The 70,724-nt window shown below is 53.2% G+C and overlaps 1 long non-coding RNA gene across 1 annotated transcript in view; it reads left to right on the forward strand.

Annotated features, from left to right (window-relative positions):
- Window positions 1-70,275: 70,275 nt before the first annotated feature.
- The window catches only part of LOC116453051, a 6,061-nt gene continuing 5,612 nt past the window's right edge, over window positions 70,276-70,724 (forward strand). Inside the window, exon 1 of the long non-coding RNA XR_004243662.1 lies at window positions 70,276-70,567. This is a non-coding gene — a long non-coding RNA (uncharacterized LOC116453051). The remainder of the gene's footprint in view (window positions 70,568-70,724) is intronic.

Raw genomic sequence — 70,724 nt, forward strand, 5'->3', positions numbered from 1 at the left:
TTGTGGCCAACCCACGTTCCAGTGCTGCTGGGAGCCACTGCGGTCCAGGGCCGAGGGGCACCAGTCTGTTTAGACAACCCTCATATGCACAAATCCAAACTCTGGAGACACGGATTTTGCCACTTTGGCATCCAAAGGGCTTTCATTAACGCTTTGCTGTGGCTCTGATACGGCGGATAATGTGGGTTTCCCAGTGGAGCGTGCATTTCCTCAGGCACGTGGAGAGCTGGCACCTTTCCCTTTCCTCCTCTCTCACACTTTCCACATGAGCAGTCCCAGCAATACACACAAACCCATTTAGCAAATGGATTTTTTTTCTTGTGAAGTGTTCAAAAATAGTCACCCTTTATTATTAAAGCTGATGATGGGCGTTTCATGACTCAACAGTCTGAGGGCGAATCTGCACCTGGGATATCAATAGTGCGCGTAAGCAACTGCAGCAATCGATAGTCCAAGTATATTTCTGTATTTATTACGTATTCAATCGACTAAGTCCTGCTCTTTTATCAATACTTTAACTGATAATAAAGCTCTGTTTGCTATAGAAAATATTAGACACTGTATAACAAATAATTGCACCTGGGTGTGTGTGAGTATCGAGCTGCAGAGGCACAGCAGGAGGGAGCCGTGCGATACCCTCCTGGTTATCCCACCTTGTTTGATTAGAGGCAAAACAAAACGCCACAGATGAGACATTAAAAGCATCTCGTGCTAATACAGATCTGAAGCCATCAAAGCAGGAAAGATTAAAATGAGCTGGTTCCTGATTTCCAGTGGTGTTTGAAGCTCCTGCTTTTATTGTGCTGCTCCCGGGGATTCCAACAGCGGCAGTGGCCAGACACAGGTCAGGTGTGCAGAGCTTCCTCTTCCCTGTCTCTGCTACAATTTTGGACAGGTCAGGTAGCCCCCAGTGTTTGCTGCAGGTATCTTGCAGCAGGAGAGAGCAGTGGGATTGAGATTTAGAGGTTTAGACCGGATATTAGGAAAAATTTTTCCGTTGAAAATATTTCCAGCCCTGGCACAGGCTGCCTGGGGCAGTGGCAGAATCACTGTCCCTGGAGTGATTTAAAATCCATGTGTGTGGATGTTGGGGACGTGGTTTAGTGGTCTTGGCAGTGCTGTGGGATAGACTCGACGATCTTCGAGGGCTTTTCCAATCAAGAGGATCCCACGATTCTGCGATTCAGACACATTTTACCTGGGACAGGCATTGACTTTGACAATGCTCTGGCTGAGGAGGCCTCACTGGATCCATCTGGTTCCAGAGAAGGGAACAACAGGAGCTGGTAGGTCTGGGGCTCTCAGACACCCTCAAGCAGGGATATTCCCAACTCAATGATCTTCGACTGAGCAGTTCCCAGCTCTTTATCCCTCTCCTTCCAGGAAAGTGTCAGGCTGCAGACAAATTTGGGGGCTTCTTGCTCGCAGCCCTTTAGGTATGAAGGGATCCTAAACAGCCAGGAAGGAGCTCATTACAGTTTGCAAGGTGTTAATGAGCAGTCTGGGACAGATGTGAGCAAACCCTGGGTGTTGATCCCCGGGTTATTAATGCTCATGCCCACAGAGGAATAATCAGGGTGAGTTACAGATCCAGGGTTTTGGTGCTTTATGTGCACAGTTCTGGATACTCTCCCAATTCACCCCTATCTGGTGGGCTCATGGTGGCATCTGAGAGCAGCAGTGTCCCCAGTGCAGGTCACTGATGGTCCAGCACCAGCCATGCCACCACCACACTGTGGCCTCCATCCAGAAGAGAAAGCAGCCAGCTTCGAGTCAAATGTGAAAGAAGAGACTTTTTGTGTCACTTTTAATTAAGCTGGATAGCAAAGCCTCTGTGAAGTGTGAGGAATGTGTCCTATGAACAAACACACCGCATTACTACCAGTTATATTTTATTTTTATCATTGTTGTTATTTATTAGTCTGGAGCCCCAGTAGCCCATTGATCTGCTCCTGAGGAGCCTGAGTGAGGCTGAGCACCCATAGATCATCTTTGACAGAGGCTGACATGGGCATTTTCTGCCCTAAGCCATTCCCTAGGAGCACGTGAGCTGTGGTGCAGCTTGGTTGGAGAAGGCTTTGCAAGGGAAGCAGGTGACAGCAGAAAGCCTGGTCCTGCCGTGGTGTGAGGCTGTGTGGGAGCCGAGCACTGGCTGCTGCTGCATCCCCTGGGATTTTGGTGGCACCTGAGGGGTGGCCTGGGCAGGACCTGGAGCAGCCTAGGGAGGTGGGAGCCAGGCAGGTCAGGGGATGCTGCCCCAGGTAGGTCACATCCCTGGCAAGGATTTTGCTCATGCAGAGAGGTTCGGAGAAGAACAAAGAGCTCTTTTCTTGTCCAGCCTAAGGATCCTGGTGTGGGATGTAACCAGATCAGTGCAGGTAAATAACCCCTCTACAGTGACCTGGAGAGGGCAGGGTGGTCCTGCTGCAACGGGGCAGGGGCCTGGCCCCCGCTGGGGGTGAGAACAGAGCGTGGGTGGAAGCAGGGGGTGCTTTTTCCCGCAGCTCTGCAAACATTAATTGCCACTCTCCCTCTTTGAAAGCAAACGGTGGAAATGCAAGCGGGGAAAGCAGGATGCCAAAAAAATTGAAAACCTTTTCACGTGCAGAGAATGCCGTGCAAAGGAGTGAGGAAGGGCTGTGGGCTGATCCCAGCCCACCCCTCTGCACCCACCAGCTCACTGCAGCCGTGTTTGCTCTGAGAGCTGCGGTGCCCCAAAGCCAGGCACGCTTTGGCTGCCAGGAAGGCCCTGCTGTCCATGGCTCCAGCCCAGCGAGATGCTCGCACACGATTATCATCTTCCTCAGAAGGGCAGGGAAGCGGCAGCACAGCCCTTGGGGCGGAACCCTCACCCAGCCCGTGCTGAGCCCACACTCACCCTGCCCGTCCCCAAACCAGTGGGGTCCCCTGGTGCCCCCAGGCACTGGGGCGTGGAGGGCAGAGCACACATCCCCCGCTGGGGCTGGGGCCAGCGTGGCCGTGCTCCATGGACAGAGCAGTGACCAGCCGAGGCGTCTGTGTCCTGCTGCGTGTTCACATCCCTGTGCTCTGCTGCTTTCCGAAGGGGAACGTCCGTGTCTTTGTCCCTGCCCATTGCCCTCCGCTTGCTCGCGCATTTGATCGTTTCAGACAAGCAGCCTTCACCTGAGGACATGTCAGGGCGCTGCTGGTTACTTGTCCAAAGGGGAAAACATTCTTTATCTCCTTCAGTAGCTCGTGCTTTCTGAGGCAGCAACACCCCGCGCTGCCGGAGCCGGAGCCCCTCGGGTCGCACGAGATCCGTGTTCTGCGTAGTTCAGTAATTCTGCAGATGTTCTGCGTTGACGTGACCATCCCAAGGAATAAAAATCTGCAGCGTTCTCAAAGCGAAAAAGGGGTTTCATTTCCAAGAGATGGATTGGTGTGGCAAAGGGGAAGGGCACGCTATGGCCTGCGGCACGGAGCCGGCTGGCACTGCCAACGCCACCTTTGCCCACGTGTCTCTGGTTAGAGGGGGCTGTGGGAGCAGAGGTGACCTGCAGCAGGTGGCAGGGAGCCCTGGCCATCACTGTCACAGCTGCTGGGGACACCCCTGTGCTGCCACCCTGCATCACCCTGTCGAGGAGTGCGGGACACCCACGGCTGGCCCGAGGCAGCCAAACCACTGAGCTGAGACAAATCCGAGTTGCTGTTCATCCCATGAAAACACAGGATTTTCACAGGGCCTTGGGCACAGCTCGCAGCCGGCTGAGGCTCCAGCGATGGAGACAGGAGCTCATGAGCTGCTTCCTGCCCTGGCTGTGAGCTCAGCACAGCCTCTGCCGGTGCCACGAGGGATCCTGAGACTGGCCAGAGCTGGGCTGGCAGCTCAGAGAGCCACAGCTCTGGGGTGGGCAGGGTAGCTGGAGCGGGATGCCCAGCTGGGACGGACGTGGGATGCACTAACAGTGCTCCCTGCAACTCCCCGCCCTCCCCTCAGGTGTCCTGGCACAGCCCTCAATGCCCCAAACACCCTACATGAGCAGAGAGCTGGGCACTCTGTGTGTGTGTGTGTGTGTGTGTGTGTGTCTGTGTGTGTGTGTGTTTAATAAAATACAAACTTCCACTTCCCTTTTCAAACGGAATTAACATACTTTATTGCCAGCTATAAGAATTATTCCTTAAGGGTAAGAAGTTTATAAAAAATTTAAAGTAACAAAGGCAAACTTATAAAAAATTCATCTTTTAGTAGTGATTGCTCTATAAAAAAAAGAGTAGGTTTAAGTGAGAATACAAAATTCACAGAATTAATTATGTAAACAGAAAAAAAGGCACAACAGCTGAGAACTAAACTAATTAGCAGCAGAGTGGCCCTGCCAGTGGCAGCCTGGGCCAGCGCATTGGCTGCGTGAGAGTAACCCACAGTGACACTTGTGTCCTCAAGTTATTTATAACACAGCTCTGCTGAGGCTCAGAGCAGTGCTGGCTTAATTAACCCAACGGTGAGTGTGGGCAACACCAGCTTTTCTCACCTGTGCCTCGTGCTGGCATCTTTGTCCCGAGGGTGCTGCAAGCTGGCGTTGGCTCAGATTTACCACAGAATCCTCCGGAAGAGCTGCTGCAGGAGTCAGGCAACTCATGGAATCACGGAATGCCAGAATGGCCTGGGTTGCCTGGCCAAGGGTCCCAGAAGACAGCAAGAAAACCCCAGATCCCCATGGGGGGAGTACTTGGAGGGAAACCCCAGCCCTTCCCTGAAGATTCGAGGCCTCCAAGCCAGGACAAGGCTGTGGCCAAACCCTCTGGACCTTCCCTTCATCCTTGGCAGAGAGCAGAGAAGGGGCAGGAGAGGGGAGACAAGGCTGGGGTGGGAGAAGGAGAACCCAGCCAGGTACTGCAGGTTGTCACCTTGGCTCAGCCTCTGTCCCTCTGCTTGGGCACAGCAGCATCCCCAGAGCACCCCCTGATGCTGTCCCCAACCTGGACAGATGTGGGAGGTGCTGAGGGGAGGGGTCATTGGGCGTGTCCTGTGCTGGGTCTGTCCCCACCCTCGAGACTGTGGGAGCTGGCTCTTCCCCCTGGGGGACCTCGGCCTGTAGGACTTGGTCACCAAAGTCCATGCCTGGCTGTGCTGCTCCGGCCCCTGTGTCCGGATCAGTCGGGTTTAATGATTGCCTTGCTCCATCCAGAACAGCCAAATGCAAGGGACGGGAGCAGAATGAGCAAGAGCCTTTCCATTCACAGGCACATTAAAGGTGTCATTGAGATGGAAGGCGCTTGCTCATTCCAGCCTGCGCTTTGCATTATTTTTCACTGTAGGAAAATTTTCAGGAGGAGAAAAGAAACTTAAGGAACACATTTAAAAGTGGAGTTGAATAGAACAGGGCTGCTGGGAATACAAATGCTGCTCGGGTTTCCTTCTGATTCCTTCTGCTGGCTGTCCTCTGCCAGGAGGCTCTGCTGGCCCTGCCCCAGAGGAGCTGCTGTCATCACGGCTCCCGTGGGTGTTCCCAGGCAGGGACAATGAGTCCCGCAGCTCCCGTGGGTGTTCCCAGGTGAGGATGGTGAGTGCTGCGGCTCCCACTGTCTCACATCCCCTCTTGCAGGCTCAGGAGGTTTCTCTGCGCTCTCATCTGCACGGAGGACACGGCAGAGACACCCATGGCCTGGCTGGAGGTGACACTTTGGGTGTCATGGTCACGCTGAGCCTGTTTGGATACAAGGCTACAGCTGTGCTGCGCGGTGCCACCAGCGTCTCTGCAGTGGGACGAGGTGTGGCTCCCACCTGGGGCAAACACCAGGGGCTGGCCCTGTGCCGCTTGCTGCCGTGACACACATTGGGTGTGGGGTGGGCGAACACTGTCCTCTTTCCCTGGGAAGGGACAGGGATGGGGACAGAGATGGGGATGGGGCCAGGGGTTGGCTCTGTCTGCCCTCCTGCAGAGCCTCCCCGTTGCTGCCACCCACGTAAGAGACAGAAGCGTCACTCGGATTGGGAAGGAGCAGCTACATTTAGAAAGTGCACGAAAGGCAGCATTCGAGTTTCACAGGAGCCCCTCGCCCACTCTTTTTCTCACCCGCTCAGCTTAATGCATTCCTGAAAAACCTCCTTTCCTCATCCGTAGCTATTTTTTGCCTCTGAGCTGTAGCACAAGTAGGTGGGATCATCCCTCCGTGCCCAGGTGTGCTGTCCCAAGGGCTCTCTCAGGCTCTGCAGCATGAGGAAGCTCCATCACCCCATTGCTGGCCCACAGTGAAATGCCTGGAGGGATTCACCTTCCCTCCTGCAGCTCCTTCCCTGCCCCAGATCCAGTTTTCCCCTCCATGTGATGAAGCAGTTCTAATGGGAGCCCGGGAGGTTTTTGCTCCCATTTGGCCTTCCCTGGCAGTTATCAGTGATGCAGAGCCCGGGATCCCTGGTGCTGAACATCCCAGACCTGATTCCCTGCATGGGGACTGTGAGGAGAGACAGGACCCACAGGGCTCTTCTCAGCAGTGAAAGACCCAGAGAAATGCAGGTACTGAGGGCAGGGTCTGGCAGCTCCCCCCGAACTTCCTGAGGGCACAGCAGGGAGCAGCTGCTGCTGTGGAGAATTTCCTTGAGGATGCAGGGCTGAAATGACCCCCCTGGCCAGGTGGGCTTCTGCCAACCCTCGATTCGCACACCCCCCTTTCCTCTCCTCTGCTGACAGAGGCTCCCAGTGCCCTCTCTTGGCATCGCTGCCCCTTCCTCTGGCTGCTCTCTGAAATAGATTTAATGAGGATTTTAAGTGGTTCCTTCAGGCAGGTGCTTGCCAGGCCAGCCCGCCAGGACCAAAATCCACCCTGGAAGCTCTCCTAATGAACCCTGCGGCCGGAGGAAGGAATACAGACGGGTGATTCTCTGCATTTGCCGGGAGGGCTCCAAGCGCTCAGCTCTGGCTGCTGCCGCGGCACCGAGGCCAGTGCCAGACGCAGCCGGAGCAGCAGGAGAGCAGGACGGGGCACGATGAATATTTCATGGCGCAGCTCCAGAGCTTTGCATCAGCACCCGAGTTGAGGGCTCAGCACTCCTGATGCTTGATCCCGCGCACAGAAATGTCAGGGCACACGAGCCTGAGTGGGCTCCGAAGGCGAGGAGCAGCCGCTGTGTTCCCACCGAGCCGCCACACTCGGCAGGGGCCGGGAATTGGCTGCGTGGCACAGCGGGGACACGGCGGCACAGCACCAATGCAGGTGGGAGGGCAGGGATTGCTCTGCCAGCGGTTCAGTTTCCAGGCTGATCATAACTCCCGAGATTTCCTCAGGGCTCTGAAAACACACGGCTAAAGAGAAGATCTTCATCACGGAGGGAGAGCAGCAAAGGTTGGGCTGACCTTCCCATAAAGCGCCGGCCACCAGCACTAAAATGTCACTGTGAGCACTCTCGCTGCGGGGACTGGCAGGGACAGGGACCTGCCTGACAGTGGTGGGCGCTGGCACCAGCCCACCCAGCAAAAACTCCTCTCTGGGAATGTTTGCCCGGTTCTAAAGCCCAGATTTCCCATGCCTCCAGGAGTCCTCATCCCTGGAGGTGTGTAAGGAATGCCTGGACATGTCACTCAGAGCTCTGGGCTGGGTGACAAGGAGGGGATCAGTCACAGGTTGGACTCGATGGTCTTGGAGGCCTTTTCCAACCTAAATGACCCTGGGATTCTGTGTCTGGACCCCGTGGCAGCCCACAGCCTCTGCCTTCCCAGAGACCTGGAGCCAGGCTCTGTATCATCACCTGCTGCTGAATCAGCCCCGGCAATATCCCGGCGGTGCTTCAGAGCTGGAGAGCTCTCAGCTGGGAGGTGCTCCCTGCCACTGGCATCAGTTCAAGCTGCCTGGTGAACTAAATTGATTTTTTATAGTTGCTCTGGAGCAAGTTAAATGAATCTGTTAGTAGCTGCTCCCTGCTTAAAGCTTCCCTCAGTGCTGGAACTGCAGCCCGGCGCTCCATAAAACGGGGGGGCTGCTCCAGCCGTGCCCCCGCCCCCGAGCGCTGCTGCTGTGATTAGCTGCCTGCTGCATAATTCCACATCATTACTGCGTGCACTCGTGCACTCCGAGGGAGCCATCAGCGGAGCGAGCCGCGCTGGGCTGCGAGAGGAATCCGCGCCTCAAACGGGAACCCTGTGCAAAACACGACGTGCACGTGTCTGCACACTCCTGGTTTGCGTCTGCACCCCCCGTGTCAGTCCAGAGCCAGCTCCCAGTGTTAAATCACCGGGAGGCACCTCAGCCGTCACAATCCTGCCTCAAAGACAATGACATTAAAAATTAACAGCAGTTTTGCTTTTATTTTTATAAAGGTTTGTTTGATTTTTTTTTTTTTTTTCTCCTTGAACATTTCCCCGCACTTCTGTGCAGTAAAAGGACTGGAAACCCACTCCCATAAAACCAGTGCAGGTTGAGATTCACTGGACTCCAGGACCTGGGGTTTTGGGAAAACAAAGGTCAACCCTCGCACGCGTTCGCTTCTCGGAGAGGGTCTGGAGGCTGCGCTCAGGCTCGAGGGAGCTCGATGGTTCCTGCATCGCGGGGGCTTCGGACACAGCAAGAGGTGTCAAGAGAGGCAGCACTGGAACAGGCGCTGCCCGGTGCCAAACCCAGCCCAAATCAGCCACAAAACCCTTTGGTGGGTCTGCTCAGAGCCACAGCACAGCGGTGCCACCCCGTGTCGCGCTGCCCGTGCCCAGCCTCGGCAGCTGGCACTGCTTCCCCCGCGCCGGCGCTGGGGCTGGGGGATGCTGAGCCGGCAGAGCATGTCCCCCAAAAACGGGGCCGGGGGATGCTGAGCCGGCAGAGCATGTCCCCCAAAAACGGGGCCGAGGGATGCTGAGCCGGTAGAGCATCTCCCCCAAAAGCAGGACGGGGATGGAGCCGCCCGGTATCGCGGCTGGCACCATCACGGGCGGTTTCTATCACTCCACACAGCTGCTGAGTGCGCCTCTTCCTTCCCAACAGCTGCTGGGATCTGACCCTGTCCATCAGCAGTGCCAGGAAAGCCAGCGAGCTGCCGGCAGCCGCCTCGCTGACATCGGTGTTTTCAAACATGCAGGCAGCGATGTGATCGGCGCCGTCCCCAGAGGCCGCGCTCGGGGCCTCGCTGCGCGGAGCTGCCGCCGGTGCTGCCAGGAAACGCTGCTGCTGCTGCCGAGCTCAGTTTAACTCTTGAAGCACAGCGGAGCCGGGCTCGGGCGGGCGCTCCGTGCTGCTCTGCTGGCTGCCGGATCCCGCTATCCCGGCGCTGGTGAAAGAAAAGGGAACTTTGGAGATGAAGGAGGCAGAGCTGGAGAGGACGAGGCCAGTGGGAGGTTTTCTGGCGGTGCCACCATCGGGGAATGTGGGTGCCACCATCAGAATAAGGCGCCCTATGTCACCAAACCAATGGGTATGGAATAAAAAAAAATGGGGTTTGTTGACTTGGGACAAAAGATAACTAATATCGATTAAAGCAATACAAATTAGCAAGCATTAGCAGGACAGCCAGGGTATCACTTAAGCAGCAAACAAAGGATGCCTGCACTGGATGGGGAGCAGAGGGTGCAGGGGAGACGCAGGGGAGCTGTGACGAGCTCCCCACGAGGGCCAGCCTTGTTGAGTGAACAAGCTCTCATGGAATTTGAGGCCACCAGCGCCCATCTGATGGTACCGCAAAGCCCTGCCCGCTGCTGGTTGGCGATGGACGGCAAGAAATGCCCCCAGGTGCCAGGCAGGGCAACGTGGAGGGGACAGGCAGCCCCTCAGCGATAGCTTGGAGGGGCTCCTCACCCACATCCCCATCCGGAGGGGAAGGTGCTGCTGGGTGCCCGCTGCCTTTCCTGCCTTCCTGGCCTGAGGAAGCCGTCGGGCTTCGTTTCCCAGCACCCTCGTTAATTTGAACAACTATTTACTTAAGCCCCACCGCCACCGCCCCCCCCCCCCCCCCCCCCCCGCGCATTATGCATGCGGCCAGCGGGGCTGTGACTGCGGCATCGATCGGTACCACTTCAATACCCTCATTGAGATTCCGGGCACCGGCTCAGGGACTCTATCTCAGTGTCTGGTCAATAGCTTATATTTTTAATTTGTCGATAATCAGTCAGGACCTTGGTCTGAGTGCCGCCGAGGCTCCCTGCTCAATGGAGAAGGTGAAATCACTCAAGCAGGGTCATGTTTATGGCCTGAGGTGAACCATGGGAAATGGAGATATCAGTCAGGCTTATGAAAAATAACATGCTATATTATTTTTCATAAACCTGACAAAATCATATTAATTTAAAGACAAAGATAAGGCACCCAGCTGGCAGCGCTCACTTTCTCTTCCCTTCTGAGCATGCTGAGCCCTGGGAGGTGCAAACCAGCCCAAAATGTTCAGGCCTGGCACCACCACGGAGGAGCCAGTGACAGCCCCCATGCGTGGCACCATCTCACTTGTGCCACTTCTCCTCCCCATCATCATCATCACCACCATCACCATCATCATCCCCTCACTGACTTCAAACACCAGCTGAAGGCAATTCCTTCCACCTAAGGAACGGCAGCAGGAGGGAATCAGGCATCAGCAGCAGAGGGGGAAACACAGCTCTGGAAGGGGGGCCTGGCTTGTTTGGAGGTGATGCCCAGGAACTGCTGCTGGGAGCTCCAAGGTTTTCACAGCAAAGATGTGATTTTTAACAGGAGAAGAAGATACCTGTGTTTGCAGGTGAGTGCTGAGCCTCAGGGCCTTTTCTAACTGCTACTTGGAGTATTTAACTGTTTTTAAGCTTCTTTTGAGAATTTGATAAGACAAAAGGTTATTGCCTGGAAACTCTTGGCTTTTGGAGTCTGTATCTCTGAGCAGTGTCACCGAAGGCACGTTGTTAATGGTGTTGGCTCTGCCATAAATGTACCTGTGAGTTTTTGAGGCAAAGGGCAGGGAAGAAAAAAAGAAGCTTGAAGTTGCAGTTTCAGCCTCTAAAGAGAAAAATGTGCTCTGTAGGGTTTCCATCTGAGCTGTGTGAGCCCCAGGAGCGGCTGGGGGTGTCAGCATGTGGCTGCGAGGAGCAGGGTGTTTATAACTCATAGTTTTTAAGCAAACTAGCCCTGGGAGCTCCAGCTCTGTGGGCTGTGGTATCTCCTGTGAGTGGAGAACTCCACTGGGATTTTGGCCTCTGATGGACTCGCCCAGCTCTGGTTGGGACCAATGGCCTTGTGCTGGCCAGGTACCCCTGCCCTCCCCTTCTGTGCCTGGACACAGAGCAGGGCTCATTGCAGCAGCCTTTGAGGAGCCTGTTAAAATACGGACGTGGAGATATAGATTTTCCTGCCCGGTTTTTCTGCAGTTCCTCAGCTCTCATGCACTCAGTTCTACTTGAAAATGCCAAAAAAAAAGGTAGAATAAACTGTTAGAAACCCCCAAGGCGAGATGAGTTGACAAGTCAGGAAATGCACAGGCACACCTGGAGAGGCAGTGGCTAAAAAAAAAGCAGGAAAACCTGGAGCATTTATCAGGGAGAGTTGAATTGCCTTGGGAATGCTGGGAAGGGAGCTGGAAGTAAGGGAGGGAAGGGGCAGGTGTGAACATGGGGGTGTTGCCTTGCAGCAATGTTAGAACTCTAGAATTCCAGAGTGGTTTGGGTTGGAAGGGACTTTAAAGCTCATCCCATCCCACCCCCTGCCATGGGCAGGGACACCTTCCACTATCCCAGGTTGCTCCAAGCCCCATCCAACCTGGCCTAGGACACTTCCAGGGGTGGGACATCCACAGCTTCTCCAGGCAAACTCTTCCAGTGCCTCAGCAGTGCTGGTGACTCCAGTGCTCTGTGATTTTTGGAGGTGGTGAGACATCACCAAGAGCTCGGGGCCGACCCCAGAGCCCCCTCTGTGCCTCGCACCTCCCTGTGGCTGCGTCCCCTCCCTGAGAGTGGCTGACCCCAGGACCCCCGTGTGGCTCAGCAGGCTGGGCTGGGTGGGGGGGCTGCATTCCTGTAGCTCGTATCCACCAAGGAGTCCTGCTCCCGTATCTCACACTTGTCTCCTTCGATTTCCCTGACAGCCAATTCTGGAAAGTTGGAAGGTGTGCCATTATCTGGGACTACATTATGAAAGTGTCGCGCGGGTGATGAATGGCAGCGCTCAGCGGCTCCGAGGAGCAGCGGGGAAAGAGTGACATTAGGAAAGATCTGCTTTTTATGGTTTCTTCAATAGGGAGGGCTCTTTGGAGGGCTGTATTTCAAATCAGATAATCAAACACTCTTCCTGGCCTCCCAAACTTCGCAAGAAAGTGCTGGAGGAGTGTCCTGGTAGGGGGATGAAGGGGATGTGACTCATTTGGGTTCTTGACTTCCTATGACAGGGAGCTCTTGGGCAGCAGTGCCCTGCTCCCCTGGTAGTGCCCGCTGCCTTCAGCCTGGTGCTGCTGCCTGTCCTGCCGAGGAGGGGTCTGTGCTGGGTGTTGCAGGGGTCCTGCTGGGTGGGAAATGGCTCCACGGTGGGTTTGCTCTGCTGGAGGGACTGGAGAGAAGAAGAGTTGCAAGGAAATCTGTAGGAGGTTACCCCAGTGCTCTGTGATTTCTCGTCCTGGGATGGTGAGATATTGCTCAAGGGTTGCAGGGCTGGAGAAGAGGGTGACATTTCCTGCAAGCACAGTGTGGCGCTGGCTCCAGCAGCTGGCACTGCCCCTGTGTGTTCCACGCTGGGCACTTCACACCCTGCACGTGCACTTCCCAGCGAGGCCTCATCTTTCTCCCGGTTCCTGCCCTTCCCCAGCCCCATGGCCGCCCTGTGCCCATCTCCAGATCATCCCATGCATCTCCTCGTGCTCTGCCACGGGAGCAACTAATAAGGTACACGGGCACATCGTTTAAAATGATATTTAATACCACTGGAAAAACCCCAAAGACCTATTGACCACGCAATATCCCGTGTCAGTGCGTTTTACAGGGAGTACGGAGCGAACATCAATAACCCTGCACAGGCTGTTACTGCTCACCAGTAAAGCCCAGCTCAGCAGCTGCGAGTCCTGCTCGTGTTCCTCCCGTCATGGGGAGCCCAGAGCCTGGGGGAATCCATGGCACCTTCCCCAGGGTCTCCTGCTGCTGCCTGGCAGCAGATGGCTCTTGGCCCCGCATCAAGTAAGGAGAGAATCATCGAATGGTTTGGGTTGGAAAGGATCTTAAATCTCATCCAGTTCCACCCCCTGCCATGGGAAGGGACACCTTCCACTATCCCACGTTGCTCCAAGCCCCGTCCAACCTGGCCTGGAACACTTCCAGGGATGGGGCAGCCACAGATTCTCTGAGCAACCTGTGCCAGGGCCTCACCACCCTCACAGGGCAGAATTTCATCTGGATATCCAGTCTAAGTCTTCTCTCTGTTAGTGTGAAACCATGTCCCCTCTTTCCGTCACTCCAGGCCCACGCAAATAGTCTCCCTCCACCTTCCTTGCAGGCTCCTTTCAGGCACTGGAAGGCTGCAATTAGGTCACTCCAAAGGCTGAACAATCCCAGTTGTCCCAGCCTCAGAGGGCACTCAGGCTCATTCCTTTCCTTCAGAAAGGTGGATGCTCTGTCCTAGATACCACAGAACCACCGTGTTTAATAAGACAGAACACCAGCAGCACCAGCCAGCTCAGAAAGCAAAGGCTTGGTTTTTTTTTTCCCCCTGTTGCCTTCAGGATATTAATAAAAACAGATTAATAAAATCAAAGGCAGCTCAATTAGACAGGGCATCAAGGAAAAAAATGTTTGCTGTACAGTCTTTCAATTTCCATGGCAGTTCTCACGCTGAGAAAATCTGTCTGCAGTTGCTGATGAAAAGATAGAAAGCTGATGTGTGAAACACAGGGGAGGGATGTACAAGCACGGCTGCCTTTGTGCTCCTCGTGTACAACACTCCTGTGTGGTGACATTCCCAGGTTCCCCGCACGGGGCTGTCCCGTGTGTCCCTCTGGGGATGGCTGCAGGATGGCGTTTGATGGGCGGGGGTTAAATACAGGTGGTGGGCAGGGGGTTTGGAAGGGGTGAGCCAGGAGTGCCTGGTGGGGGTGGTCACCTGCTCCCAGGCCTGAGGGTGGGCAGGAGCTTGTCTCCTTGGGGAAGGATCCCGGAGAGAGTGGGTGCTCCTGGGGTGGGTGCCAGGGCTGGCAGAGGGCTCACTCTGCTCTCCATGGAGGCTGCTCTCCAGGGCACCGTGTCAGGAGCTCTCTCCTGTTTCCTGGTTCTCCCAGCACTGCATCGTAAGGAAAGCATTTATTTCCCCAGTGTTGCTGGGTTACCTTCATTAACCTGGCCCCCGTTTGGAGCAGCTCCGACAGTCTGGCAGGGCTGGGGGAGGCTGGGCTGGCTGCGATCGTAGCACACCTCCAGCATCCCTGGCTCCGAGATTGGAGTGGGTCTGGCAGCAGGAATGATCCCGGAGTGCTGCGGCGCTGATGGGGAGGGAGCCCATCTTCGAGGGGAATGTGTCCCACCCCGGAGACTTTTCCAGACACGTGTCCAGTTGGAATCTGTACCTGTGGCTCTATGGGCTGGGCTATTTCCATAAGGAGGCTGCAGGGACTTCCCTCACCCAGAACCCCGGTGCAGAGAGAGTGAAGGCAATTCCAGGCATGTTCCCATTTGCAGGAAGACACCTCCTGAAGATTTTCTGTTGGGAAAATTCCTTCTTGGAGGAGTTGCCTGCTGAGTCTGTGTGTTACTGCTCCTGGTCAGTGCCTGTTGAGTCCAGACAGGAACAGGGATGGAACAGTTCCCTTCTCCGAGGCTGAGACATTCTCAACCAACGGGTCACTTAGGCTGCAGTGTTGTTTACATTCAAAAAGGTTTTTAAACACTGGGAAGTCTGAAGCCAGACAAAAGGCTGTGGCTGAATGAGGACACTCATCATCCCCTGGGAGCGGGGCTGGGCTGGGGGCTCTGGTGGGGCCACAGGGTGGGCACAGCCCATCTCGTGCGTGCACCACGAGGTGCCCTGATGGCTCTGTCTCACCCCTGAAGCCCTTCATTCTCAGGATGTAGGCAACAGCAAGAGGCCTTGGCTGTTTGGGATTTTTTGGTGGGCTTGCTTTGTTTGTTTATTTGTTTTAAAGGCAGCAATAAATCCGAGTCTAGTTTTGCAAGTGTGAGCAGGATCTGGTCCCAGGGAGGATCTGCTCTCAGATCTGGAGTGCGCTGCTGAGCCAGAGAGAGCCTGGCACAGTCCCTGAGGCTGCAGGCTGGAGGAAAAGGTGCCTGGAGCTGAGCCCTGAGCAGCAGGGGCTGGGCTGGGGGGCCTGGGGAGGATGTCTGTGACCCTGGGCAGGGTCCTCTGGAGCTGTGTCCCCCACTCCACCAGTCCTGGGGGAAGTGTTTGGCTGCACGTGGATCCCTCCCGTCAAATGCCGAAGCACTTTGTGGAATGATGGTAATTATTACAGCACTAAAACAAAGCACCAAAAGCTGATTGCTTGGGAGAGATCACTAACTATCTTTGTCTAATTACTTGGCTCCAATTAACATTTTACCACAGACTCTCTGCAAGCACTTTTCTCAGAAGAGGAAAATAAAAAACAACCCAGAGTCAACAGCAACATAAAATAAAAATACAGTAGCCTTGGAAATAGTCCTTGACATCACTCTGGAAAAATAGGGAGGGAAAAAAAAAGCCTTCCCACACAGGAGCCTGGTGAGGAGGAGACTGGCACAGGGAGGGGATGTGTGGCAGGGAAGAGCTGATGGAGCTGGAGGAGCCCAGATGCCCTCAGTGCTTGTACTGGGCAGAGGGACAGTGGCAACGGGGCTCTGGGATGGGCAGAGCCACCCGCATCCCTCCAGCATTCCCAAACTGTGCTGTGCTGGGATTGGGGCTTCTCCTGCCTGGAATGACCCGAGGATGAGCCCACTCACTTCTTGGGGATGGCCAGAATCCATCCTCGTGTGGCCCTCAGGCCAGTGGGGTACACCAGTGGTGAGGCGCAATGCCAGGCACGGGGTTGGTTTCAGCAGCTGGAGTTGCAGGGCAGAGGGAGCAGAGCCCAAAACCTTTCCAAATCCCATTTTCCCCTTGCCCAAGGCCCGGGAAGGGCTGGGACAGGCGTCCCCGGAACGCCCAGGCTCAGCAGTGCGTGTTGCTGTGCTTCCTGGCGCTCCCATATTTACATACATCCTATAATTACCATCTGCACAGCCAGAGGCATTTGCTGGGAATGGGTTGATTCCATCTGTTGGTGCAATTTTCTCTGAGGAATTTGCATTGATCACTTTTTTATGCAAAGCTTTTGCATAAAAGATCATTTTTCCCCTTTTTTTTTTTTTTAATACAGCTAAATAATTTTAGGGAGGGCAGGGGTCTCTGCTGGCAGAGTGGGCACTGGCAGAGACGCCAAGTCTTGGAACAAGTTGCTGCTGTTTTCTCCCCTGCTTAGCTCGGATTAGGGAGTTCAGGCTGCTCCAAGGTGGCATTTCTCAAATATTTATAGTTTTCTGTTATACTTGAGGTGGTAACTCATCCTTAATGTGTTGACCTTCAATTAGGAGGAAGAGGATGTGGTTATTAGTCAGTCAAGTGATTCCTCCAGATCAGAGCTCAGGCTTGGACCTGGTGGGACCAGATGGGACTTTTTGCATATTTTTGACAGCTGTAATGAGCAGGGCAGTGTATATGGATGGGAAATTCCCACAGCCCTCAAAGTTTCCTTAGGTACTACAACTGCTCCAAGTCTCCTCAGGTTTATCCTGTCTCATCCTCATGGGTGAGCTGGGGACAGGACAGTCCCAGGGTGCAGCACTCTCGTGGTTGGGGTGCTGGAAGAGCTGTGGGATGCAGGGACACCCTTCCTCAGGGAATGTCAGCAGCTGGCCTGAGCCTCTGCTTGGGGACTGTTGGATCACAGAATCCCAGAATCATTTAGGTTGGAAAAGACCTCAAAGATGAAGTCCAGCCTTGGACTGATCATCCCCTTGTTGCCCAGCCCAGAGCACTGAGGTGTTCCTTGGACACCTCCAGGGATGGGGACTCCAGACATGCCTGAGCAGCCCCTTCCAAGGCCTGACCACCCTTTCCATGAGGAAATTCCTCCTGATGCCCAACCTGAACCCCTCCTGGTGCAGCTTTAGGCCATTTTCTGTCCCTGTTCCCTGGGAGCAGAGCCCGACCCCTCCCTGGCTGCCCCCTCCTCTCAGGGAGTTGTGCAGAGCCACAAGGTCCCCCCCGAGCCTCCTTTTCTCCAGGCTGAGCCTCCCCAGCTGCTCCTCACAGGAGCCACTCCCCAGACCATTCCCCAGCTCCATTGGCCTTGGTAGCTTTGGGTTTCTCCCAGTGTCCCAGGCTGGGCTGGGAAGTGTCGATGCCATGAAGGTGGGCAAAGGGGCAGTGAGACCCTGGGGGCAGACGGGCTCCCAGTACAGCCCAGTGCCTCTGCCTGCAGGGCAGCAGCTCCCAGCAGTGAGGGAAAAACTTCACAAAGCCCTAAACAAACCAACTCAGCTGCTCCCCTGCCCTGTGGGTCTCGATTAAAGAAGTCATTGTAAGGGGGTGGTTGGACTTGCTAATTGGGGGCTTTAACAGGGATCAGCCAGGTTCTGCCCCCTGAGCCAGGGAAATAAAGAAATAAATCCATGAAATCCATTGTGCTGTAAACAGTTCTCAGGAAAGAGAAGAGAAAATGAAGTGAACTCTTCCAATGCATCACGGAATATTACTGTATTTCATTTACTGTGGCACCAATTAGATGAGAGCCTGTTCTATTAACGTGCACCCTTGCAGATCCATGCTAAATTAACTGCTGGATCTTCACTACAGCAGTAAAGCGATTGATTTCTCCCCTTAATCAGTTTATTTCATTAGTTCTACATTTATTTTTACATGCATTTTGCCGAGCCGCAGTGAAATGACCTATCAAGGTATGTGACATCACGGACTGATTTGAATATTAACCAAAGAGCTATTACAGCAGTGCTGGTGCTTAAAGATCATATGTAAATCAAATGTCAGGGGATAAAATTGCAGCGAGGGCTGTCAGAAAACAATTTAGCAGTGGTTAAAGGGACAGCTCACGGCTGGGGAATGGTGAACTCTGTAAATGGATAATCCGCTCCCCGGTTCCACCGGAGCAGGGAAGTTTTCCTCACACTGTAATTTTTTGTTGTGTTTAATTAGCTGCAGTTCAAAATCTTTCCCTTTCGTAGCTGGCATCTGGCTCTGAAGCACAACTGTAACTTTCAGGTTGAGCTGGGCGCAGAACGATTTCCGTTTCTGACCCAGGAAGCTGAAATATGTTAAACATAAATAGCTGTGACTAGTGAGAGGCAAAGATGGCTTCTCCCATCCTGTAATTATGAGGAACATGCTCCCAAGGGGAAAGGGAAGAAGGCTGGAGTCTGGTGACATCTCCTCCCCTGTATGGGAGGCAGGAGGGTGAGCTGCTCCTTTTCTCCTGCACAGGGAGGGGCTCTGGGCTCTTGGGGTGGTCCCTGGGCAGGTCTGGGAGCAGCAGGGTGACTCCTGTGTGCTGGCATCAGGGCTGGGAGGATGTGTCCCACGGTTGCCTGAGCCCCCTCGCCACAGCCACTCTGCAGGGCCTCCCAGGGGATGCTCCTGGACATCTGGGCTCACCAGAAATGCCCTCCTCTGTGCCAGGAGTGCCCAGGCCTGGTCCTTCCTTCCCCTAGCTGTCCTTGGGGCACAGCAGAGCCTTGCTCAGGGGCACAGGGGAGTTGGCTGTGAGCAGAGCCAGGGAAGGGGGTGCAGAGCTGCCCGTCAGGAACGAGGGGTCTCCTGCTCTGGGACACCACCAGGTCCCAGCTCTGGGGTCCCAGCAGGGCTGGGGGCTTTTGGGCCACCAGCACCCATTGGCACCACCAAACCCTCACTGGGGCAGGTGCAGCTCCAGCTGGGAGGTCTCCAGCCGTGGGCTGGTGTCACCTGTGGTCTTGGAAGTGCAGAAATGGAACAGTTTGGGCAGCGTGGGGCTCCAGGGTGGAGCTGTGTGGCACTGTGTGCACCCAGCCCTGTGTTTGTCTTTGAAGCAGCAGTGAGGAGATGAGGCATCAATGACCAATAATCAAAGGCAGCCAAGGGAAAAGCAGCGGCAGATCCCCCTGGCCAGCAAACAGAGAGCAGCAGGTTGTGCCATAAAGCCATCCAGTGCTCCCTTCCCAGGGTTTAAATCCAGCTCCTGTGTCCCTGGGGCACCATCTCACAAAATCCGTCTGCACTGAGTAAACATTGAAATTATATAATTAGCCCCTCAGAGAAAAGAATTCTAAATTCATGGGAGCTTAAAGTTAAGAGGGAAATATTACAGCTCTTCTGCCCTTCCCTCTCATCTCTAAACGTCGAGCGGTGCAGTGGGAGAGGAGATTCCAGGAGGGAGGGAAGGCCTGGGAGAGCTGGATGCACCTGAGGGTCTCGTTCAGCCCCCTGTGCTGGGGGCCCAGTCCTTCGAAGGGCTGCAGGTGCCAGGGTGCAGCACAGGGTGGGTGGGCTCCAGCAGCTCCTGGGGAATGGGGGGACAAGGGACACATTTGGCCTGGGTCTGCTGGTGCCTAATCAAATGCCAGTGCTGGCAATAACCCGGGATTATAAATGGGAATTGTACTCCATCAAAATTGATTCCAGGGTAAATTGAATATTGAGTTAAATTCCAGAGCCTGGTGGAGGCTCTGCCTTCCCAGTCCAGCACTGAAGCAAATCCATCGTGAGTCTCCTGGATATACCGCGCCGCTGTCTGACCTTGGGTTACTGCAGTAACCTTAAGTGCACAGTAATACACTTTCAGTCACTGTTCAATGCTCAGGGGAATGGTTTAAGGCCCTTGGCTGGAGTGAATATTTTTATGCAGGCTATAATTTCTTTGAAGACCTTCGCCAGCAGCCGGGCAGCCTTCAGAGCGTCCTTCCCCCGGAGCACCGTGGCGTGAGGACCCCGTGGAGGGGACCCCCAGGCTGGGCAGGTGTGCTGGGACAGCCCTCCAGGTGTGGGGGATGCTGAGTGCTGGGAGAGGCTCAGGGAGAGTGAGGAGGTGTGACCAGAGCACCCTCCTGGGTGGGCAGCCCTCCAGGACCTTCCCACGGCCTCCTCCAGCCAGGTGAAGGCGGACATCGGGCTGTGTGTGGTCCTGAGTGTGTCCAGAGGGACAGGGCTGGGAACAGCCGGGAGAGGAGGGAGAAGAAGCAATGCCTGAGAGGAGACACATGGCTTTTCTTCTCTGCCTCACTCCAGGATGCCAGCAGCAGCCCCTTTTCTCCTGGGAAAGCTTCCCCATGCTGGCTTTGGCCCCAGCTTGGGAATGTGCCACCACGGGAAGCCCCATTCCCATGGAGCCCCTCAGCCTTGCTGCTGATGGGGGCTGTGGGCTGGGGAACACTGGTGAAGGCAGTCCCTGTCCATCCTGTGGGGCTGTGAGGGCTGGATCCATCCCAGTGGAGAGCAGGAGGAGGAGGTTTTGGCGTCTCTCGAGTGCTTTCTGGGCTGAGCAGCCTGGCTGCTCCATCCCAGGCTGTGCAGGGCTCTGTCCCTGCTCCCTACCCATCTCTGCACCTGGGGCCTCATTGGAGCTGAGATTATGCTAAATTCAGTTAAGCTGGACAAATGCTCACTGGAGACCCGGAGAAGAAACCCCCGAACTGATTTTCATCTGTGGATCAGGCAAAATTTGATTCACAGTTCAATCCTCCAAAGGGGAAAATTTGCACAGAATCCCTGCTTAGATTTTATTTTAAGCAAATCCTATAAAAATCCATCTGAAGGAGACGGTGACTCCATCTTTCAGATCCTGCGCACTGTATCCGGGAACACGAGTTCTGCTTTTATATAATAAAAAATGTAGAGTTTCCTCATGTTGCCATATGTTTTTGCATTTATCCGTGCACTTGCTATAACCCTCTCCGCGGTGTGTGCCTACAGAGCTCTCTGTGTCAGCATTGAAATGCAACGAGCCGGTATCATTCATGCAAAAAATGAGCCTAAAATCTCCCTGAAGAGGGGAATATAATAGAATACAATTGTATCATTTAAAAAACTTTGCATCATATTACACAGTCAAAAAGATAATGTATGCTACGAGGGAGGAAGCCGATGAAATATTGGGTTAACTCTTTAGTTGCCCTTGCTGAGGTAAATGGCATCAGCTCAGCATCCCTCTCCTGGCTCAGCATCCTTCCTGCTCAGCATCCTCATCCTCCTCATCCTGTTGTGTCCCTGTTGACGGGCTGTGATGGGAACACATCCCACACATCCTCAGGTGGAATGTGTTCCTGCCTCTCCTGTGCAGCCCTTTGCTTCCTTTTCCCTTTCAGGACCACACACCCTGCCCATCCATTCATCCATTCCCTGCCTCCTGCTTTGGCTGGAAAACCCTGGCGGGATGAAGTGTGGCCCCACAGAGCTTTGGGTTTAGTGGGGGGGTTACCCCTCCTGCTCGTAGGTGTCTGATGGGCATCTTGGGGTAGGTGCCATTGCCCACCCGGTCCAGCTCTGTGCCCATGGGACCCCCTTCACTCCCTCCAACCCAACCCTGCTCCTCCCTCGTTGGTGTAAAAAGTGGAATATTCCTCCTCTCTTGGATAGGAATATTCTCCTCTCTTGGAATACTATCTGTTCCCAAATCATGTATAAAACATTTGCAGAAACCACTTACTCCTCATGTATTTTTTATGAGTCCGATCCGAAGTTAAAATATATAAACATAAAAATATCAAGAAGTACTTTAGGAAAAAAAAAAAAGTTATTTCATAAAATATCAGGAGACCAATTTAGAACCTCGCCAGAGCCGCTGCCCTCCCGTGCAGCCCTTCCTGAGCGCTCCCTCCAGCTTCTCCCACGAGCAGGGACCTTTCCCAGAGCTTATCCAGCCCCTCTGGCAGGCTCAGCCTTTCACACTTGAGAAATAAACCCCATAATTTTATTTAATCCAGGGGATAATCTTTTTTGTAACGTGCCAGGACAAAGATGGGAAGTTTTATTTCCAGAAGACCAGATTAAGGCAGTTTTGTGCCGGCAGGAGAGGCAAAGTGCAGAACCCAACAGATCCTTCAGCCCGGGCTGAAGCACCCGGGGGAGCAGGGCCGAGCCAGGCCCTCCCCGCTTCCCAACCCTGCTAACGAGGAGGAATTTACAGGCAATCCCAGCGCCGATGATTTATTTTTTCCTTGTCAAGGACGTGCATCCTTGAAGCCTCCTCTCGCCGTGGATCATTTCAGCCGCTGCCAGAGTGGTGCCGGGTGCTGCTCCATGGGGCTGCATGTCTGCATCCCAAAGGTGTTCCCAGCCCCGGGCTGCTGCTGGGTGCTGCTCCATAGGGCTGGATATTTGCATTCCAAGACTGTTCCCAACCCCAGAATGCAGGACTGGGTCCCCTGTGGGGCTGGGTGGCAGCAGCCCAAGGCTGCAGTTTTGGGATTAATCTGCCCACGAGGGTTCCTGTGTTTGGTACTGTCCCAGTCACGCTGGGGGTGGTGGAGAACTCCATCCCCCTCGGCTCCACACCCTCATTCCCACCACTGCCCTCCAGCCCATCCTGCTGGTGCCAGCCCCTGCCCTGGTCCTGTCACAAAGTCCAGCCCAGTGCCCCCACCCAGGGCCCCTCCCTGCTGCTCACCCCCTCCAGTTCCTCCTGAACCATCTCAGTACCTCCAAACCCCTCCACAAACTCTGCTGGTCAGGGCTGCCTCTTGCTGTCAATTCCTGGAAAAATTCCTGGAAAAGTTGCAAATGTTTTTGCCATTTTTCTCCCTGATGAGCCGAGTCGGAGTTAATTGGGGGAGTTGCCGCCTGTATCGGTCACTGTGTTGTGTTTGCTGAACATTTTGTGCTTGCTTCCCTCCAGATCATCTCTTTGGTTTTTATTTCACCCTTTCTTGTGTTTAACTGGGGAATAAAAGAGCCCAAGCCCCTGGCAGCCTCAGACTTTGCCTGAAGTCCCGGCTGTGGGTCTGAGGGAGCTCTCGGGGCCTGCCCAGCCCAGACCTGAGCTGAACCTCTCCAGGGGATGTGCTCTGGAATATGGGCCAGCAAAAATCCCAGACAGGACCATGCAAAAGGCCTTTCCCTCCCTGTGCCCTCCCTCTTGGAGTGGTTGAATCCCTCCTCAGAAAAGCAGAGTGTTGTTTCATGTCAGGGCAGCTTTCCCTGGAAACCCCTGAGATAAAACCTTGCTTTGGTAGGTAAAAATTGCTACTTTTGTTAATTTTGCCTCTAAGCATTATCAGTTAAATATTGTTTCCTTAAAAATGTATTTAATTTAAACTAAAATGCTGGAAATTTCCTTTCGAGGGCACTTTTTTTTTCACGCACATGAATATTAATGCCTTTCTCCGAGAGATCTACTTGAAAAAAACAAGAATAAATTAAATACCTACAGATTTTTCTAATTCCTCTTTTTGGTGACATGCCGTCATTACATCAAATTACCGAGATGTGCTCCCTTTTTTTTTTTTTTTTTTGTGTGTGTGTGTGAAAATTATGGAATATAAAGTATATGTAAATGCAGCAAAAGGCTGTGAAGAAAGAACAGGGACAGGGGAGGCATTAGGTATTCAGCCAGCGTCGTCGTGAGCCAATTAATCAAGCAGTGGCGAGGAAAGATGCAGAAACGATGAGTTCGCCCTTCATGTTGATGAGGCCGGTCCAGGGCAAATGCTGCTGCACCTGAGCTCGTAGTTAGGCATGCAGAAAGGAATCATGGGAATATCTTCACGCCTTTGTCTTTCTCGTGAAGGATGGAAAATGTCAAGCTGTTGTTTGGCTGCATGTGGGAGACTCGCTGAGAATTCACAGTCTGGCGAAGCAGCTTTAACTCTTTGTGGCCGGGCTCTGCCGGCACATCTGCACCCGGCGCTGCGGGGCTGGGGCGGGGAGGGGGGTCTCCACTCGGGAATTCTGTCCTCTGCCCCTCCTCTCAGCTGTGCCCCGGCCAGGGGGTGCAGGGGAAGCCCCCAGCCCACCCTTTGCTCTCCCAGTGCTGTTCCATCCACCCACCTCTGTCCATCCCAGTCTTCCCGCTGGATCAGCGGCTCCCAACAGCAGCAAAGGCCCTGCCAGTCTCTGCCCTGGACATGCACGGTATTTCCAGCCTTGCCGAAGCCAGAAGCGATGTCAGGTCGGTGCTGCTGCTCTCTGCAGGGGTGCCAGCCCGAGGCCCCGACCTGTCAGTGTCTCAGCCAGGTGTCCTTTCCTTGTTGTGCCTTTGGTTCTCCTGGGATGGCTCCTGGGGCGCTGGGAGAGGTGAGAGGGGTGCACAGAGCTCTGGTAGCACCGGGAAAAGGATGCTGTTCCCAGGGATCTGCTGTGGATATCCCTGCACTGAGAGATCACACATCAACTCAGGCAGTGCCCCGGAGTGGGGGATGTCCTGAGAGCAATTCCAGCACACACAGAAGAGCTCTGTGCACCCTGAGCGCTCCCAGCGTGGGGGCTGCTCACACACGGGGCTCCTGGAGCCATTCCCAGCATTTCCCTACCCTGGATCAGGGCTTGGCACCTCGCAGAGGAAGCATCACAGGGATTGAGATGGGAAGACGAGAATTCGTCAGACCCATCCACCCTCCTTGCCCAGGCAGAGCATTGTGAGTCTCTGATCCTTCTCCTTGCTCCCCTCTGGACTCCATCCTGGTGGCCCCTGTTCCCAAATCTGGAACAGCCTCAGCTGCTCCTTGGCACTGATGAGTTGGTGACAGAAACTGCATCCCACCCATCACACATGATGCTTTTCCCTTTTCCCTGCAAACCATTTGCTTTTCCTTTAGCATCGTGATATTGTTGGCCTAATTTCAACTTCTGATCTGGAATAAGTCTGAGATCCTTTCCTCCTGTCACACCAGTAATTCCCCAGTTATGCTGAGCTCCAGGGGCCATACTCTGCACCTGGATCCAGCAGATAAATTCCCATTCCTCTCAACCAACTCCAGCATTTTCCAAGACCTTTGCCATTCAGATCCTGCTCTCTAATGCATTCAAAGATTGCAAATTTAATAATTATATTTTTCCCATGACACAGATCAGATAGTGAACAGCACTGGATACAGGACAGAGCCATCCAGCAGTTCTCATTTTATCCAACCCTCCCTGACTGGTCTCTGACTGCACTTTTTCAGCTGGTTTTACCCTCACCAAATAGTATTTTCATCTCGACTCTGATTCCTCAGCTTGCTTGTGAGAATGTCATATAAGACGGTGTCAAAAATCTTATTAAAGTCAAGATATGACATTTACTGCTTCTTTTCTATCCAGAAGGCCTATTACCCTGTCGCAGATGAAAATTAGATCGGTTTGCCACGATTTGTTCTTGACAAACCCATGTTGGCTGCTACTCACCCTGTTATCTTCTTGGTGCTTATAAATAGTTTGTTTGATCATTTGTTCCAATATTTTTCTGGGAACTGAGGTTGAACTGACTTAAACTGATGATAATTTCCCAGCCTCTCCTTCCCCTCTGCAGAGCAGGCAGAGCAGAGCAGCTCTCGGTGCCTCCTGTGCCCACCAGGGACCACCAGGAGCCACGCTGGGATTCCCTCCTCCACTTTTCCATGCCCTGGCATTCACTGTTCCAGCTGCCTGATCAGGCCTTGCTTCTTTTTAAGGATGGAAAAGCAGGTTTACAGCCCCTGCCTTCCCTGCACCACCTCTCCATCTCCTTCCCTTCCTGCTCCTCAGCATCAGCTCCTTCCCGTGGTCTCCCCCAGCACAGAGCAGGGAGATGCTCTGTCCTGTGCCCGCGCCTGGCTGGGGGGCAGGAACCCCAGGGCAGGGACCCCTCGGTCCTGCCCACCTTTGTGGGGTGGGTGGTCAGCACAGGGGTGTGAATCAGCGCTGCCTTTGGGGAATTTTCCTTGGGATCCTCAACAGCTCCACACTGCTGGGTTCAAATGGGGCAGGAGGGGATGGGAGAGCGCAGGGTTTGCTGCGAGAGGCTTCTCCATATAATGAGAAGCCTTTCCTTGTTTTTAATTAAAGACTATCTTACAGTTATAATTACCACCAGGTGGCCAAGGATTACAGAGGCAGCATCAAAGGCTTGTCTGGGAGCAGTAAGGGCCAGGTTTGCTCCATCATAAATCACCAGGAATCTCTGTTCTCTGGAAACTCCTCGTTGCATGAGGTGCCTCCAGTGCTGCTGGGCTCCAGTGCGAAGCTCTGAGCCTTACAAAACCCCTCTCCCTCTTTTGAAGCAAGGGGAGCAGAAGGACAATGTTTGATAGATATTGGTCTGCTGGGATCGAAAGTTCCTCTGAGTTGGGGGCATCCAGCCCAGAGAAAGCTCACTGGCAGTGACATCCCACTCTGGCTATGGGCTGCACAGGGCGTTCTCCTCACCAGCCAGGCATAGATACAGGCAGGAATGCAAAAGCAGCAGCAAGAGTTTGTGGTGCCTTGGGGTGGGTGATCCAGCCTGGCAGGAGGCAGCTGGGTGTCTCCCCCAGTCCCAGACTGCAATTTCCCTCTGATTTTAATTTTATTTCCCATCTCATTTGCTTTGCTGTGCTCAGACCCTGCAGAGCCCATCAGCGCTGCAGAGGGAGCTGACAAATCCCTCCCCCGTGACGGATCGTGCTGCCTCCTCCCCAGCCAAGCCAGATTTGCTTGGCCACTCCAGCAGCTCCTGCCTGTGCCCACTGCCCACCCAGGCAGACCCCGGCCCCAGGAGCCATCCCCTGCCAGCACCCACGGCTGTGCCAGCACGGGAAGGGGCTGTGTTATTCCCACCCTGGGCTGCCATCCCTGGGGACAGCCAGACAAACACACAACAAGCTCTGACACAAATGGTGTTTATAAAATATTGCTCCTCTGGGACCCTCTTGCCGACAGTCATTGGGACGCTACCGGTTGCAATGAAATGGAACTGCTCTGATGCTCCTCACACGGTACCAGGCCTGCTCCTGGCAGAGCTGGGCTTCCTGAGAGGAGGCTGAGGCAAAGGGAGCTCTGTTCCCTCCTGTGCCTGGCTGGCACAGGCAGCCTAAGAAACCCTGCGTGGCTCTGCCAGACCTTTCAGCGCATACAGAGCAGCCCTGAGCCCCGGCTGCGATGGTGGGATGGAAATGTGAGCTCTGCTCTGGGAGCCAGGGGATTCTGGAGTCGGGATGAGATGCAGTAACACCGTTGTTGGACTTGATCTTAAAGGTCTTTTCCGGCCTTAACGATTGTGTGATTCCTGCTGCCTGCACATCCCAACTCCACGGGGAGTTCTCACAAAGGATTGTCACCAAACTCTGGCTGGGGGAGCCGCGTCCTGCCTTGCTGCAGACCCAGCCAGTGACCAGGTTTGCTGTGAACACCCACCTCTGGCACCAAACCCTGGCAGAGGGAAAGCACAGCCACAGCTGTCCAGGGGAACGCCAGGGGAATGGGAGCCCCGTCGCCAGGAGCAGCCTGTGCTCCGATTGCAGCATAATTCATTTCACAATGTATAAGAAAAGTTGAGTTATTGGGACATGTGACATTTATTTAGTTACATATCTCCTGTGGGAGGTTTCCGGGGCCATTAATGTAGTGTATTTGCATGGCTAGTTTACATGCCTTTGCTTGTTATTGCTGTCTATATTCCATGCACCTCACACTCAATTTCAATTCAAAGTTTGGCAGTTGAGGTGTCACGACTAAAAAATGGAATGGCCTCCCTCAGAAATGAAATAATTTTGTTGTTCAGTTCCAAGCGATTTTGTAATTTCATGCTTGTGTATGATAATTTTATGCTGTCCTGCTCCACGTAACTCAGCTCTGCCAAGCCCTGACAGGTGATAAATACAATCTTTTCCACCCGGCATGCGACAGGCCGGGATGAGGAGAAGGGGGGAAAAAAAAAGGTGGCGATTTCCCATCTGAGGTCCTGGCGCAGCCGGAGCTGCCGCAGCCCCGGCCCTTCATCATTTCACGCCTGGATTCCGGCACTCAGCCCCTCGGCTGCAGCAGGGGGACCTGGGGGTCAAGGAAAGTGTCCTGGCGATGGAATGCTGCTGGAGAGGAGCCAGGAGCTGTGTGTATGAGGGGGGGAAAGTGATGACTTTGGCGTGTCCCCGCGTGAGGGCTCCGGGACGTGGCTGTGATTTAGAGCCCAGCCTCTCTCTAATGGAGTTCAATAGAACCATAACCTTTTGGAGAAATTATTTTTACAAATCTGTTAAACATTTGAAAGACAGCAATTTCCAATAAAAGAATATGAGTCCTTAACATTTATCACCGGGCTACAGATTTTATAACTGTTACCTCATATTGTTCTTGTAAAAAATGTTTCTCCTCCTGAGAGCAGATGAGTCAAAAGACTATTAAGGAAATGCCAGAGGTACAAGGGGGATCTAATGGGTGCCAATAAAATGAAAGCAGAAGCAAACCATTTAAATTAAATTCAAGTGGTGATGAGAATCATCATTCCAGCGACAAACCTGGAAAGCTAAACACCACTCGGGAGCTCTGCAGCCTCGCTGAGTCACAGCAAATGCCCTGCCCGGCGCCACTGGGATGGAGCCTGTGGGATCAGCAGTAGGGCCAAGCCCGGATCCATCCCAGAGCCAGGCAGGAACGGGCAGTGGTGTCAAGCCTTGCTCCGTGCTGGTGTCACACAGGGATTGGCAGCGGTGCCAGACCCTGCTCTGTCCAGTGTGGGGATGCAGGCAGGGATGGAGCTGGCGGGTGCTGACTATCCCTGGTCAGCAGGCAGGAGAACCTCTGCCAAGCTGGAGACTTTTGGGGGAAGCTGCTGAACTGCAGGGAATGAGCAGTGTGAAGGGTTGAAGCTCTCAGAGAGATATTTGGCAAATCCCTGCTGGGAGGGCTGAGACACCTTTGTGGGAAGAAACCCTTCAGCAGTGGGAAGCACAGTGACATCTCTCCTGGGGTCTTGGCTTGCCCAGGTTGCATTTTCCCTTATCCCTGCGCTCTCGGTGCCGTGTCCCATCCTCACACTCCCATTGTAGGGTCTGTGGGATTTCCTAGGTGTCAGGGGCTGGTGGAGAAAAACACTTCGTGTCCAGCTGCTGACAGCAGAAGGAGGGCGCAGCCGGGCCAGGGCAGTGCAGCCTCTACCTCCCTCCCTCCCTCCCTGCGTCCCTCCGTCCCTCCCTGCAGCCCTCCCTCCATGCCTCCTGCCTCCCTGCCTGCCCAGTGGCCAGCAGCCAGCCTGCCCAGGTGTCCGGCCACCTCCCATCTGCCACCCAGCCCACGCCAGGAATCGCTGCTCGGGTCTTCACCTCAGTCATGGAAAATTGCTTCCAGTCCTGAGTCACCAGTGAGGGCAACTACTCTGCCTCTCCTTCTGGAATTAAGGCCATTTAAGGAAAACTCGGGGTTTTTTGGTCTTTGTTTTCTCTTTCATCTGCACCGCAGTGGGCTGGGGGTCTGTGGGGAAGGTGCTGCGTGCCCCGAGGGATGGGGAGGCTCTGCCTGCCCCAGCAGGGAGCACCAGGCTGGATTTTGGGGCTGAGCCAACTGGCCAGGTGAACAGCCAGCACCTTTCAGTAGCCTCAGCTGAAGTGGAGGGGAAATCCCTCTCCAAACAAGCTTGGAGGCAGCAAAAGATATTAACTTGGTGAATTATTTCATCCCAAAGCTAATGGGGAAATATGTTTTAAAAATTTGGATATTTTATTTTATGGTTCTTAAAAAGATGCTGTGGGTTTAGCGGGGTGTTGAAAATTATTTTCATTTTCACAATGCAGATGTATGTGCAAAGAGACGAGTCTGTAAACAAAAAGGATTTGGTGAGAATCATGGAATCGGTTAGTTTGGAAAAGACCTCTAAGGTCATGGAGCCCTTTCCGTGTTCACGTCCCTTTCCCTCTGGGATTACCAGAGTGGTGACTGGTTTTGCTTTGGCCAGCAGGCTGAGAGCTCTGTGACCAATCCAGAACCAAGTTCTGCGCACAGGATCCGTTCTTTGCGTGCCTTTTGGAGTTCCCCATGGGATTTGTGGCAGGGAAAGAGACTGGGTGGGAGCCTGGGTGGTCAAGGCAGGGCTGTACAGGGCTGCCATCATCCCCTCCACCCCACCAGGTGCCAGCCAGTGCCCAGGAGGGTGACAGGGCGCTGTCCCGCCGTGTCCCTCGGTGTCTGCACTAACGACTCGCGGGAGGGACACGCGCCTGTCACACCCCGCACTCCCGCCCCAGCCATGTTGGCTGCAAATGCATTTTTCTGAGGACACACATGAAAGAGATTCTGAATCAACATGACTACAGCTCTGTTAACACGGGTTCCCCTGAACCAGGAGGTCACCTCACATCGCTGTGCTCACAGGACCACAAACAATGTATTCAGCACGAGCCGTGCATCAGCGTCTACGCCATGGGCACCACTCCCTGCCTCCTCGGGAGCAAGCTGGGGGAATTTATGGATTTCTTATTACTCTGAGGGCATTAAAAATAGCTGGGAAGTGCCCAAGATAGAAAGGCTGTGAAAGTCTCCCTCATGTCCCTGACAGGAGGTTGCTCGCGGCGCAGCAGTTACAGATCTGTAATGTGCAATTAAGGCTTTCTCGAGGCTTTCTTAATATATTTGTGCAAGCTCAGCCATTCTTGGGTGGCATCAAGAGCCTCCCGGTGAACCCCATGGATGCTCGGTCTTGCTTGTCTGTGTGTCTTTTAACTGGGGGTTTATGTCTGCGATGAAGTCTCGGCTTCTGGGGATGCTCCAAATCTCCTCTGAGGCTGCCCAGCCGAGCCAGCAGCCGTGTGCTGTCACAGCTGGACATCACACAGGATGGAGGGCACCTCACCAGCACGATTTGGGCTCTGGGTTGGGAAGGACTGAGGAGCAGTGGGTCCAGGTCATTGTGCTGATCCAGCCCAGGGCACCCCCACTGCCCTGCCCACGCCAGGCAGGTCCCCAAGCAAGGGGAGAGGTTTTGCAGCAGAGTCCCCTCTGCAGGGACACGGGAATCCTTCACACAAGCACAGCCAGCATCGGTGTGTTTGCGTGCTGGAATATTTAGGGGGAAGGAGCTGCCTGCCAAGGATATGCCTGAGCTGGAGAGATCGCGTGTCCAGACCGGACCTGATTGGAATTGATGAGCCTCTGGAAGCCTCCTGGTGCATTTCTCTGGTTCCTAAATAAGGGAACCTCAGAGCAAAGTGCTGCTCCAAGCCATAACTAAGGATCTCCAGACACTCTGCTTCCAGCTCTGCTGAGCGCTGTCATCAAAAATCATCCTGGGCACTCCTCCTCCTCCTCCTTCCCCAGCCCTCAGCCAGGCTTGGGGAAGCCAGGGGAAATGGAATTCAAAGCATCCAGGGAAGCACGGTGAGGGTCAGCCCAGGGTGCTCCATCACCCCGCTGCCCTCCACATGAGCCTCCTTTGCACCTGACAGCACTGAAAACTTTTTTCCCCAAAATTTTCACCCACCTGGTGGCCCGGTGAGTGTGGCAGTGATCATTACCAGACCCTTGGTGGTACTGGGATCGATCCAATGGGAGCTCAGGATCCACAGTCGCCGAGGCCATTTAGCCAGCTGGGAGTGAGCCTTTTCTCCCACAGCATGAGAATTCCAGGCATTTCTTCCAGGGCTGGGGCTGTTGGCCCTGACAGACCACAGGAGGCTGCTCTGGAGTAAGAGGGCATTTGTCACTTGGGAAAGGGTTTGTCAGTCCCTCGTGTGTGTGTGTGTGTGTGTGTGTGTGTGTGTCTTGGAGCGTGTCCCACTGCTCCCAGCTCCCTCCTGATGTCCCAGCCAGGAATGGCCCATGTCACACCCTTGTGCCCAGCTGAGCGAGGACAGAAGCTCCTTGAGGTCACACTTTGGGGTGTTTCAGCCATGACAGCAAACCCAGACGTGTGGGGGCTCAACCCCTTCCCTGGGCTTCCCAAATTAACTCCATATGTAACGCCGCTCCGAACGGAACAATAAATTAGGGCTGATTTTTTTTTTTTTGGTTGCATATTTTTACACCTCGCATATTTAATGCCTCTCTGAAAATATAAATAAAACATTTGTAACCATTAGAAATCCTTAGAATCTGGGAAGCGCCTAAGAATTTATTTGTTTGCTGGAGGATCATACATATTGTATTAAAACTATATAAAGGGTTTAATAAAACGGCAAAAATAAAGCAAGAGCGAAGGCTCTCAATCTGCGCTGAGAGGAGGGAAGTGATCTTTCTTTGATGCCTATTAAATGTTCCAGCAGATGAAACCCTATATTCTGCCAGGAAATGAGTTTGCCACGAGCCGATTGGGCGCTGTCGTGTGTGCTCGACTCTACCACTGTCATTCCTCTTCCTCGAGCAGCAATACATTACCCCGCCTCCATTTTTCATTCCTCACTGCCCGAAATGCAAATTTTCTCTCTGTTGTTTATATTAGGTTTTCAAATATATGGAAATCCAGATATCTGGAGGAAAATGTCAGGGCCAGGAATACTCGTGATCTGTCTTTCCCCCAGCCTGACACTTTTCTCCATCGCTTACGCGAGAGCCCGTGAGGAGCGTTCAGGGGCGAGGGCCGGGGGTGCTCAGGGGGTGCAGGGGTTGCTGAGTGCTGGGGGTCACTGTTTGCATGGTTTGGTCACCTCTGCAAAGCTGAACATGTGGCCTGGGGAGCAAAAGGGTGGTGTTGTGCAGAGACAAGGGAAGGGGAGCCAGTGATGGCTGAGCAGGAGCTGGGGAGAGAGGTGAGCGCTGCCTGGGGCCCAGCACCCAGCTGGGCACTGCCTGTGCTCCAGGGAGCTGCTCAGGATGGATGTTTGGGCAGTGGTCACTGGAAAAGGCTCCCAAGCACCCTGTCCTCACACCCTGAGTCTGCTGGGGTTGGGAGAGGGGCTGGGGGCCCAGGGGCTCAGCAGTGAGCTCCCACGTGGCTGCTGCTGCTGCCACTGGAGAAGGGAGGTGTCAGCAGGCACCAGGTGGGAACAGATCCTGCAGCTTCAGGAGGAGTTTGTGGCCAGATCAGGCTGCGCTGCTGCAGTTCCCCTCAGGTTTCTCAAGACAGAGGTGTACAAATAATCTAAATAGGGGCAGACATGGCCTTGCAGAGCAGAGAGCACTGGGGCTGGAGCTCAGGGGTGTTTGTGAACTGCTCATCTCGCCCCCACTCACCCACTCCACCCCTGCTACACCTTTCCCACGGTGGCCCAGTCCTTAGGGCCTGTGCCTGTGCTGGTTTATACTGGGCAGACCCAGATCTGCTTTGCCCTCAGCCCAGTTTCAAGGTGCAGCCTCTCAAAAGCTCCCCACTTCCCAGTGCTCAGCGCGGCTGGTCCCAGTGGCTCAGCCCGTGCTGGTGGTACTGCGGTGGCTGGGGGTTAGATGGGAGCAATCCCTGCCATCAGGCACCGTGCCATGCTCTGCCAGCCGGCAGGAAGCAGTGGAGGCGTGAGGGGAAGGGACAAACTTCCATGTGGGCACGGACTGTGACTGACACGCCGATAATGAATGCGAGTTGCATCCATTGCTCCTCGATGAGTAAGAGCTATTTTAGGCTCTGGCAGCTTGAGAGGATGATCTGAAGGCAAAAATCACTCTCTCCCACTGCTGGAGAGAGCCTGATGTGCCTCAAATGGTGTCACCACAATCCTTCCAGCAGCTCCGAGGAGGCTGCACATGCAAGAAACAGTCACTCGAGTCAGCACAACATTTGTTCCTGGGTTGTTTCTCCATGCAGGGACACGAGGAGCTGAGGGAACAAAGTGTAACAGCAAATCCCCTATTAATAGGGGTTTATGTTCCCATTTCTGAATGAGTGTGTGAGACCTGCCCACGCCAAAGGCTCCTGCACATGGTTGTCATTGCTCCTGGCACGGCGCTCATCCTGCAACCCCACGCAACAAAACCAGCCCCAGACAGTCCTGATTTTGGAATTCGGCAGCCAAGGGGAGGCTCTGGGACTTGTTGGACATCTCTGAGCACAGTCTCTGCCTTCTCTGTCAGCCGAGCTGCAGCACTCAAACATGTTTGCGAAGAGAATCATGAAAGGTTGCAAACACAATCCCACTGAAAGCTGTGTCGGAGTAATTGTACACACACAGAAATCTTTTCATCTGCTCACTCAGCTCTGCATGAACACTCCTCTAGCACCGAGCAGCAAAGAGGTCACACAGTCTTAACACACACAAAGGCCACGGTCCTTTCACCTGGATGTTTTAACACCCAGCAGAAAACAATATTGCTGAAATCACGGGAGGAATTCCAGGATTAAGAAACAAGTGAGAAAACGCCCCCCCCCCCTCTGCTGAGTACGGTTATTTGCCCCATCCCAAACACACACAGAGGAGCAGCTACTGCAGATCCTGCACCCAGAGCACACGGGAGGGATGGCCCTGCCTGTTCCTGCCCGTCCCTGCCACAGGTTGGGGACACTGGGGCTTTGCATGGGACTTTGCACAGGGTTTTGCACGGGAATTTGCTGGGGGAATTTTGCACAGGAGCTGGCTCTGCTTGGAACCCCTCTGCCACGCCACCGTGCCTGGAGGTGTTTGGTGACACCAGAGACACCCAGGGAGATGTTCACCTCCCCCTGCACCCAGGGCACAGCACGTGTGGAACCAGCTCACAGTCCTGTGGTTCTGCGACTCAAGAAACCAAATTGCCATGCCCAGGTTTCTCTTCCTAGGGTGTCCATCAGAAAGAACGCCTGGCAAAGGGAGATCAGATCCAAGGGAATATTTTGGGGAGTGGGGCTTGCATCCTCCGTTGCCTCAGCTGGAGACGCTGGCATTTCCCACAGAGCAGAGTTAATATTCTCTGTGCCTGCAGCAGCAGCAACTCCAGCCCTCTCCTCCTCAGCTCCCCCTTCCCAGGCTGAGTGTTTTGGCAGACTTCTTGTTCCAAACCAGTGGACCTTGTAACGCCTCGGAATGCATAATCCAAACCTCCCTGCCTAGCAGAGGTAGGAGTTGGGACAAAGCAGCATGCACCTTCTATCCTTTAGTTACCAGTTCAAGCTGTGTGGAAGAAAAAGGGGTTTTCCTCTATGTTCTTGTTTTCCTCCTGCCCTGGCCTGCCCCACTGAGTCCCTCGGACCCACAAAGGCCTCGAGGAGCTCCAGGGCTGCATTCCCTGCTGGGAAAGAGCCATCTCTGCACCCAGGAGCATCGAAGAACATATTCCCCTGGTGTTCCATGGCTTTGTGATCCGTGCTGAAAGGCAGCTCCAGCTTTTTGAAGACCTCAGAGCTGCTCCAAGGTCACATGAGAGTGGTGAAGAGAACAATCAGGAGTCTGTGAGAGGAGAGCATTTCCACTCTTGTCTGCCAGGACAGGTGAGCCCAGGTGAGCTCTTTGCCTGTTCTGCTGCCTGAGCAATAAAATGATCACAGCTTAAAATTTTTTTAAAAATTGGAATCCCTGCGGCCATGGTGAGATCCTGAGCACAGAGAGCAGATCCCTCACAGCTGAACAGCAGAAGCTGTCACACACTGTCACCGAGGGCAGAAAGCACTGCCCACACGCTCGGCCCCAGCAGAGGCAGTTTTAGGCTGATAGCAATTTGCAAGGGGTTTATTTCACCAGAATGAATTAATACAGGAAAATAATTTGCAGATTACAACAATTCCTTCAGCAATGTATGACTCAGAGCCAGGCACACAGCCAGCACCGAGAGTCAAATTATTTGCAGCTCCACGCTCTGGCAAGGTCTGGTTTGAAGCAAGTCCTAATGAGATGCACGACTTCATTCTGGGCCTCATGAACACGAGAACCTGAACCTCATCCTGATGAACCACTGCCCTTGACAGCCCAAATTTCCAGTGCAATTGGGGCTCACTTCCTGCAGGTGAAGTGTCTCAGTCAGCAGAGCCTGGGCTGTCCCTGCAGGTGCTGCATAGCCCCCAGGCCCTGGGCAAGGACGTGAGGTTTGCCCCTCAATTCATTGCAGCTGCAGGTGATGCATCAGAGTGAAGGCTCTCCACTGATGATCCTTACAAACAGCCCATCCATCATTAGTGAAGGTCAAGCTGCAGATGAATTCCATCATTTTACAATCATGTACTTCCCCCCCCTTGCCCTTGGTTGGGTCCCCAGCAGAAGGTGAAGCTCTCGGGGGGTGTTTCCAGCTGCCTGGAGCTCGGTGCTCCCACTGGAACAAGTGGTGGTGGAGCACAAGGTGTCGTGGGTGGCTCTTCATCCCTTCAGAGGCTGATGAAAATAAATCCCAAAGGAATGTGCCAGCTCTACAGGTGGAACCCTAACTCCCTGCTTCTGCAAAGACCCCTTGAAGCAGAGAGCAAGGAAAAACTCTCTTAGTTCACATGAGCCTGTGGTGGGTGAAGATTCCAGGTCTCCTTGTAAGGTGTCCCACATGTAGCCCCTGCTCAATGGCTGTGGTGAGCAATCCAACCCCCAATGTCCAGCCTGAGCTTGGAGATCCTGAGTAACACCGGTTCCCTTGGCCCAGGAGCAGGAGACCAACTTATTTCAGGGTCTAACTCACAGCTGTCTCTGAACCTGTTGTTTCCTTTTAGCCACCAGCAAGGCCTGAAAAGAGAGGCCCAACTGGATCGTGAAGGTGCTAAAGCTGCAAGAACAGTGGGGCAAGGGAAGGAGACAGCCAGGCACGAACTCAGCTCGGGCTGAGCTGCTGTTGGGAGAACTGGGAGGTGACTCTTTGTGTTTCACCTACTTCAGCTCCGTCTTAAAGACGTGAGTGTTTAGCCAAGCCGGTCTGGAAGCCCAGCTTTAGGAAGGAAAGAGTTGTCCTGGGGTTCTTCACCTCCACACCTCAGGCTGGAGTCTCAGCACACCTTGGGCCTGTGCAGGCTGGGAATAAACCTCCTCCTCCCCTGTGCACAGATGTGTTCCTTTTTTCTGTCACAGGACAAACCAGAAGAGAGGAGCTCCTGCCTGGCTGTGCCTGAGCAAGCCAGGGTGATGGGAGGTGTCACGGGTGCATCATTTAAATTAACGTTACTAAAACAACAACGCTATTTTTAATATTTAAAGAGCCCCTTTGAAGAGTAGGAGAATCTGTCACCTTTCTTGGTGGATTTGAATCCTGTGTTCTGAGGGTTTTTCTTCTCTGATTAAAGCAGTTGGCTGCATGAGGAACAGCTACACATGATGTACTGGGAGGGGGTGTGGGACTGAGGCACGTCCTGGGGAGCAGCTCCCGCTTGTGGGATGGATTTTCTGGGTTTTCTTTGTGGAGCTCCTTGTGCCAGAGGCAGAGGGCAGCTGACCAGGCAGTGCTTTCCTGGGCCCCTGCCCGTGGCTGACCCTGCTGGGATGCTGACAGTGGGTTTGGAGCATCCTGGGCCTGTGGCACCACAAGTGGAGTCACTCCTTGGTTTTGGTTTGCTGGGGAGAAATTTCCTCCCTGCTCTGTCCCCAGTCCACTCTCCAGAGTCTCCCTAGGTGTTCAAACCTGATGGGATTTGAGTCTAACCCTGACCCAAAGCACTCCTTATGCCCTGGAAAGGTCTTTTTATGTGGAAAACTCACATGGTTCATCCAAGAGAGGCCCAGCTGGTGCAGAGGGTGGGCAAGTCCCTTCACCTGCCCTGCAGGTGTCACCTCTGCTGTTGTGGGAGCACAAGGCTTGGCCTGCCCACCCTGCTGGGTGCTCCTGCTGAGCTGCACCACCTGCAGTTGTTTCTGCTGAGGTTTGCTCTGCTTTCTTTTGGGCCAGGCCTGCAATTTGTCAGCAGGGTTCCGAGTTCTGATCTCCTCCTGGGCTCCTGACAGCCATAAATCTTCTGCAAATACAGCAGGTTCTCCCTTTGTCCCAAAATGAGGTCAGTGGGATGTGGAGCAGCACCTGACCCACCTTTCCCTGCAGCCCCTGCACAGGGACCTCCTGCACTGCTGACAGCAGACCAGGGGAGCTCCTGTGACTGAACTCATGTCCGTGTGTCCAGCTGCTGTCCCACCTCCCTGCATTCCCACCCTGATGTGGTTTGCTGAGAACCAGGAGTGGGAGCTGCCTCCTGAGCTCCTGTGGTGACCAAGGACTGGGATCCAGACTCAGCCTCCAACGTGGGCTCCCAGGGCCCTTCCTCTGCTGGAAATGCATCTTCCCAAGTGGAATGCTGGGAAGTGGAGAAGGGCCTATTGTCAGCGTGGCCGGAGCAGGGAGCAGAATATATTATTGGAGGGGGAAAGACTATTAGGATTCTGCAGCTCCGAAAAATACCTAAGTCTGAAATAAGACTAATGAGACCTTTACTGTTGCGGTTGGGGTGCACTAATGACCCTTCGGAGGATACAATTGCCAAAAGCTTTCACTGTAATTACCACGCTAATGGTCGGCAGTGACATCACTTCAGCCCGAGTGCGATGCTTGTTTTGGATGCGTTTCAGGAGCGGGGCTTCTCCGTGGCTGGAGGCTGAGGCCCATCGGCCTTATTGCCTGTGCTCTGCTGACCATCCCTCTCAGCTGCCTCCCTGGCAGCTGGCTCCCCTCCAGCCCGGTCCCGGTGTCCAGCATTCCTCTGCTTTTTAAGGTGCTTCTGGGACCGCGAGCTGAGGACGGCAATTTGTCAGCACCGCTGGGCTGGAATCGGCGGATGGGGAAGCTGGGGGAGAGCCACACATCCCCTTTTATTCCTCAGGCATCCTTAAAAGGCTTTTTCTAAACACTGATTTACACTCTCCTGGCATGGCCCGGAGCACACCGGCACCTCGTAACCTTTGGACAATCCCTGCTCCCGGCGCGCATCTCGCAGCCGGTGGGGACAGGCTGATCCCGATCTTCCCCGGCGCCTCTGGGCTTACAGGAACATATTAATTAACCTCATTATCCGGGATCACTTCAGCACTCACACAGACAGGGTTTTACTGCTCCGAGGAGGGCTCTGGCTCCCAGGGGCAGCCGGAGCTGGAGGGGCCGAATATTTGCCTCTACAAGGCTCCGGGGTGGGCCATGCCGGGGCTGGGAGGGACTGGAGATGCCCAGCGGTGGGGGCTCATCCCAGCCCCTCCACTGACCCAGCCACCGCTTGGTGCTGCTGGAGGAGGGATCTGAAGGAGAGGCAGCCACAGGAACCGGTCCTCCCTCGGCTCTGCCGGGTGCTTTTCTCCCGGGATGAGGCCGGAGATGCCTGCGGGATGTGCCCAGCTCCCTTTGCTCCTCCGGGCACCAGCTGGGGACGGATTGACAGCGGCTCGTTAAACCTGACAGAGCATCACCTTTAAGGAGTGGGAGAAAGCAGGGCTTTTAATTAAAAAAAAAAAAAAAAAAAAAAGGCAAGTCATGATTTTTGCCTTTGCTGTTCAGCTCCTCTGGAAAAAGCATTCCTGCTCTGGCATTTAAAAACATCAAATTGATAGTCCTGTCAGCTGTGCCCATGGGCTACTGCTCCCTGCCCAGCCCTCCCACCGGGCTCTGCCTTTGAAGGCGAAGGCACCGCTGTGTGACTGTCCTCAGGGACATTCATTTTCTCTCCTACAGACTCGCTGCTTGTCACCAGCAAATATCCAGCCAGGCTCCCGTCGTCCCGCTGTTCCCAGCAGCATCCCGGTACAGGTACCAGGTACTGAGGCTGGCAGGTGGCTCCCTGCAGCACCTAGGGGTCACAGGGAGACCAGAGCGGTGTGTGCAGGATGCCAAAGGGGTTTTTCGTCCTCGACCTGACAGGTATGTGGAGTTTCCTTGTTGTGGGGCTCCTTCTGCCCCCAAAGCAGGTGAAAGGGGATGGGCAGAGCTGTCTCAGGTGAAGGCACCTGTGCCAGCAGCCACAAGCCGCGGGTCTCCAGCAGAGGAGCTGGGGGAGCAGTAATTAGAAGAGCTGCTGAAGCCCAGCTGCCCAGGGCTGCTCTGTGCCCTGTTCAGTCTGATCCTGCCCGCTTCCAAAGTGCCTCCAACACTGCCAGCAGTGGGAGGAAAGGGGGTCAGCTCTGCATGGGGAGTGGGGGCTGTTCCTCCTGATATCGACCGTGAAAACACCCTTTTCACTCTTTCCTAAATTCTTCCCAGATTTGGAACAGGAAAATGTCCACAGGTTTTTTTTTTCCTAGAAAACCCTATTTTTAAAACTAAAAAAAGAAAACCCCCAATGTTAACTTCCTATACTGGTTTCCAAGGAAAACTGCACCTTGGAAAAGGCTCTGAGCAGCGTCTCTGAGGGTCTCACCAAAGCAGGAACCCCTGGCTGTGCCTACCTAATCCTCAGCCTGAGGGGAGCTGCACCCACACAGTGAGAGCCCAGAGCTGGAGCATCACAGCCCTGCTCTCCTTCAGCCTCCTGACCCCTCTGTGCTCTGGCCCCTGCTCTGTCCCTGGTGTGACCAACCTTGTGGCCTCATTTACAGCCCCCTAACGAGGCTCGGTGGTCTCCAGGCTCTGCCGGAGCAGGGCAGCATCGGCACCGACTCAAGGTCTGTTCCTGCTTGAGCGATCAACATCATTTCCATACTATAATTACATTGCCCAATCCTCTCCTGATTTTACTGCTATCTTGTAAGGCGTCCCGGTTGTGAGTAATTTAAAGCTGTATGAGATGTCAGGCTCTGTGAAACAATCACCCCTCAAAGAAATATGGGCTGAGATAATAATTGATAAGTCCCATTAGGCAGCGGGGCCCACGTTTCCCACTTGGCCTCCTCCGCCTCGGCCTTGCTCGTTCCCTCAGTGCCACCTTTGCCGCTCGGCGTTTTTGGGAGCCATCCCAGCAGCTGAGGGGAGACCCTTGGGGTGGAGGAGCTGGGGGAGAGGGTGATTTCTCACAGCAGGGGTACCCAGAGAGGTTCAGCCACCTCAATTCCAGGATTTTAATATTTCAGCCTGATTTACAGGTATGTTTGCACAGAAAGCAGCACCTCAGGAGTGTTGGTTGCCGCCTGCATTCGCTCTGAGGGTTTGTCTCAGTGGTTTACCTTCATCAGCAATCAGTGGTTTGTTTTATTTCTGTCCCTAGTTTGCATTTTTTAACACCTTGTCTCCAGATTTTTAATGGTCATACAGTTTAAAAAGTCCCTTTAAATTTCTAAATTTTTGATTAAAGAATAGAACATAAACTTAACTTTGTGTTGTCTGCAGCCAGGAGAGCTCTCACCCATGAGCAATGAATTATGCAGGCATGAGGGAAGGGCTGGCTGGTTTTGATGTGCTATTTCATAATTGCATAAGCTGCTGCACTCCCAAATCGGGCAAACGTTATTTTACACATTCAGTAGCCTTTAAAAAAGAGTGACAGCTAATTTGTGGTGTTCCATAACAAAAAAAAAAAAAAAAAAAAAACCAAAAAAAACCCAACCAACCAAAAAAACCCCCAAAACAAAACAAAAAAACAAACAAAGAAAAAAAAACCCAAACAAACCAAACAAAAACCGAATTACAACAAAAATTTTTGAAAGTTGTCAAAACTCAGGCATTGTCTCCAGCAAAGGTGAGGAGTTTGGAATGGGAAAATCTTTCTGGAATAGAGATTTCTTTTCCCTTTGCATTTAGGAAGAGACACCACAAGTTGAAAGATGTGGTCATGGAAGACTTAATTTGGGGAGGAGTTTTACCTTCAGACCCTGTGTGGTCAAGTGAGACCCTCAGCTGTGAGACCTGAGGCACAAAACGAGCATTCAATAAACTGGGGGTGACTTTTGGGGTGAAACTGGGAGCTCTTCATGTCGACTTTGACCTGTTTGGAAAAGAAGGTTCTTTCCCAGGAGGGAATTCAGTACTGGAAATCTTTTATCTCTCCCCCAGAGTGAGCTCTCAGAGATGGAAATCTGTGTTTCCCAGAATGGAAATCCTGGAGAAACGTTCCAATTCATAAACACTGAAACAACCTTATTAGAATGACACGATCTGACAGCTGTTAAAGCTTTCTAATAAAGCAGAGGAAATAAAGAAATATCCTGTGATTCATTACTATCTTTGAAATGTTTAAGAGAGTGAAGAAAGTCAAAATGGATCGGTTTTGATCTTGGATTATTTCATCGAAAAGCTCATCAAGCTGAGGCAGTCCCGGCGGGGTGTTTTGATGTGGATGTAAAAGAGCTTTTGCAGGAAACATCTGGCATTGGAGGGATTCAGTGGTTTCTCTCAAGAACCCCCGAGGTCCTGTTGGCCAATGGGGTCCAGCCACCAGCCCTGGAGCTGGTGGAATTCCACAGAATTACAGAATATTTGAGGTTGGAAAAGACCTTTAAGTCCAACTGTAAATCCTAATTTGTTTATCCTAATGGAATTTCAATTAGAAATTCCCCCCAAAGTCCATCTCCTCAGCCCCACTGATGCCAACAACTTCTCTGGAGATGTCTTGAAATCCTGCATTTATAAATGATGTGAAATTCCCCCAGCAAAGCCAGCAGGTACAAACAGGGGCCGTCCCTGCGCTGGTGAAGCTCCACTCGGGAACTTCAGCGGCAAAATAAAAATGCAAATGTTTATCTCCACTTCTCTTTCAGGCTCGAGTGCTGGTGAAAGCAGCTTTACAAATTCTGAATCCATTGCATCCCTGGAGAAATCCCGGTGCTGTTTTGTAAGCAAAAGTAAAAGTCTTTGCCACGCAGCTGCTGTGGAAGTTTTGACAAGAAAGCGACTGCTTTTCAAACACCTGGGTGGCATGCATCGATCGGGAATCATTCCCTGTTTGCTGAGGACAGGCTCTGGCAGCATTCCCTGCTGGAATAACAGGTGGCATCTGGCATTAAACTCCTCCCTCTCACTGTGAAAGCTCGGGCTGCCGGTGCCTCTCCTGCCAGGTCACCTGTGGGATGGGATGTGCAGTGGCCATGGGGCAACCAGCCCCAGAGCCAGAGGCCCAGCCAGAGAAAATGGCCATCTCTCTGGGCTGAATAACAATAATCATAATCATAAATCATAATCGTAAATTCTATCTGTAATATATTATTATATCTATCTGTATATTATTATTATATTATTGTATTAAATAAAATTATTCTAACTTGCTCCTTTGGTTTCTGTTTAAGCCCTTGCTGTCATTGAGCTCCTTGCTCTGGAAGAACTGAAACTGGAGAGACCAAAAGAGGCTGTAATTTGATATTTCAGACACTAAAATTTGGTGATTTGAGAGCAGTGTGCCCTGAGCTGAGGGATGGAAGTGGGACTGTGGAGCCAAGGTTGAGCCCAGGGCTGGATCTGGCACTCCAATGCTAAGAGAGCTTTGCTGGGAGAGCTGCTTTTACATGGCTTTGCGTGTTCCAGGCGTGCTGCCTTCACTTACAAGTCATCTCTCCTACCTCTTTCTCCCTCTACCTCGCGTTGTAAATTTGCTGCTATTAATTAATTTATAATTAAGTTCTGTTCAGCAGCCGCTTGCTCCAAGAGAGATGATTTCAGATAATCTCTGTTTGTCAAAATATGTCTGTCTGTGCTCAAAGCCACGAGGAAAACACCAGGAGCTCCAGGGGGTGAGATGGGGAACAGAGACAGAGGAGCAGCTCAGCCGAGGAGGGACAGAGAGGGATGGCAAAGCTCTGGATTTGGCAGTGCCCGACATCCTCCTCCTCCTCCCCTGACTGCTCCTGATGGACAGAGCATGGGGCTGCCATGGCCTCCAAAGCCTGGTGTAGATGGAGCTTGAGCACAGCTGAATTAAACACTAACTAATCCCTGCAGGAAGTGTGGAAAGTCATATTTAATCCGTGCCAGCCCATAACCCGTTTGTGGTCTAATTGCTGCCCACTAAACAAGCAATAGATATCCAATTATGGGAGCGTGTTCCCATTGTTCCATATCCTGCCGTAGCTCAGAGGCTCAGGGAAGCATTTAACTGCTAATAAACAAGGCACAGGGTTTAATTTGAAAGGTTATTGCAATTTCATATCAGTGAATGGTGAGGAGTATTTGCAGGGGGAGTTGCAGGAGCCCTTATCGTGTGTGTGGCAGCCTGGGGCAGGCGAGGCCAGTCCTGGCTGGGTCGCTGCAATACCGAATGGAAGGAGTATGGGAGCTGAAAAAGAGACCCAGGAAGTCAGGAAAAACCCCCGGCTGTTAATGTGGACAGCTCGTGGAAAACGTCTGTGCAACAAGTGGGAACTGAGGAGAAAGCTACAGGTCAGGGACTGCAGGGAATGCAGGAGAAAGCTGGAAATATCCCAACACCCCAGAGCTGAACCTGGCCCGGCACGGTGTGTGCTGTCCTGATCCCCCTGGAGAACAGGCAGAGCAGAACTGCGGGATCGGGGATGGGCAGGGATGAGGGGCTGGAAGAACATCTCCTTAAGGAGACCCTGGCTGGGCTGAGGCAGTGCAGGACAGCACCGCTGAGATTCCTCCCTTCCTTCCTTCCTTCCTTCCTCCCTCCCTTCCTCCCTCCCTTCCTTCCTTCCTTCCTCCCTTCCTCCCTCTCCCTCTCTCTCCAGGGCACAAGGGAGTGGAGGGACTCTCCCATCCCCATGACACCCCGCAAAGCACCTGGAGAGCAGCGAGATTCCTGCCACCGTGCCGGCGCTGTCTGTTCCAGGGAGCAGCAGGAGCAAGGAAAAACAAACAAGCCTAACGAAGTGCTTTGGCAATTATACAGACAAACAAATCACTTTCCCAAATTGCTTCTTTGGGGAATTACAGCTCCTGGAAATGAAACACAAACAGATTATTAAAAAAGAGCTTCCCGTTGGGAGAGAAGCAGTATTTACCAGAGAAGATGTGCCTAGCTGGACCTCTAATTGCTGTTCATTAGCTCATATTGATTTAATTAGTTGCTGCACTCAGGTCTAAATTGCCTGCTGGCCTCAGCAGGGATTTAGGAGCCAGGGCACATCCCTGACCTGCTGGGCAGCAATGAAGTGAGGTTCCCTCTGCCACAGTGGGGACACAGCAGAGGAGTAGGGTCCCCTCTGCCACAATGGGGACACAGTGGCGGGGCAGGTGTCCCTTCTGCCACGGCAGGGACACAGCAGGGACATGGCAGGGGATTGGAGTCCCCTCTGCCATGGCAGTGGTGGGCAGGGACAGCAGCACATCCTCGTGGGTTGCTCCTTCCACGGAACCCGCGGCGTCATCGAAGCGCTAATTAACTGAAGCAATTAGAGAGGGTGCCTTCATAACACAGAATTAAAGTGTCTGTGTGAAGGCGTGGCGAGATCCATCACTGGATGGCTGTGGGAGTGGGAGGTGGTGGGAAAGCGGGGGCTCAGTGTGAGGCTGTGGGGTCACGGGCGGTTTTGGGGGCACAGCCCTGTCCTGTGCTCCTGAACACGCTGGGAATGCACAGCCCAGCCTGGGGCTCGCAGCCCCAGACCCTTCCCAAACCGGAACCTGAGGACTGTTAATTTCCCTGATTAGCGACCTTTGGGGAGTGGCTGTTTGGCAGATCCCTTCTTTCTAATTGCAGGTGATTAATGGGAAGCTGCAGTTCTGCTCAGAAATATCTGTAATTGCCTCTTTAAGGAAAACCTGGCTGGGCAGGACACTGGGACTTGCAGCCTCACCCAGCACTGAGTTCAGGACTGGTGCTCCTGCAGAACACATTCCCTGGATGGAGGTGCAGCAGCAGGCACAAGCTGGAATCCGAGGAATCCCACCATAAGCTCTTTCCCACACACACAGGCAGTGCTGCTTTATCCCAGCCATCAGTCCTGCAAGTTCTATTCGTACAGCAAGAGCCAAGGATGCACAGAACCGTGGGAGCTGAAGGAAGAAGCCCAAGGGCAGAGGGGGAGGATGCACTGTAAGCCATTCTCTCACCCTGCAGTAGGATTGAAGAGAGAATTGGATCAGAGGACCTGGAGGTGCAGCCGCTGTTAAAAATGATCCTTTGTGAATCAAATCAGTATTCCAGGGGCTGCTCCACGTTCAATACATCAAAGGTTGAAGGATCATACAACCCTATTAGCTCCAAACTTTAATTTCCCTTCGGGGCTGGTGTGTTACAATGCAACTACAGCAGCAATTACAACTTTTCCTTCACTGACAACTTGTTTAGATCAATAATGTCCTCAGCATCTTGAATCGAGATGGGCTCCATCGGCTGGACAAGGAAAACAGCCAGAGGCCACGGTTCTCCCCCGTGACTCCATGGCCAGGACTGCTCCTGTGCCCAGATTCCTGTGCCGTGGCAGGCTCAGGCACCCGCAGGATTTTGCAAGGTTTGCCCCTCTCCCCCTCTCCTCACCCAGCTGAAGATCCTCAGGCTTTCTGTTTTCTCTCCATAAGCTCCATCCCTTACTGGCGTCACAACCTTCCAGCTGCCCCTCTGGAGCTGGGGGTGGGGTCCAGGATTCCACAGAGCATCTGTGATGCCACAGCAGGGTACTGTGTCCCTCACGGCACTGCCACGCTCAGGGCATTGTCACAGACCTCGTGGAGACATGGCTCAGTGCTGGGCACACACAGACCCTGACCAGGGCCCTGCCTCCCCCCACAGCTCTGGGATGAGTTTTGGTTCCACCCCTCTCACTCCCAACATTTCCAAGCCATCCTCAGAGAAGGGAGGGGAATTTGAAACCCTCCTCCCTGTACTTTGACACAACCGTGACACCCTCAGAGACACCCACCAGGGCAAGGAGCAGAGATTTGGTTCTGATCAACACCTGTAACACCAAACCTCCTGCCAGAGTGCTCTCACTGGGACATTGCACTGATGTGCCAGCCAAGGATTGCAGTTCCTGGTCCTTGGAATATTGCCTGAGCTGCTGTTCCCCCACGCCGTGGCACAGAGCCAGGGAGCACAGAGGAGGAGTAATAAATCTCCCCACTGAACTAGAGCTGACTTGGGAATTGGAAAGGAGAAAATCCCAACAGGAGTGAGTGTGGTCTAGGGCTCTGAGACAGATGGGCTGACAGAGTCATAAAGAAAGGGGTGTTGAGCTCGTGGGCGGATTGGGAGGCTGTAATTGTGACCCTTCAGCGAGGGAGAGCACAGCATCTTCCAGCCATCCCCCCCGATCCCTGGGAAGGCTGGACACCTCTCTCTGAGCAGGTGAGGATGGTGATTTAACACGGGTGTGTAGGACTTTTTAATGCAGCGGGTGAACTGAAACCATTGGAAATGCTGGCACAAACTGGGGCTGGCATACCAGTGAGGGCAAGGATTGCTCTGGGCTCTGGGTGGGAGCTGGCAGGCTGCACATCAAGTTTATAAACCAGCAGAGAATGAACCATTTTCCCAAGCATTAGAGGCCGGGGAGACAGCCTTGAAAGCCCCAGAGTGTGATGGATTGGCTCCGTGTCCCTCGCCCTGGTGCAGGCTATTCCTCCCAGCAGATGTGCCGGAGTGAAGCTCGGGGATACCTCATCAAAACACAGGTGGAAGTTTCACATCTCACAGGCAAAGGTTACAGACCTCCCTTCACTGAAGCAAACAGCCTTGTTTGAGAAAAAAAGGGGATATAACCTTAAAACAGTTGGCTGAGCTGAAAATCGCAGGTCCCTGAGCTTGCAGAGGGGCAGAGACAGCCGTGCCCGTGGGCATATACCTGCGCACATCTGGATAGATACTTGCACACATCTGGACAAGCCTAATACATGATAAAATGAGTCACACCACTGGCTTTTTCACAGGGAAATTGACACCTGCAGGTTCAGAGGATAACTTTTAGCAAATTTCATCGTTTTCCCTGAGGTGGAGCAGACGAAAGGCTGTGGGAGAGGTGTTTAGGGGCAGCAGCTGGTCTCCTGCAAGCTGCATGGGTGGGGAATTCCAGGTTTGGACTCTCCAAAGGCAGAGGCTCTCGCTGGGCTTTGGAAGGCTCCTCACAGCCCAGCTCAGAGCGTGGCTGTGTGTGGACAAGCCAGGGCCCTGCTCTGAGCAGCAGAGGCATTAAATGACTCGACCAAGGTCAGGGGAGACGTGCACAGGCGGGGGAGCGAGGCTCCCGTGACAACACAGCACTGCCTGTGGCACAAATCCCACATCCCTCACCCACCCTGCTGCCTCCTGCTGCTGCTGCTCCAGTGCCCAGGTCACTGCCATGTGCCAGACCCCGGCGTGGGGACAGCTCTGCCCCGGGCAGACCCAGCCCTGCTGACGCTGATGTCTCTGGTGGAAATCACCACCCCAAGGCTCAGCAGCACTTGGTGTTCTCTCAGGAGGTCACGAGGGCTTTGAGGGATGTAAAGTGTTAGTCAGAGAGAGGCTGGTGCTGCCCTAACTGCAGGAATGGTTTGCCAGCACGTACAGAAACGGAGCTGGAGAAGTCAAGGGAGCATCAGTGCAAGCTGAGGGGAATTTGAACTTTTCCATGGCCAACTCAGCCTCAGAGCTGCTATGATTTCTCCGAGGGCTGAACACACAGAGGTTTGTGTCCAGAACACCCAGAGAAAGCCAGAGGTCATTCCTTGCTTTGGAAACGTTCTTGGGACGGGACAAACAGTGCTCTGATCAGTTCAGATCCGGCAAGGATGGGAGGCTCCCTCCAGCCAGGGCAGCACAGGAAGATGGACGTGGGATGCTCTGAGCCTTGGAGCCTGAACACACCTGGACCTTGGCCAGGGATCTGCCTGCCTCAGAAGTCCAAGGCTGGTGTCCAGCAGCTTTTCCTTTTCCAGACTGCTTGGCACAGCCTTGCAGGGTCATTGGCTGACCCTGAGAGCTCCTCAGTGTGACCTGTCAGAATTTCGTGTGCTGAGATCTTGGGCTGAGAGCAGCGCTGAACTCTGCTCTGCCGATCCTCACCCGATCCCAGCGCAATTCCTGCGCCAGCTTTTGGATGCTTCACCCCCTGCTCCGTGTTTTATCACTCCCCCTGCCTAACTGCAGGCAGCGATGTGCACGGTTTGCTGGGCTTTGGGAGCTTGAGGAGGATTCCCCTGGTTGTGTGTCACCATCCTGACGACACAGGGAGCTGCAGCCCCGGAGCAGTGCCTGCACCAGCAGGGAAACACTGGAGTGATCAGCTTTGTCACTAAAGAAATAAAGTTTTACTCCGGAGAATGACTCAGTCTTCCAGCATCTATAAAAGCCTGGGAGGTGTTTGTGAGGGGTCGGCTAATCCTCCCTCCACCTGGACCCGTAAATCCAATAAAAGGTTGTTGCTTCCAACTGGGTCACTGTGGCCTCATTACAAAAGTCCTCAGGTGCCAGTTGTCATGAATAAGCAATTGTTTTGTGGATAAAACAAATCAACATGTTAAACACCCTTTTACAGCTTAAAAAGTTCCAACCATTATGCAAATGGATCTGTTAAATGAAGAATATTCCTAGGTAAAATAATTATGCAGAGCAGTTTCCCCACTGCATAAGGTGCCAAAAATTATCTCAGTGATGCCAATTATCTGCTTGTTAGCACTGACATTATCATAGTCATTACACAGAGCCGGTGCAGTTTATGTAAGATCTACACTGTGTTCTATTGTCATCTTTCCCTCTATTTACAACTCTGTATAATAAATGTCATTTTTCAAATGTTAAGGTATTTGGTATTTAATCTATCATTAAGGCTCTGAATATGTCTAGCCCCCAATAGGAAGGCTGGTTGTAACACAGTGGTACTAAAAATAAAAATAAAAGGGGGGAAAAAAGAGGGAAAAAACCTGCTCAGCTCGGGTGGGGAAGATGTGGGAGTGAAGGAGTTTGAAAGAGGGGACTTTTCCGCAGTGATTGAAGCATGAGGATTCCCAGGATGGGATCCTCCCCAGCCCCAGGTCCACAGCAGGACCACAGAGGAGCTGGGAAATGCTGCCTGTGCCACCAAGGTGTGTCCCCGAATGTTTTGAGAGAAAGGAATTCGCCCATCTCCTTGATTCTGTAAGGGCTTTTGAAATGTGCTAAACCCATCCTTTAATTATTCTGAAATTACTGATAACTGCCTCCACAACAGGTTATGAACCATCCTCTCATTATATTATAGCCACAGCATTCCTATGAATCATTAATTAATTATCCTCGGCTCTCCAGCATGAAAAATTGATGTCTAGAGAAAACAAACAGAAAAGGAGAAACTGAACACGGGCACAAACAGGCAAGAGAAAAGGAGTCCGAAGGCTCAGAGAACAGGCAGGGGACTGGGAGGGAGAGGAGGCTGAAGGCAGCAAGCAGAGAGGGAGGGCTGGAAGTGCAGGAGCAGGATTCCCCCAGCTCCTCTGGATCCCTGCAGCAATTACAGTACCTGTTATTAAAAAAAAAAATAAAAATAATTACACTCTAATTACTTTGACACGAGAAATGAAGCAGATTGTTATCAGAGTGAGTTAAACAGCAACTTTAAAGCAGTTTCGCTCTGGAAGTCATTTACATGCCAGGAGCACACGGAATCCTGCCTGCAGGGGCTCCAGGATTTGCTCCCACTTTGCTCCCAGTCCTTGCGGAGGAGCTGGGCCGGTGTCAGCATGATCACCCGTGGGAATTGGCTCCTGCTGACCCCTCGGACTTGCGCCTGCTGGTCATCCCTAGCCCAATTCCCCTCCTGACGTGCCCTGCCAGCTGTGGCTGCTCGCAGGTGCTGCAGATGTGCTGTGGGTCCCTCCATTTCTCATGTGGCTGTGGGGACAGCAGGGCACCTGAGCTCAGGGCCGGCTGCCCGGATCTCCTCCTTCCCTGAAAAGGTCTGGCAGGGTGCAGGCCGCTCCTGGAATTCCAAGGATGGCAGGCACTGGTTGATTAAAGCAGAGAGAAGGAATGGTGTTGGTCACACAGCTCTGTGACCGCCCCAGCGCTGCGAGGGGACCCACCTTGGGGCAGCAGGGACACACAGGGTCCTCCCAGGGTCCCCCAGCAGCATTTGGGGATGACTTTGCTCTGAAACCCCATGAAACAGGCTCCCCAGGGAAGTGGTGGAGTCACCAGAAGTGACTCGGTGACTTCAGTGACTTCAGTCCCTGAAGATGTTCAAACAACGAGTGAAGTTGGCCCTCCACGATGTTGGCATGGGGGTATTGGAGGTCTTTTGCAGCCTTAATGGTTCTGTGACTTCATAAAAATGTACCTGTCCCCCGTCAGAGTGGGACAGGAGCTCTGCCTCAGAGAGAAGCAGCTGCTTTCCCTCTGCAGACACTTTGGAGCAGTGTGATGGATCCTGTCTCTCAGTGACACCCACGCTGAGGCCACGGGGTGGGTGATGATGACAGTGATGATGATGAGGATGATGATGAGGATGATGAGGATGATGATGATGCCCCCATGTCCAGGAGCTCACCCTACCACCGGCACCGGGACACTGCAGCTCCTGGGAGGGGGATCAGCTCGGAGCTCCTCCCGCCCGCAGCCGCTTCCCCAGAGCCCTCACAGGGCTCTTGTTTTTATTACATTTCCTTTGGTCTCTGAGGGAGAAATCACACATCCCTTCAGAAGTGTCCCCTTGTAAAGGAGGGAATGCTCAGAAACGCGCAAACCTCTGAAGTCTAAATGCCTTGAGATTGTTCTGCCATTGCAGCTTTGATACAAAGAAAAGTCTGATGGAAATGTCAAAATATTTGATATTTTACAGCAAAAAGAAAACAGTTCTCCTAATGGAAACTCCGCTTCCCTGTGCCTCGGCGCCACTTGTTTGATCATTGAAGGGCAAGAAAATAAATGTTTCCTTGTAGCTGTGGATTTCAAATTCCAATGTAAAATCCAAGCAAATATACCCTGACCTGGAGAGCCGTGAGGAGGGAGTTTAACTCTGTGTTGGCCATGGTCAACCACGATCCCAATGCTCCCAACACCGTCTGTGGCACAGCAGCACTGCCAAGGGTGAGTGGCACGGATGGGCACCTCGGTGCCACTGGTTGGTGGCCCTGGATGGTGGCAGTGCCAGAGAGCACAGTTTTAACACTGAATCCGGACTCAAAGGATGCTTTGGATGCAGAGAGTGGGATCCATCAGATGGACAGATGGACACACAGTCCCTCATGTCCCTGCCAGGCAGGGCTGGGTGGCCACACAGCCCCGACAGGAACCTGCTGCTCCTCATGGACCAGGATTTTATTAAACAAACAAACTGGAGCGATTCCTCCAGATTTACGAACACTTCGTCTGCTCTCACTCCCATGGCCTGCTGCAGATTTACAGCTCTGCATTAACCTCGTGAGCACTCATAAAGCTGGCTGAGATAATGTTGGCCCGGAGGGTTTTATGGGCAAGTCGTAATTACAAAATGCAGAAGGACTCCGGCAATCTGTTTGTTAGTCCTTAATAATTGGTCAACAGCTGCACTGTGCACCTCAGCCCTGCCTTGTGGAGCACCTGCCTGCACGTCTCCTCCTCTGATCAATTGTTCTCCCAGGTTTTTCCTCTCTTCCTTTCCATCTAAAATAATTCGGCACCTGTTCCAGCAGAATGTGGTGTGTTTTAAACAGTTTACAGCGAGGTCATGTCCTGTGTGTGGGCAGCGCCCGGCAATCGCAGGCAGCAGTGCCTGAGGGTGCTGCCAGTGGATCCTCCCCATCCCGGGGCATCCCCGGGGCATTCCCGAGCACGTCCCAGGGCAGGGGGCCGTGGCCGGGTGGGAACCGCGTTTGCAAGGCGTTCTCAGTTAGGGAACAGGACTTCTCCTGCCCCCTCTCCATGCAGAGCAGGTCACCGGCACATCCCAAAACCGCCTTTGCTGCGACTTCCTAGGATTTGAAACTCAAACAAGGCACATGAATAATGTAACGCGCTCCTTCTTCTCTTCTTGCCTTCAAATCCTCTGAGGGTGAGTGAAGCTCCTTGTCTGCCTCATTAGCGGCTGTTGAGCCATTTGATTTCTGTAACAATGAGTGCGCTCGCCAGGATTTTCATACCCATTTGCGTCATGGAGTCAACATGGAATTTTTTGAATTCGCATAAAAAATTAATGGCGTAATCTGCATCCGTCTCTGTGGCAGGGGAGGCTCCTGTCCCCGCTCCTCCCTACAAATGGATGAGGACCGGGAGAGCGCTGCTGCCCCGAGAGTGGCCATGAAGAGCCCAGTGAAGGGACGAGGACACGGAGCTGCCGCCGGGAGCAGCACAGCGTGGGGTCCTGCAGGGTCCTGCGGGATGGGACTGACCACGGCCACGGTGGGATGTGGATGTGGGCCACCGTGGAGCAGGGAAATGGGAGTTATCAGCCATGCAGGGCACAGGGAGTTGACTTTGGCTGTTTGGGTGACCAATGTGACTATTGGTGTATTTGGGTGCTGCAAGTAAAACAACGGCAAGAACAGACAAAGATAAGAAGAGCTGCTTCATTGGGTCCTGCTTTTCCAGGGCTACTGAGGAAATTTAATTAGAATTAATTTAAGGTGTGAATTAGCTAAACTTCATTAAATGTCCTCCTGCAGTGAAAACTTCATTTAGCATTAAAGCGAGCAGAGGCTGAGCTAAACTCGAGTATTTCAATCCTGAGTTAATGTCCACAGAGGACTTTAATGTGGATTAATTAAGCCCTATCCCATTTTCACGGCTGTTTAATTCGGGTTCTTGTGTGAGCACCCCACTCTGGCAGCAGGTGCCAGCCAGGTGTGGCAGGGCAGGGGGTGCCATCAAATATTCTGTGATTGATACACCCATCCCAGAACCCACTGGTCAAGGTACAAATGGGTATTCTCAGGAATACAAATTCCTTTCAGGCCAAACCTTGGCTGTGTTGGTGCTGTCCTCGATGGGAAGGAACATTCCTGCAGAGTCGCTACCTCTGCTGTGGTCTGAGAGGGATTTGAAACCCTCTCGGTGGCTCTCAGAGCATCTGGGCTCCCTGTGCCAGGGCAGGACGGGGATCAGCACTGCCTGATGTGAGAGCAAAGGGATTATCCGTGGGAGATGGATGGGGAGAGACTGATAACAAACCTGCAATGCAATCAGTGCCTCCGATGGTATCACAGGTGGAGAGGCAGAGGCCGTGCAGCTGCTGGGATGCTGAGAGCGTGCAGTGGTGCAGCTTCTGCAGTCACTTGTCTTTGTCTGCTTAGCTGTTTTTATTTTATTTTATTTTATTTTATTTTATTTTATTTTATTTTATTTTACTGTTTTGAAATTTTAATTGAATTTATTTTATTCTATTTCTCTCTATTTTAACAGATGACCAGATTGACCTCAGGTCTCATTTCTGTTCTTCACTGTTTGCTGTGAAAGACGAGGAAGGAGTTTTTAATGACACGAGCAGGGACTCCTCTCCTGGCTCTGCTCTCTCCAGTTGCCCTCTCCAGACCCCGGCAGCTCCCTCCACATCTCATTTCCATCCTCACGTGCCATCGACTCCTCCGGTGCTGCCCACACGCTGCTGTCACCCTGCCCATCCCAGGGATCCCGATCATCCCCTCAGGGCACGGTGGAAAATTAAATGTCCGGTACTTTCCCTCAGCTCCCAAGCCCTGAGCTGGACACCCAGCCCCACTCCAGGTCAATCCACGCAGCTCTGCTGCTTCCCAGGGGGGCGGGGCTGTGCTTCACCCCCGGCCTCGTTCTCCAGTGTGTCCCAGTGTGTCCCAGTGGGATGGTTTAGGCTTGTACTGGCACAGCACTGGGGCAGGCAGAGGCTGGGCTGAGCTCCGGTGCTCGCAGCCCAGTTCGGCTGGGATTTTGGGAAGCACTTTATGGGATCCTTATGGTTGCAAACAGAGAATTGCACTTGCAGCAAAGTCACTCTGACATTAACACCGACACAAAAACCAAGGGTACCTGCATGAGACTGACTGGGAACATCTTGTGCCAGCCCAGCACACTGAAAGATGCCCGGGGTAACTCGGGAAAATCCAGCCCTTCTGAGCAGGATCCACAGCTCCATGGGTGAGATGGGAGTTATGGAAAGACCAGAGTGGAATGGGCCGGGCTGGAGGAGGCAGCGACCTGGCAGCGCCCAGCCACGGCTCTGGTGGCGAGCGTGTTCCCAGGAGGGGCTCTGTGCTTTGCAGAAAGGTGACAGCAGGTGACAGGTGACACAGAGCAAACCCCTGCTTGGCAAACCTCTCACAGCAACCCCACAAGGCAAAGCCCATGTGGCAAAGCCCCCCTGCCCTCCCCGGACACTGCCAGCCCTGCTCCCCCTCCGGGCATGGCTGGGCCTGGCGGATTCCCCATGGCAGAGCCCTTGGTGGGATGCCAGAAGCACAAACCCATCTGCAGGTTCTGTTCCACCTGTAAACAGGATAACTTATCAAATCCTATAAACCACGACTGAATTTCCCACAACAAAGATGCCTTTGGTCTGGCACAGCTGGGTGATTGGTGCCGTTTCATTTCCACTGCAGAACGCTTTTGATGGTGTCTCAGAGCCTGTCACTGGGGGTCACTGGGGATCAGTCCTGTTTTCTGTATGTTTTACCAACCCATATTTCCCATTTATGACACATAGAGCTTTGGATATCACCAGAGGAAATACTATAGTAAACCTCTAATAAATTATTACAGGCATAAGCAAACTCCAGTAATTTATGGAGAGTTTTGACTTTAATAATGTTTTGTCTTAGATTTGGCCCTAATTATAAATCATTTGTAAGGACAGTTTAAAATATAAGCAAATCTTATATGGCATTCTTATTATCTACTTAATATCTCAGCCCCAAAGATTTACTGGATTGCATTCTGGGAATTAAGCAAACTAGGAAACTAAGTAAGAAAGAAACACAGGAAAATTATAGTTTTGTCATAAAACTTTGATTGATCAATGATTATTGTAAAACTCTGGTAACTATGCAGATGCCAACATAAATCTGTAACAGAACAGGATTTATTAGGGAAAATACTATATTTCCCACTATTTTGACTATAGTGTTAATATGGGTCTGGCAGATTTACTGTGGTTTTAGCTTAATTAACTCTATTTGACTGTATATACCCTTATAATGCATGTATCCCAAGGTGCAGCTGCTGCAGATCCAGTTTTTCCCTTCAGCTGTAGTTTAAGGAATATTTAAGCCTTGTCAGTGCTCTCAGGCTCAGTCAGGCTCAGCAGGACTGGGCACATCCTTGTGTTTATCCTCTCTGAGAATCGCTCTGATGGGCAGGTGCACTGTGTTCCCTGGGAATACCTTTCTCCTTGCAGCTTGCTGCACGTGCCTGTTCCTGCCACTCCAGGTAACCAAAGCTGCCAAAACCTGTGAAAAAAAAATCCACGCATCCACCAATTCCGGCCGTGTCGTCAGTAGGGATCTGTATCCATCGCTGGCAGGGGGTGGAAAAGGACACAAAGCAATGGCAGTGGGGGACTTGCGGGACTGGGCTCCAAAGGGACCCCAAACCGTGAAAAATGTTCCCATCAGCAATGTAGAAACACCCTTTTCCTCAGGATTTTTCCCTTTGCAAGCCCCCAGGCCCCTCCCCGTGCCGGCCCCGGTGCTGTGAAATCAGGGTTTGTTCCGTCCCTGCCGCTTCTCCGGGTGCCGGTGCCTGTTTTGCCTCACCATGAAATTACCAGACTGCCCTTAAATACACTCCTGCAAATGAGGACACCGGAAAAAATGCAATAATTGTGACAGTAACTCACTAGGCCAAGCCTGACATGTCTCTAATTGCCTGCTAAAATTGTCTCTGTCTCCTAAAGTGCAAATTATCACCCGAAATGACAAGAATAATGAATGAGTAACTCTGATGTAATGCAACAATTAGCCCTTAAAGACACTGTCTAATATGCTAATTCTGAACACCCACTCCTTGTTATTAAGTGGCTGATAATTATTTAATTATCTATCTGCCAGGATGATTTACTTGGTTTATTTAGCTGCAGATGCAGGGCAGGAGCTCTCAGGTTTGGGGTCAGGAGGAGGCAGCCCCAGCGCCGGCCGGAGCTCGGGCTCATCCTCCTGCCCGCCTGTCTGCTCTAATCAGCGGTGTCAGCCCAGGCAACAGCAAACAACCGGGCTGTGCCGGTGTGCCGAGAGTCCCTGCTGCTCACAGGTCAGGGAGGTGTCAGCCCAGCTCTTCAGTGAGAAATTGCTATTTCTGCTTTTATTCCGTGCTGTCAGAGCCGTCCTGCTGACGGCTGAGTCTCTGCAGCCGCCCCGTGCGTTGTTTTCTGGCGATTTTGTGATGATCTCTTTGAAGCTGAGGAAGCCTCTTTGCTCTGGAGGTGTCTGCCAGCCCTAGAGAGCCTTTGCTGCTGCAGGGCAGGGAAGCAGGAAGGCGATGGGAGCAGCCAGCATCTTCCTGCAGTTCTCCCATATCCCAGAGGAAAATCTGTCAGAGAGAGCAGGCTGAGCTGGGAGATGCTGCTCACATCACCCTGAGACCAGCCAGAGGAGCGAGATGGTCTGCAAGGCCCCTCCCAACCCAAACCATTTAGGGTTCTGTGGAAATTTACTGACCTGGTCCGAGCAGTCTGACTTGGAGCTCATTCGGGCCCACAGGAATGCTTTAGTGACAGAGGGTTTGGGCTGTGTGACACCTGGGAAAGGAATGGAAGTTAGCGTGGGCTTTGCCTCTGGAGAGGTGGTTCAGCCTTAACTACAGGCAAACAGGGTGAGGAAGGCCAGAGATTTTCCATCAATTCCTCCTTTGTTCAACAAATTCCTCCGAAAAATTCCGATTAAGCACAACCTTTGCAAAAAGAACAACTTCTGTGAGGTGTAAATAAATCCTTTCTTGCCCTGAGCTCTGCCCAGGGGGACCACGCTGTCTGTGAATTAACACTCTCCAGCAGTCAGAGGCTTCTTTAATTAGCAGATATCCCGAATGCTGCCCAGATACATGTCCCACGTCCCTGTTGGTGTATGACTAATGCCCGAGACAAGCCACAGCTTTGTTTATGGCAGCTCTTCTGTCTCCTGGCCTGGCCTTTCTTTGTCCTTTGGCTGTTTAAAGCACAGGGCTTATACCCGAGTGGCCAGTCCCTGGCCAGTGACATCCCGGGGAAACAAGGCAAGAGAGCAGGTCCCAGATTTTCTCCCGGAGCTGCCACATCCGAGTGTGGCGCAGCGCCGCTCACCCTTGGTGCTTTGGAGTGTGGATTTTTGATGGGCACTGGAAGCGTTTTCCTACGGAACACAAATCCCTCTCTGGCCTCAGCAGAGGAGTGACGGACACGGGGGAGAAGGGGGAGCACTGTGGCCCCCTCCTCCCTGGCAAAGCCCCCTGTGCTCCTGCCCAGCTGCAATTAGCACAGCATTACTGACGATGCTGGATGCTCCACCCCACTGGAATGAAGAGGAATTCTGGTCCTCCGTGTCTGTGGTGAATTTAGTTGACTTTGGAGATTTTTTAATGTAGTAATAACTCCACACTCCCTCTTCCAGCGCGAAGCCAGGGAGCTGTTTATTATCCGGATTCTGTCTAGAAAGGACTTTTTATCATCAGATTCCCAGGACAGGAGCAGAATTTAATCTTCTGACTGCAGCTGAGCCAACGAGCAAAGCCACCTCAAGGTCACCTGGCCCGAGGGGCGGCTGGGAGGCACCGAGGGGACCCGGCGAGGTGACGAGGAAGGTGCCAGCCCTGGCACGGGAGCCCGCCCTGCTGCCATTAACGTAACTCTGGCCCAAAAATGACACGGGGCGGGGGAAAGGCACGAGGTGTGTGCTTGTGCCGGGCTCGCAGCGAGGCAAGGCCCAGCTGGGGGGGTCCGGGGAAAGGGAGAAGGGCACAGCCCACTCCTCCCTCCCTCTCTCCTCCCCTCGCACTGTGGCTGTGGCAGGATCCTGCCAGGGGCCGGGCAGGAGGGCGGATGCCATGTGCAGGTGCCAGCACCGTGCAGATGTGCCAGCTGCTGAGTGGGGCTGCCATATGCCATGCAGGGGTGCCATATGCCATGCAGGGGTGCCAGCTGCTGAGCAGGGGTGGCAGACACTGCGTCCCCAGCCTTGGCTCTGGTGCCGAGCCGGCGCTGTCGGCAGCAGGGGAGAGGCTCGCAGGGATGAAGGAAGCTCCCAACAAATGCAGGGATTCCGTCCTTTGCAGCGTGAGCCCCGGGAGCCAGCAGCTGCAGCCTCCCCAAAGGGCAATGGGCTGCACATTCCTGCTCCTTGCACACCTGCAGGGAAAAAAAATCCTAATTCCTAAAATCTCTCCAGTGAGGAGCAGGAGGGAACCTGGGCTCTGCCGCTGCCTTGGCCAATTCTTGATTGTTCCCCACAATAGTTTTCCTTTCTCCTTTCAAGAAGACTTCTCTCCTCCTCCCCCTTTTCCTGTGAGCCCCCTGATGCGATGAGTTAAATATCAACTCAAAGTAGTCCAAAAATCCTGACACACCCCAGAGGCCCCACACTCAGCCCAGGCTCTGCTCAAAGCGGTAACAATTAAGACCTGGACAGTTTGTTTTTTTCCTTCTAAACAAAAAATTAATGATGCATGAGGACCTGGGGGGAAATTGCTCATAATTTATGACGGCACATTTAGGTGAGGGTGGGAAGTTATGTAAAGCGAGGGAAGGGTTGGGAAGGTAAACACTGCGAGCAGCCGCCTGCGTGGCTGCACTGACAATTTCAAATCTACTCCATCCCATTAACCCACCTAAAATAATTGCGATGGTAATAACCCTTCAGACACAAACGCTTGTGCAGACAAAGGTGTTATTAAGTTAAATTACCCTAAAAGTGTCGGATTGACAGAAAGGTTCACTCAGTGGTTTGGCATCCGAGGGCCTCGGTGACGTGAGTAAACAGTCGCTCAGGCTTTGTTCCAGCTCTGCGAGGCTCGGCGTTGGGATTTGGGGCTTCTTCTGCTGGTGTTGAGCACAGTATCTGCTGGGAGATGTGTCTGTGCCTTTTGGAGAGGGCTGGAGCCCTGGGATGGTGCTCTGGGTTGTTCCCAGGCAGTCCTGATGGGTTCTAGCAGCTTCTTAAACCCCCAGCCCATATCCTGGGGTAGCACAGCCCCTTGAACACGCAGAGTGGATCCTTGGGATCCCTGAGGACAGGGATGCTGGGGATCCCAGCCTGACTTTCGGATGTGCTTCCTTTGAGAATTCCCTCCATAACCCAGGGGTTGGGACTGCACAAGGGCTGCTTCTCCTGGAGCACTGGCAGTTCCATGGGAGTTACCCCCACGGCCCCACAGCCCTGCAGGCTGACCAGGACCTTGGTGGCTGCATCCAGGGCGAGTCCCTCTGTCCCTCTGCGGGTGCAGGATGATGCTCATCCCTCCGGTGCCTCCCATGCAGCTCCTTCCCTAGCAGCCCTGGCCAAGAAAGTCTGAGCTGCACCCCCCCACCCCCTCAGCTGCATCTGCCTGAGGAGCCTTAATTAAAGTTCTTTCCTTGCTTTTATTATCCAACACGCTCGGCTCGGCTGCGCGGCTCCGCTGAGAGCCCTCGGCTCCGGTGTCGAGCTGAGGTGGGAGCATATTTTAAGAGAGCAGCCGGAGCATTCCTGTTCCCGAGATGTCCCGTCCTCCCTGATGCAGGTTCTGACTCCTGTTCCACACTCTGCAGCAAGATAAGCCATAATTAATAATTAATACCATTATTTAATCCCTGACATTCCTAGAGCTCAGCTTGTCCTGAGGATCCCCTGGCTCGAGCCGTTCCTGGGGATGGGCAGGGAGGGCAGAGGCTCCTCAGTGTCCTTGGCAGGGGCTCTGAGGACCCAGGATAGGAGTTCGATCAAACAGTTGGGAGTGATGCTCATGTCCCAGGCCCCAGCCACACGGGATGGCAAAGGAAGGGACATTCCAAACCCCTGAAAGCTGTCGGTGTGGAACCACTGGGGCCAAAATTCACGGTGGGGGCTGAAATGGGGCTGACAGAAATGGGTGGGAATGTGGCTTTTTTAGGGGTGTGGAGGGGGTATTCCCATGGGCCTGTGTCATCCAGTGAGGGATCCCTGACCCGCTCTGTGACACGTCCATCTCCATGCTGGGACAGCCAGCGAAATGTTGGACCCCAGTGGGAACATTTCCAGCCTCGGCTCCCTTCACCACCACATTTTCCTGGAATAAACAGACCACGCTGTGGTTACAGCCCATGGGAAGCTTAGGGAACTTTAAAGCATTCCCACACCCCGGCAGTTTTTTGTTAAGGAGGAGCATTCCCATCCCTTCCCAGAGGCACAGGGAATTCTGCACTCCTCTCCCCTCAGGAGGAACTCCAACAGGTGATCCCACACCGTTTCCTCCCGCTCTCCCTCGTTTTTCTCTTTTTTCGGATGTTTTTTCCATCCTGGAGGTACCTTTGAAATCTCCCAACGTCAACAGGAATCAGCTCTGGCTTCTGCCTGGGCTAATAAATTAGAAATGCCACATTCTCCCAAACTGCATTATTACCGTTTATAATTTTGATTGTTCATTTGCATACGAAAATGAGTCCTGTGACATGCGTGAATTTTATTTTATTCTTGGACTAATTATAAACAAGAATGCCACATTATTTACATAACTAATTATTGTTCCTTCTGTTCTCCCATTTTGAAATCACAGGCCCATTCTCTGCCGGTTAACGATGCAAATGAACAATCAGAGAACATTTCCAAACTTTCTGAATTTGTCCTATTTGCATCAAATACAAATTCCTTTGAATGGGAGATAATACACTTTTCCATTTTAATGGACCTAAATTAGGCTGATCTTAATTTATAGTTAATTTGAATGAATAATTCTTGTCTACCTGAGTGTATTTTTTCAGAGGCCAGTCGTAGATGTTTATTAACCCATAAATCTGCTTTTTGCCAGAAACAAAGGAAAATTTTGTCCCAAAAAGTGGCTTTATGCTTTCATTTTGGAGCAGATACTCTCTTTTGCTGCCTACCTGCCCACCTCAGACCTGCTGCTCACCTGGGAGCTCCTTCCTGGAAGGGGGATGGCGTGGCACCAGCCCTGGGCTGCCAGGCCTGGCCTTGGACACTTCCAGGAATGTGGCTTCTCTGGGCAACCTGTGCCAGGGCCTGCCCGCTCTCACAGGGAAGGATTTCTTCCATATATGTGGCTATTTGTCCCCCCGGGATCTCCTGGGGTGAGAGGGCAGCCCGAGGGCAGTGCCCTGGGACAGCTGGGCCATGGGGCAGCTCCTCAAAACAGCCTCCAAATCAACGTGTTCCTTCAAAAATGACTCCACCAGCACATCCCTCCGATAGAGGCTGAATCGGCTCCCAAGGAGCCGTTACGTTCCATGTGGTAGAAAATATGAATTTTAACCTGGATCCTAAATACAGCTTTTATGGGACGCGGCGTCACAGCTCACAAAGAGCCGTCACAGTCCAGCGGGTGGATAATGCACAGCTGGAAAAATTGTCTCCGTTCTCACACACTTCCACAAGTGATAAATCTCGCGAAGGCGCCGGCAGCAGCCCCTGCTCCGAGCTGGCGGTGGGGCAGGAGGCCAGGCCTGGTGTCCCCAGCATCCCGTGGGATGGAGATGGTGCTGCTGTGGGGCTCCAGAGGCCTGCACCACAGGGAGGGGGGGAATGGGGATGAAACCTTCCCATGGTGCCAGGACAGCACCAAGGAAAACATCCCAGAGCTTAAAAATCCTGCAGAGGAGTCCCTGAGCTGCACAGTGGCTTTTACTCCGGCATGGACAGGGGTGTATTTATAATTGTATTTATAATTTAGATGTTGGTTTCAATATGAATGCAAATAACAACAGAAAAACTCCTATAGGGATGTGGGAAACTGTGCTTAGAAGTTCCTCCGTACTCCAGCAAATGGTCAATTCCACACGAGAACTTTCCACAAAGGCAAACTTTTATTTTATTGAGCTTAATTTTTTTTAATTGCCTCAAGTACAGCATCACATCAGAACAGGCCAGTGGGGAGGAGCCTCTGTGTGAGGGTGGTGGCACAGGATTCCCAGAGAAGCTGTGGCTGCCCCACCCTTGGAAGTGTCCAACGCCAGGTTGGACAGGGCTTGGAGCAACCTGGGATAGTGGAAGGTGTCCCTGCCTGTGCCAGGGCATGGGACTGAATGAGTTTTGAAGTCCCTCCCAACCCAAACCAGTCTGAGATTCCATGAACCTGCATCCCTGGGGTGTCCCTGGGACAGGCTCTGCCACAGCTCCCATTCCTGGACTGAGAGGAAAACCAAATGCATCAGGCCAAGTTTTTATTCAGCTTTTCTCCAGCTCTGATCTCCGCACGACAAGGAAAGGGAGCTGTCCTGTCGCTCCAGTTTAATGTAATGGGAACCTGGAATAATTGTTCCTGGATTCTTCAGGCCAGATTCAGCTCCTATTAAAGTCAATAATTAGATTTTGATCACCCATAATTGGAAGTGCTGCCCAGCCAGCTGAGCTGGCTCTGCACGCTGTGCACACGGCTGGAGCCCAGGGCCGGCTCTGCTGCGCAGGAACAACCGGCACCGGCAGGAATTCAAACAGTCTCTGACTCTTTCATGCAAAATCCAAAACTCTGGGGGGCCTCTCTTCTTCCCGAGGCCATCAGCAGCATCTCCAGCTGCCCAGCAGGGACAGAGCTCTCCCAGACCAGCAGCAGGACACTGGCCATGCTGGGCTGCCCAGGGATCAGGTGTAAACGGGGAGAGAAGGGTCTAGCATGGTCCCAGGGCTGCCAGCCCCTGCCACGGGGCCGGGGAGCAGCTGGCTGGGTGTCACCTGTGTTGGCACTGCCCTGTGCTGGTCCTTGTCCTCATGCCACAGACCCTGCCCATGGCCCATCCTCCCAGAGAGGAGAGAAGGACTGGAGCTTATTTAGCTGGAAATTTCAATCAAACTAGTGACCTGGAGCTAGCTTTTGGTTTTACTAATGCAATTAAAGAATCTAATTGTATTAATCAAAATCGTATTATATTGCCAATAATTAAATTCCCTTTGACACCACTGTTTACACTTCCATTGCTTATTAATTAGTCTGACATCGTTAGTCACTCATGGAATGGGGAAGGCCTCCTCGACAGCCCCTTGGTGTCGTCGGGCAGGAGCTGCCAGGGACAGGGACAGGGACAGGGGGATGAGCAGGAGGAGAGGCAGGATCCCGGGATTTCAGAGCTCCTGTCCTCAGCAGGGTTCTCGGGAAGCAGCGCCTAGAGCACTCAGTGGCCGTGGCCAGTCGCCATCGTGGGGAGCCCAGGGGCTCGGAGTCACCGCTGGAGGTCAGCGGCAAACAGGGATTGAGCCTTTCCCGACAGCTGCTTGTCCTTCCTGGCCTGAAAAGCCTCTTTATCCTTCATACAAAGCCCAAATTCCCTTCCTTCCCCACAGGAGCCAGCAGTGCGTGACTTTCTTCTTCAGCTGCCTTTTGCATTTCCAAGCCCGTCCTCTCCTCTCCCCTCGGACTTTTCTTTGGCCAAACAAAAGCTGCTTCCTCTCTCTCTCCTTTCACCCCCCCGCCTCCATTCCAGGTTATTTCACAGGGCTCTGCCGAATTCCTCTGCACCAAAGCATTTGTAAGTGTAGCTATAAATACAAATGGAGAGGAAACTCTTCTGGATCTCGTGCAAATCAGCAGAGGAATGAGTTGGGAATGTGCAGGCAGCAGGCTGCTTGGGAATGGTTGTGAAAGAATGAAATTCATAACTCCTTGGAGGAAAAAAGGAAGAAAAGCCAACTGAAAAGAGTTTTAGAAAGAGAAAATTCAGACAAAGATCAGGAATAGCCTCCCTGGAAACAAAACTGACAGAAATAGCCAGGTTCTTAAATAAATTACTGTAAATACACAAAGAAGATATCTCTAAATGCAAGGATCTCCAGGGGCCATCACGGGACAAGTGCCAGCACTCCCAGCACCAGGGCACAGACATTGTCACTGGGAGGGGACCTCGCTTGGGAATTTGGGGAGGGGAGAGGCTTTCCCAGCAGAAGCCAGTGGCTGGGTGAGGGGTGTTTGCTCCATGGTTGCAGCACCGTTAATTCCTAATTGGATCCGCCGTTCCCTCTGATAAGCCCTGCCAAGTTATATCACCACTGCTGGGGTGAATTCAGCTGCTCACAGAGTTGCCATTATTGTAATTATAATTACGGATTTCACGTGCTCCTTCAGAGCCCCCCGTGTGCCCCCGTTCCTCTGCTCTGACCACGCTCCTCCCGTCTCACCAGTGCTCCCCAGTTTAGGGGTGGGAGGCTCGCTGGGGTGTGGACATGATGGGAGGGGGTGACTTGGAGCCCTCTGTCCCATCCTAGGACCTGAGTGCTTGCCCTGCACCAATGGCTCAGGGCAGAGGGAGCTCAGTAAACTCCAAATCGTTTCTCCACGGACCCCATCCCTCCTCCCTGTCCTCTGCCACGGACCCCTGAGCACGGAGAGTTGATGTTCCTGGGGGCTCTGTGCCTCCCAGAGCATGGGCACAGCACGCTCCAACCCTGGCCTGCATTCCTCACATCTGCCCAGCCCCAGCCCCAGCCCCGGCTCTGGCTCTGCCTGCCTTGGATCCCACTTGTGATTAGAAATGGCAATTCCAGACTGGGAACTTTTAATAACGGTGCGCAGAGGAATGCCTGCAAGGCTAAATTGCTTAATTTGCATTGTCTTGGAATATTTTTGCATATCATAAAAATCCATGGTTTTGCTCTGCCCTTTTCCCCTTGCTCCCCTCCCTGCTGCTTCCCTGGGAAATGGGAGTGCAGAGCCCCGCGGGTCGGATCCGTCACACGCTGCACAGAGCCAGGAGCTTTCCCTGACCCAGTACTGGGTTTCTGGAGGGGGTCGTGGACCCCAAAAGCTGCCAGCTCTGTTGCTGGGTGCTTCTGCAGCTCTCCCCCTCCTCATCCCATGGGATCTGTGTCCTGTTGGTTTGGGACAGCAGGAGCCGGATCCTGCTTGGGGGAATGAGGTGTTTTGCTCTCCTGAAGGCCAGCTCTGTTCGCAGAGGGGACGCAGGCACTGCCAGGAGAGAGGGAGCAGCCCCCAGCCCTTCACCTGCTCCCTTCCCACACAGGATCCCCATCACCCACCTGCCTTCCCCAGGACCTGACAGTGCTGGAAGTGCACCCAGCAACACCCGGGAGATGTCACCTCCCTCCTGGGCCACCAAGGAGAGGGTGGGTGGTGTGGGATGGCTCTAGGACACGTCATTTCTCTAAGAACAGCTTCAGCTGTTCCAGACTACCCCAAATGTCTGCAGCCTGGCCGTGCATTCTCCCTGCCTGGCCTTCCCGTGCTCCCAGGCTGGAATTACCGGCAGGAAAGGCGGCCAAGCCCGGCTCAGTGTGCACCAGTAATGAGCACAGGGCTGATGGATGCCGCTGCACCGTCCTTCCCCGGAACAGAGGCCACAGGGAAAACAGAGCAAAGTAGGAGGAAAATCGGCTGGAATCTAATTGTGGAGGCGGGGGAGATGCAGAGGGAGAGGCGAGGATTGATAGCTGTCTGCTCTGCTGCACCTTGGAGGAATCATTAACATCTGATTAATTAGTTAAGGACTGCTTTGCAAGTGTAAAGCTGCACACAAGTGCAAAGAATAAATGGGATGATCTGGAGTGGCTGGAGATGGCACTCGAGGTGATGGAGGCACTTCAGAGGAGAGGGGGAAGAGAAAGGCAGTGACAGCACCGAAAGTGGAGCTGGGACTGAGATAAACTTCTCCGAGCGGCTCAGCAGGGACCCGAGTGCTGGTACCAGCCCTGTCCTCCTCCTTCCCCTTCTCCTTCTCCTTCCTTGGATCCTGCCCCCATGGTGCTGCCTGCCAGAATCTGGGACAGAGAGGACAACTAGAAAGCTTTTTCCCAACCCCGTAACCGATATCTCTCCTATTAAATAGTTAATACACTTAGATGTATTTTAATAAACTCTATTTAATGGCCATACATTAATTGTCTGATTAATTCTAATAAATCCTTATTTGAGATGCTTAATTTAGAGTGTGACTGATTGTCCTGTCACGGTTGGATTATAGAATTGTTGTCTGGAATGAGATACTTTGGAAGATACTGGACAAAGGCAGAAATCTGGGAACTTCTCCACTAATTGAAAATCGCATCAGCACGAGGAACGCTGCCAGCAGCGGGCAGGGAGGAGCATGTCCCAGGGGATGTGGAGGCAGGGATCTCACTTCCTCTGGGTCCCTGTGCCCTTTAGCAGAGGGACCCCTGCCCTGCCTGAGCCCTGACCCCCATCACCCTCGTGGGCAGGGGGCAGTGGTGCCACTGTGGGGACACACTGGGCCTGGGGACGGGAGGGGCTGTGGAGGGGTCTGCAAACAGCCCTGAGGGCAGAGGTGCCTCGTGTGACGGCCGGCAAAGGCACCAGGCCAGGTGGATTTGATAGTAATTTACTTAAAAGGGGAGGTGACATCGTTTAGGACCCTCTGGCTGCGTTATTGAATTTGCCGGCGGCTCCCCGAGGAGCCAGGGGAGCAGCAAAGGTCACCCCGTGTTTACACTCGGTGACATTTCTATGAAGAGCCGTCAAAGACCAATTTTCTCTCTCACTCGTGGCTGCAGAAATGCCACCTGAGCTGTGCGCAGAGACACACCCTGCCCCAGCCTCTGTGGGAGTTCCCTGGGAACCCCTGAGAACCCCTCTGGCTGAGCTTGCCCCCAGCCCTTTCTCGCTTGGGTGGGGCTGGGGGGGCTGCAGCAATGTGGGATCCATGGCTCCAGTGACTATAAATTAAGCAATTATCAATATGGACCTTTTCAAGCAAAATCTGAAATGCTGTGTTAAATGCTCAGTCCCTAAATGCTGGGTTGATGTTCTACCGGCTCCTTTTTAGGGAAAAAACCTCAAAAATTAAAAACTCAAAGCCAACCCCTTCCAAGGAGCATGGAGATCAAATACCCTCGAAGAAGCTCCATGAGAAATTCCCGAATCCTTTTGCTTTCATGGCTGTTTGTCCCCCAGGTCGGTCCTGGTGTTTCACAGCCCTTCCAGGGTCCCAAACCCCACAGCCAGGGCAGCTCCTGCCCCATCCCAGTGGGACCAGCATCCTCCTGGCATGGCATATGCACCACACAATTCCCGAAGCATTTTCCCACCCCAGGGAAGGGGCAGGAAACCAAACACACCCCTCTTCCTTTTTTTCCCCCTACAAATTCCAGATTTCACTTCAGCGCAAGCTCCAACTTTTCAGTTGATCACGGCCCGTGTGAATTTGTAATCACACAATTAGAAGTGAAATCGTAATCATACAATTATCCTCCTGCTAAATTAATGTATTAAAACGTTCAAACAATTGTTCCAGTAATTAAACAGACAGATATTAGAGAAAATGAAGGCATTTTAGTCCTGCTCTCTGGAATGTGGTGACCTTTCCCCTTCCTTAGCTGCTACTCGGGCAGTGTAGCAATGATTGGATAATTGGATGGTTCATGTTCTCCTGAAGTCACCAAAGCAGAAGAAAGACAGAATTGTCCCAAAGTTTCCATGGAGCTGTGACTGTGCTAATTAGAAAGTGCTTTTTTCCCCCCTCCACCTGTGGTTAAAATTTAGAAACTTGTCTGTAACAATTGCCACTGTCACCCCTAACCCTGGTGGTGCTGATGAGTGTGTCCCCTCTTACCTGTGTCATGCAGGGGCATCGACCCAAATGGACACTGGTGTGGCAGTGCCACCACCTGCTGCCTGGCCACCACCACCGGGCACTGTGGCCACCATTCCAAAATCAGTGCAAATCAGGAACTGTAAGGGGAAATGGGAATTCTGAGGGGGCACAAGCAGGTGGAAGGGAAAACGGGCTGTGGAAATCTTCTCACGTGCCTCTATAATGTGTGCACACTCTCTACACCTGTTTATCTATCCTAGCTATCCATCCATCTATCCATCTCTCCCCATCTAATATCCATCTGTCTGTCTATCTAGATACCTCTTTTTTACAGAATACTCATTTTCTTACCCCCTTTCCATCTCATTCTACTATATTTTGTCTGCTCCTATAAAGCTTAGGGAGGGAGTTGTGACCTCTTCCAGGGATGCTGCCCACCATGCATGTTCCTATCTGCAGGTGCTGCCCACCGTGCTGCCAGTATCCCAATCTCTTTGGCAATTGCCATGGTGAGGAATCTCTGTGGGATCCTTCCCTCACCTGGGAGGATTCCTCCTGCCTCCTGCAGCGTGAGAGCAGCCTGAGCCTCGAAGTCCCCAGTTCAAATGCGTTGTGACAACCTAATGGAGTAAATACAGGTACAGCAGGTGCTTCAGGTGCTCATAAACTGTGCATTGTTGCTTTTTGGATGGCGCTGATGTTATTGCAGATGCCGTGTGAAGTCTGAAATAGGATCGTGGTGACTCCACTGCTCCCCTTCCCAGCTCCTTTCACTGAGAGGAAATGGCTCAGCTGACACCCTGCATTCCCAGCTTTAAAGTGTATTTATTGTCTCTAACGTTTTATATTCATTTGGGGGAGCAATCCAATATCTCTGCCATGAGTGAGAGCAGCCAGCGTGCCGAGGGAAGGCAGGAGAAGCCCCGTGGAGCTGCAGAACTCAGTGATCTGGTGTCAGGGCTGGGCACAGGGCCTGGGTCAGGGTCCCCTCTGCAGTCACCCCCTCGTCCCCGAGGTCCCAGCCTGGCTCTCGGGGCTCCAGGGTCTGCAGCTGGAGTGAACACAGGGTGCCTGTGGCACAGTGGGAAACCCTGAGGGAGCTGCTAATGGCATTAGTTGCTAATTAATAGTCCTTTTTTTGCTCTGTGAGGTGCAGGACCCAGCACTCAGCTCTGCTCCGTCCCCAGTAAATTTCACTGACAAGCACAGAAACAGCTTCAAGTACTGACGGAGAAGTTGCTGATTTAATGCTAAAACGTTTCAATAAAATAAACCTGCAAGAGCTCCCATTACTTCACAATTGCCCTGCAGATCCTTGTTAACTTTCTATAAATAATCCCGAGGAACTCCCGGCCAACAGCTGGAGTGCCAGGGACACTCCTGAGGGATGAGAGGGACCGCTAAGCTGCACTCACCGTGGGGCTGCTGCCAGCGAAAGCCTCGCCTCTCAGCGGCTTTCAGAGCACGGTGGCACCGCTCTGCAGTCCCTGTGGGTGGGAACCAGCACAGAAAATCCCTCACGCCCTGCCCCCGGCACAGCAAACCCTTCTCCACACACCCCGACCCCGAAGCTCTTCGCCAGCTCCAATCTCCCGAACATGGCTTCTCTCAGGGATGAGGGCATGGGGATGCTTTTGGGGCCCAGCCTTGGGGGTTCTTGTGGCTTACCCAGAGGGGAGGGATGCGCAGCATCTCTGCAAGCCAAATCAGCCCACGGAGGGACACGAAACGTTTGGGAAGCATCCCGAGGCTGCAGTCAGGACAGGCAGAGCGGTTCCGCGCAGCCTCCTGCTTTCCCCAGTCATTAGCATGCGAATGGCCTCGTTATGTGCTCCCTATTCCTGTTCCCATCCTGGCACCAGAGCCGGGAATGAGAGTTTTGATTACTCATCTGCTCCGCGCAGGCAGCAGCCGGCACAGCTCTGCTGCCATCGTCCTGAGCCGGGGGCTCCCGGGCACGGGGCTGGTTGCCAGCCTGTGCCATGCCGGACCTTCATCCCAGCAGGAATGTGGCCCATCCCGGTTCTCCAGAAGCCCCGATGCCCCGGGGGAGCCGGGGTGGCACCTGCCCCTAGTTACCTGTGCTGGCTGTGGGGCAGCAGCACCGCGGCAAAGGGCACATCCCGGGGATGTCCTGGCACAGCCTCACCGGGCTGGGCTCCGGACACCTGCACAGGTGACGTGTGTGTGTGTGTGTGTTTGTGTGCTCATGTGAGGGATTTTGGCACGGCTGGGAGGCTGGAGGCAGCCCCTTGCCTCAGACACCGCCCGGCGCTGGGTTTGATGTGACTGAAGCCCACTAAATACACGGTGTCAGGTGTAATTGCACGGTACCAGCAGCGCGCCGGGAGGAAGTGGCGAACACATTGGCATGGTTACGGAACACCCGGGGGAGTCTCAAATACAGGTTTGTTGGTATCGGATCGGAGGGAATGAAGCCAAGTCTGACTGTTGAGGAAAACAAGTGGATGTGCTGTAGACTCGTTATTCATCTCTGCTTCTGGAGCTCTTGGATCAAATAACAGGCTCCTCTTCCATTGTAACGGAGCCTGCTATCTCCTGGAGCCTTCCCTCTCCCCGGAGCCTCGCCGGGGCTGCGGGAATGGTGGGAGCAGCAAACCGGAGGCGGGAGCAGGGAGATGCCATCCCTGGGCAGAGTGGCCCCGCCTGCCCTGCCTCATCCCGCCTGCTCCACTCCTCAGCTCTCCTCTCGTTCGGGAAAGCAGCCACAGGTGGGTATGGGCCCGTTGTGCCAGGCACTGCTAGAATCCTTGGGAGGGATCCAGGAAAAACTAGGGATGGATGCAGCTCCTGGCGGCTCAGGCTGGTCTTTGGTGCTTTTTCCAAGCTCTAGCCATGACTGAGTGATTGGAAGAGCCAGGAGAGGAG

Source organism: Corvus moneduloides, chromosome 18, assembly GCF_009650955.1.
Source record: "Corvus moneduloides isolate bCorMon1 chromosome 18, bCorMon1.pri, whole genome shotgun sequence".
Lineage (NCBI taxonomy): Eukaryota > Metazoa > Chordata > Aves > Passeriformes > Corvidae > Corvus > Corvus moneduloides.